Here is a 68,897-nt window from a genome sequence, read left to right as displayed (position 1 = left end):
TTGCGAAATTTTGCAAAATTTTGCGCATTAAATCCTGATGCCCTAGAGCTGACTTTCACATGCTGACTTTGAATTTCCCCACATCGACGCACAAATGAAGATCGGAGACTGCACGTGGTCACTGGCCACGGCTGGTCGGCCGGGAGCCAGGGTTTCAGTGGAGCTTGAGGTTAGTCCATCCTGCACCACGTGTGTCTGCATGTGACCATGTCATAGTGTGCTTCCTGCATCAGGTCCTGGAAGTGAGACAAAAACAGAAAGAGGCCAAATGCTGGTGATCGGAACTTTCCTCAAATCCTCAAACCAGGTCCCCTGTGGAAATAGGCGGATTCCATCCACCCGGCTGGCAGGGAAGTGCAAATGACCTCTGACCTCCTCTTCTCTCCTGGTCTTCTACTCTGGAGTCCAGGAGCGTATGTCAAGCACACACCTTTTCCCATGCTTCTTGTATGTGCAAAACAGACCTCAGGTACCAGGCACTCAGGTGTTTTTAATTCAGGGACTCATCAAGCCAGCCCGGTGGGGCTCTGTAAATCCAGTTAGAATTAGCCAGAGCTGGCTGACAGCAGTGCGTGTACCCATCCCTACAAAAGGCAGTTACCTGGCTACCAAAAGCCACGTTTTGCACTCAGCACACACTGACCCTGGTGTGGTGTCCTTTCCCAAGGCGCCATCTTACCCAGCCCATGCCCTCAATTAGCCTTCCTATTCATGATACAGTTAGTCCAAAGATGGAAATCACTCCACATGACTAAGGCCAGGCCTCTGGGACAGCACCGCTCTGCTCCCTTGACTTGGGTTCATCCACTGTGTGCTCAACTATGACAGGACAGACTGAAATGAAAGAGCATTATGCAATCAGAAATGGCTTTTAAAAGGAAAGGCCTAGTGAGGGGTCTTGCCCTTATCCACAATTCCAAGATCCCAAGAGTTCTCAAAACCAAAAATTTATTTTGTCAATTTGGCACAAACTCACGTGGCAGCAGAACTGGAACTGAACTGACCTGTGACTATTTGTAGTGTTTATATTCAGTAGAAATATTCATGCATTTTGCTGTGGAAATGTTGTGTGTTGATTGCAAGGTGCTTCCCCAGAATGCTAGGAGTATTGTGTAACATACAGATTTTGCACAGTGGCACCTACTAACATCATATTTCTGATTTTCAGCACACATCGGTTCCCAGCGTTCTGGATAAGGGGTTAACCCATGTTATTTACTAACTTTCAGGAAAAGATTCCCTATCCCTGCCACACACATAAGAATACATTTGAATGGGCAGGGCATGGTGGCTCATGCCTGTAATCCCAGCACTTTGGGAGGCCAGGACAGGAGGATTGCGTGCATCCAGGAGGTCAAGGCTGCAGTGAGCCATGATTGCACCACTGCTCTCTAGCCTAGGTAACAGAGTGAGACCCTGTCCTTATGCACTTAAATGTTTGTCAAATGTTTTCAAGTGCATGTTGGATGACAGCAGTGACTGTATGTAGAATGATTCATACCTCATGATCATGGTGAGGTAAATGTACAGGGATTTGAATGGGACCCACTTCTTTAGGTTCCTTCACCCCGTCCCATGATGCTGGACATCTATTAAGCACTAACCGTGTTTAGTGATTCCTTAACAAATCCTTAGCATTAGAGACTGCCGAAAACCTTTTTTGTTTGTTTTTAAAATTACACCAAGAATGCAGGAACACTATTTTATTTTTTTGTTTTTTTTGAGGCTGGGTTCTCCCTCTGTCACCCAGGCAGGGTGCAGTGGTGCAGTCTTGGCTCAATGTAGTCTTGACCTCCTGGGCTCAAGCAATCCTCCCACTTCAGCCTCCTGAATAGTTGAGACTACAGTGGTGGCACAGACCACCACTCCCAGCTAATTTTTCAGTTTTTTGTAGAGATGGGGTCTTGCCAACTTGCCCAGGCTGCTCTCGAACTCCTGGGCCCAAGTGATCCACCTGCTTCAGCCTCCCAGAGTGCTGGGATTACAGGCGTAAACTACTGTGCCCAGCTGGAACACTCTTATTGTATTAAACTGGTGCAAATGTAATTGTGATTGTTGCCATTAAAAGTAATACCGTGGGCTCAACTTTTGCCATTAAAAGTAATACTGTGTGCTCAACTTTTGCCATGAAAAGTAATGGCAAAAACTGCAATTACATGTGCACCGACTTAATAAAAGCAATACTAAAAATATACAATACAATATGAGAAACTTCTGCTTTACCAAACACCCTCACATCCCCCCGTCCCCAAAGTAACCCTATCAATACTTAAGGTACATTTTTCCTGTGCACTCTCTGAATACTTATATAGGTATGTATGTAGCTGTATACACTTAGGTTTTATAATAATATAAATGGGATTGTGCTATGCTATATATTATTCTGCATTTTGCTTTTGTTCACTTATAGGTCCTTTCATATTGGTGTATATAGATCCACTTCATTCTATGGTACAGAAATACCATAGTTTAAATAACTTCTTTTGTATAGGTTTCTAGAAGTCAGATTGCAGTATCAAAGGGCATGCAGTTTTAAATTTTGATAGGCACTGCCAAATTGCCTTTCAATAACCTCCACCAATTGATAGTACATGAAAGTTATTATTTCTCTGAATTCTTGTCAGCATTTGATATTATTAATCTTTTCTAACTTTTGCCCACCTGATAGGTAAAAATAAAATCTTAATGTTTGAGCATGCATTTCCCAGCTTACTTGTGAAGCTGAACATCTTTCTTCATTTGTTTGTTGGACATGCATGTTTCATCATTAATGAGTTGTTTGTTCATAGTCTTTGCACATTTTTCCAGGATACTTATTATCCTCTTATTGATATTTTAGGAGCTCTTTATATATGTTCTTTTAATTTATTGTCTTTTTAATTGAGATGTACTTTTCACACAGCAAAATATGCAGGTCTCAAGTGTGGAGTTTGAAGAATTCTGACAAAGATATAACTTGTGTAATCATTGCCCACATCAAGACATAAAACATCTCCATTGCTCCTGAAAGTTCCCTTGGCTCCTTTCCAGTCAATACCCAAGGGCAACCATTGTTCTAATTTCTATCACTAGTGATTACATTTGTTTCTTTCTGTACCTCATATAATGCAGTCATACAGGTAAATTCTTTCATGAATTCTGTAAGAAAGAAGAGGCAACCACAGTATGTATTTATGTATGTACTCACATGAATAACACACACGTAAAGGAATACAGGAAGAATAAACTGGAAACTAATGGAGGAGGATGGGAGGGAATTAGCATGGGAATGAAATGTCTCCAAATAGGATTTTAAATATAGTTTTGTGTTTTGAATCATTTGTACATAATTTGTACATGATTTACATGTTCAAAAAATTAAATCAAATTTAAAAAATAGGAAAAAGAAACCCTCCCCAAATTGTGCACGAAGAGAAACAAATAAACCTAATTGTAAATTAGAGAGCTTAACCACAGAGCAAAACAAACAAAAACACCAACACACACACACACACACACACACACACACACACACACGACCAAAAACCTATTCAAATAATTTTGAAAAAAATACCCTAACTATACATCTGTGGTGGGATATATTTTAAGGACAAATAAAACTACAATGATGTCTTAAGCTTTACCTAGTAGGTTTATGATAAATAGTAATGATATGGTAATTTTGAAGGAAGTTTATGTATATTAAAAAAATAAACTAGTAAATAAGAATATATTAGGAAACAAGATTCTCTATGTAAAAGAGACTCAAGTATTACAGTTTTAAGAAAATGAATAAAAACCCACCCGGATGTTAAATTTGAACAGATTCTATAATTATGAGCTCATTTTATTTTTCCTAACTCTGTCCACTGAAAAAGCCTTGACGCAATAACAGCCCAGGAGCAGAGAGACCAGCTAGTACCCAGATCTTGATTTCTAAATGCTGTTACCCACCAGGAGGAACTAAAATTTTCTGCAGAAATGGCTGACTCCAGATCCATGAAAATGAAGCTCCATGTCAAGCCTGGGATGTCTTATGGTCCCAAGAAGGAAGGATATGCTTAAAAACTACTGAGGTCACATGGAAAGGACACGGAAGCTGACTGAGGGATCTGCCTCACTAAGTTTTGGGACTACTGAGCATCAAAAAGAATGACTGTAAGGGGGCCGAGCTTGGTGGCTCATGCCTGTAATTCCAGCACTTTGGGAGGTCAAGATGGGCGGATCACGAGGTCAAGAGATCGAGACCATCCTGGCCAACATGGTGAAACCCCGTCTCTACTAAAAATGCAAAACTTGGCCGGACATGGTGGTGGGCCCTGTGGTCCCAGCTACTTGGGGAGGCTGAGGCAGGAGAATCACTTGAACCTGTGAGAGGGAGTTTGCAGTGAGCTGATATAGCGCCACTGCACTCCAGCCTGGTGACAGAGTGAGACTCCATCTCAAAACAAAACAAAACAAAACAAGAATGACTATAGTTAATTAAAATGCATTAAACAAATAGAAAATTCATGAGTTCACAGTGTATGTTGGGGGGGTGGGGGAGGGAAGTAGGCAGGAGGAAAGTTCTTTGCAAAAGAACGCCACCTGATACGTGTAGAAGGAATGAGACAGAAAGCCACCATTTTGCAACCTCCAATGTAACTCTTGATTCAGGCAGGATCATCAATAGATGCTAAATACCACTGGGTGAAGGGTTATTAGGGAACAGGATATTTGTGCAGTTGCAAAGAAACTCCCCCCAGATTACTTACTAAGTACAAAGGGGAAGAGGTACCATTATAATAGGGAGAGATGATGGTCATGCGTTTAGCCACATGCTCAGACTTAGTATCCTTTGTTAGTTTCTCAAGCTGACATCTCAGGCCTCCTGATGTAAGGTGATGAGAAGACAGTATCACCTGTGGGTATTTTTGCCAAAGTGTTTAGCCTGATATAATTAAGGCATTAGTCCCAACTTTCAGATCACAGGATTTACAGGGTATGGAGGAACAGGTTTAATGACAACAAGAAAAAATAATCGGGCTGGACCTGTAATCCCAGTACTTTGGGAGGTCGAGGCTGGAAGACGGCTTGAGGCCAGGAGATTGACACTACCTTGGGCAACATAGTAGGACAAAAAATTTTTATTAAAAGAAAAAGAAAAGAAATTGACAAAAAAGCTGACATTCACATAACATAAAATTCACCATTTTAAAGTGTGCAATTCAGCGGCATTTAGTGCATTCAAAACATGCACCCACCAAACAAATTTTTATTTAAAAAAACTCTACAAAAATGTACAAAAAAATTTTATTTAAACACAAAAAAAATTTATTTTAAAAAAAGAAAATAATAGGGCAAATCTACAGTGTGGGCCATTCTATAAGACTGTAAGGTTTGGATTCTTCAAAAAGTCAATGGTCTGGAGATAAAATTTGAGGATATTTTAGCATAAAAGAGGCCCCAATTCCACAAGTGCTGTGGGAAACAACATAGGACCCTGGTGAAAACAGTAAACAAGACCAGATGCAGTGGCTCATGAGCCTGTAATCCTAGCACTTTGGGAGGCCGAGGCGGGCAGATCACTTGAGGTCAGGAGGTCAAGAACAGCCTGGCCAACATGGTGACACACCGTCTCTACCAAAGGTACAAAAATCAGCCAGGTGTGTTGGCATGCGCCTATAATCCCAGCTACTTGGGAGGTTAAGGCGGGAGGATCCCTTGAACTGGGGAGGTGGAGGTTGCCGTGAGCTGAGATCGCACCATTGCACTCCATCCTGGGCAACAAGGGCAAAACTCCGTCTCAAAAATAAATAAATAAATAAACAAAACAGTCAACCAACCAAACAAGAAACGTATGAAAGACATATTTGGGAGGATCGGGAAATGTGAATATGGACTGGAGGCAGAAACTATATAGAATTATGGTTGATGTGGTCATGCGTGAGAATGGGTCCATGGCTATGCAGGGGAACATTCTTCTGTTCTTCTACAGAAGAGGAAATAGTAAATAGAAACATATTAAGAACACGGTTTTCTATAAAAAGGAGACTCAAGGAACTGAGGATGAAGCCTTTTTTGGTCTGTAACCTGTCTTCAAATGGTTCAGCAAAACAAATGTTTGTAGAATGAAATATGTTGCAGTATGGCAACATATTAAAATTGTTGAACAGGGCCTGGGCTATGTTTGGGCCAGCGAGGTGCCTCAGCCATGACCTTGCAGGGTCCACCCTGCCCCTTGCAGGCCCCAAGAGTGAGTGTCTTCTTCAGTGCGGTGCTGGAGGCACTTTACTGGTCTCACCCTAGTCCTGGCCCTGTGGCTGAATTTGGGTAGTGAGAAAATGAGTGTTCATTATATTATCTTTAAACTCTTCTGTATGCTTAAAAAAGATAAAATGATCCAAATGTCCATCAGCGAATGAATGTGGATAGACAAATGTGATAGACCCATATGATGGACTGTTATGCACTTACAAAAAGGAGTGCAGTACTGATGCATGCTGCAAGTGGATGAACTTACAAAAAGGCATGAAATACCGATGCCTGCTACAAGTAGATGAACATTGAAAACATCACGCTAAGTGAAGGAAGCCGCTCACAAAACACTACATATTGTATGATGATTTCTTTTATACAATATAACCAGAATAAAAGAGGAAAGAAAGAAGGAAAGAAAGAAAGAAAGGAAGAAGAAAGAAAGAAAAGAAAGAGAAAGAAGGGGAAAGGGAAGGGGAGGGGAGGGGAAGAGAAGAGGGGAGAAAAGGGGAGGGGAGGGGCAAATCCAGACAGACGGAAAGCAGATTAGAGGTTATCAGGGGTTTGGGGGAGGGAGAGGGAATGGAGAGTGCTTCCTTAATAGGTATGAGGTGTTTTTATGGGGTGATAAAAAAGTTTTGAAACTAGAGAGAGCTGATGGTTGCACAACATTTGGAATGCACTAAATGCCGCTGAATTGCGCACTTTAAAATGGTTAATTGTATGTTATGTGAATGTCATCTCAATTAAAAAAAATGATCTGAGTAAAAAGTTAAGGAACAAAATGGTCAGATGTAGGTATAAAAACGATGCCTTTTCACTTTGGGAGGCCGAGGCGGGTGGATTACTTGAGGCCAGGAGTTTGAGACCAGCCTGGCCAATATGATGAAACCCTGTCTCTACCGAAAATACAAAAATTAGCCGGATGTGGTGGTATGTTCCTGTAGTCCCAGCTACTCAGGAGGCTGAGGCAGGAGGATCGCTTGAGCCCAGAAGGCAGAGGTTGCAGTGAGCTGAGATTGCGCCACTGCACTCCAGCCTGGGTGACAGAGCAAGACACCATCTCAAAAACAAAACAAAACAAAAAGATGTCTTTTTAAGCCAGGCACAGTGGCTCATGCCTGTAATCTCAGCACTTTGAGAGGCCGAGGCAAGAGGATACCTTGAGCCCAGGAGTTTTGATACCAGCCTGGGCAGCACAGGGGGACCCCGTCTCTGTAAAAAAAAAAAAATAACAGAAAAATTAGCCAGGCATGGTGGTGCACACCCATAGTCCCAGCTGAGGAGGCTGAGGTTGGGAGGATTGCTTGAGCCTGGGAGGAGGTCGAGGCTGCAGTGAGCCATGATTGCACCACTGCACTCCAGCCTGGGTGACAGAATGAGCCCTTGCCTCAAAAAAAACATATATATGCCTTTTCAAAAGTGATGAAAATGGCACATACATGTAAAGGAAGATCCCTCAGAATTCTGGCCTGCGGAAAGGTAGCAAAGCAGTGACACAGGGTCATGTGATGTGGCCGAGCACTGGCTGCGCTGTGACACTGGGACAGTCACTTGCCCTCTCTTGAGCCGGTTTCTCCACTCTCTAGCTTTATCCCAGCTGTGGCTGCGCCTGCTCCAAGCGTTTGATGTCCCACCGGGGCCTCAGCGAGAGAGACGCTGTGCACCCGCAGCTTGCCTCCCCTTTCACCTCGCAGAGCACCTGCGCCCAGGGGGCGGAGCTTCAGGGAAATGTTCTCCTGTTCTGGGAACTCACTCGCAAGCACAGTTTCCTGACCTGACCTTAAGAGCTGGTTCCCTATGGGTGACACAGTGGTGCCAAGTGTCCCACAGGTGATGTTGATTTGGTCAGGAGGTGTGGTTGGTGAAACAGCCTCTGAGGGTTCCAGCGCGGGCGGCCCCTCCACCTGGCTCTTTCAGGGGCCTGGGGGCCAAGGCACTTGGCGCTCCAGAACAAAAGAAGAGACCCTGGTGCTTGTGATTGGCGTGGAATAAAAATAACAAAAGAACCGCTGAGCGCTTACTCCATGCCGGTTGCTGTGTTAAATGCTATGCTGGCCCCTCCTAATGGCCCTCGGATGTGGGACTGTCACTGGGTCTCATCACCAAGAGGAGGTGGAGGGCCAGGCAGGCTGAGTTAGTTGCTGAAGGCACACACAGCTGGTCAGCGGCGGGGCTGGATTCAAACCTGGATGTCTGACCCCAGAGCCTGAGCTGTCCATGAGGGAGACCCTGAATCCACCCACACACACGAAGAGAACTGTGGCCTGTTGAGCCCTACTGTGCAGTGCACCCTTTAAGCTCAGGATTGAAACTACCTCACTTACTGCTTACCACTGGCGCCATATAGCAGGCATTCTGGTATTACCTCTATTTACAGGACAGGGACTAGGGGCTCAGAGGAGTTCATTTGCCAGACATCACTCAGTGGGGACCCAAGCCAGCTCTGTCTGCAGTCCCATGGCTGACCTGTCTTTGTAGGGGGCCTCCCCTGTCATTTGCTTCTCTGAGGAGCATTTCACTCCATTTTCTAGAATGAGAAGAGCAGGAAGGCCTGTTTCTGTCAGCTTGGGTGGGCCGTCGGGCAGAGGCCTGGCTGTGTCTTTGCAGCGTGGCTTTGATGCTCCCTGGAGGAAGGAGTGTGCATGGTGGAGGAGATGGAAGCTTCCAGAAGGGAGGACACCTGAGGCAGTCTGACTGCCCACAAGCCAGGGACACAAATAGTTCTCTGAGGGAGGCCAGGGAAAGAACACAGCTGTGGACAGAATTCTGGGGACAGCCACCAGAGCTCCCTGGTGCTTTGAGGTCCCTTGAGGCAGGGAGCTGGGGACAGGAAGTCTTGGTTTTGTTTTTGAGTGTCTCTTGTGTCCATATTGGGCTGTGTCCCTTGAGGAGCCATGGAGTGGGGGCTGGCTCTGTCTGTATGTTCAGCAATGGATCCAGCAGAGAAGATGCCCAGGCTTCCAGACACCCTTGGCCACTCCAGCTTCCTAGGTGTGAATCCCTTCCTTCCTCCAGTGCTCAGAACCAGACAGAGCCAAGCTGGCTAGTTCTAGCTTATACCTATTCCTGTCAGCCTTGCGCACCTCCTGGCCCCTGCCTATCTACTCTGGCTCATGGCTGGCATTGCTCTGGTTGGCTGATGCCTGCACTTCTGAGGTGAAGGATCTTCCTGGGTTTGGGCACTGATGTGACCCCAGTCCTGGGCAGGAAGGGCTTTTAGTGGGGAGATGGAGGGCCTGGAGGATTCCCAGGGAGCACTGACTGAGGCCTGCGTGGGGAGTTGTTGCTGGAGCTGACCTGGGGCCAATCGTCCCACCTTCCATCTCTGGGTAGAGCAGGCAGGGTTTGCCAAGGGGAAGGGTCTGTAACCTTCTGGTGTATTTCTGAGGAGAAAGTTGGGCTCCCATGACCCCCTCTAGGTATGGGGTCCAATCCACTTCACAGGGATAAAGTACTAACGAGAGATCCAAGGCATGAGATTACAAGGGTGGCAAGGAGAGGACCTTGGCCAGGGCCTCTGATGTCAGAGACAAAGCAGAGGTTTTATGGCAGATGGGGGGACTCAGGCCTCCAGCATTGGAGATAGTACAGGTCCTCAGACTATGCCTGAGGGGGAGGTGGGGGGTTTGGTGGGCTTATGAAGACGTTTACCTGCTTGTATCTTTCCTTCATCCTTCCTATCTGTCCATCCCTCCCTCCATCCCTTCATCCCTCCATCCACCCATCCCTCCATCCCTCTATTCATCCATCCCTCAATCTCTCCATCCATCCATCCCTCCACCCCCATCCATCCACCCATCCCTCTCTCCATCCCTCCATCCCTCTGTCCACTTACCCTTCCATCCCTTTATCCACCCATCCCTTTATCTCTCCATCCATTCATCCATCCCTCCCTCGTTCCGCCCCTCTAGCCATCCACCCATCTCTCCCTCCATCCTTCTATCCACTCATCCTTTCTTCGCACTATTCACTCATCCCTCATCCCTCTGTCCACCCATCCACCCATTCCTCCATCCACCCATCACTCCATCCACCCATCACTCCCTCCATCCATCTACCCATCCTTTCATCTCTCCATCCATCCCTCCTTTTCTCCATCCCTCTATCCATCCACTCATCCCTCCATCCACCCATCCCTCCATCCCCCTATCCACCCATCCCTCCATCCCTCTATCCACCCATCCCTCCATCCCTCTCTCCATTCATCCCTCTATCCCTCTGCCTTTGCCTCCCTCCATCCTTCCATCCCTCCATCCCTCCATCCCTCCACCCAACCATCCCTCTATCCCTCCATCCACCCATCCCTCCCTCCATCCCTGTATCCACCCATCCTTCCATCTCCCCATCCATCCACCCATCCACCCATCCCTCCCTCCATCCCTCTAACCACCCATCCTTCCATCTCCCTATGCATCCATTCATTCATCCACTCCTCCATCCACCTCTCCCTCTCTTCATCCCTCTATCCATCCACTCATACTTACATCCCTCCATCCATTCATCCATTCCTCCCTCCCTCCTTCCCTCCTTCCCTCCATCCACCCATCCCTCTGTCCCTCTATCCACCCATCCCTCCATCTCTCCATCCATCCATCCCTATATCCTTCCATCTATTCATCCATCCCTCCCTCCTTCCACCCCTCTATCCATCCACCCATCCCTCCTTCCATCCCTCCATCCATCCCTCCCTCTCTCCATCCCTCTATACATCCCTCCCTCTCTCCATCCCTCTATACATCCACTCACTCCTCCATCCATCCCTCCATCCATTCATCAGTCCTTCCCTCCCTCCTTCCTTCTATCCATCCACGCAGCCCTCCATCCATCTCTCCATCTCTCCCTCCCTCCATCCCTCCATCTCTCCCTCCCTCCACCCCTCCATCTCTCCCTCCCTCCATCCCTCCATCTCTCCCTCCCTCCATCTCTCCATCCATCCACCCCTCCATCCACCCTTCATCCATTCATCCCTCAATTCCTCCCTCCCTCCATCCTTCTCTTCCTCCATCCCTCCCTGCCCCCCTGCCTCCCTCCCTCCCTCCATCATCATTTCATTGAGTGCCTGCTACATTCCAGACTCTGAGCTAGACTTTGGGAACAAGAGGTAAACAAAGACATAACCCTTTTTCTCAGCACTTGGAAGGGAGTCAGACAGGAAAACAGATGGTTTTGATGGAGGGGTGTGTAAAGTAGATGGCTGCTGGGGTTGTGTTCTGCCCTTGGGAGTCAAGGGAAACTTTACAGAAGAGAAACATTTGAGCAGGGTCCTGAAGGACAGGCAGGCAAGAAGGAAAGGGAAGAGCATTATGGCAGAGGAAGCAGCAGGTACAAAAACACTGTGGCATCAGAGCTAGCGTGGGGAGAGGGTGCTGAAAGGGCAGGCTGGCACCAGGGTGGGCAGGACTTGGGTGCATGCTAAGGAGTGAAGCTGTCATCCCCTAGCCCTGGGTTATCTGTGGCTCCCGGCCTCCCTGAGTGTGCCTGAAACCACCCACCTGGGCCCCTGTCAGGCTCTCCCTCCCGGGCATCATCCTTGTGCTGTCCACCCTGGCCTGCTACCCTGGAGGCTGGGGTCATGTCCATCCTGAGATAGTGAGGAGGAGGTGAGGGGACAACTGCTGGGACGGTCTGGAGCTGACTGTCACTGCAGGTGGCAGGCACATGTGGAACCCCAGGGAAGGCGTGGCAGGGGCTCATCTCTATTCCTGTCACACTCTCACCCCAGCCACGCACAAGTGAGTTCTTCCAAGTGGGTTCATTGTCTCTGCTCAAAGGCTGGGGAGGCATCCTCTGTGTGTGCTCCCTTGCCAGAGGGGAAGCGGCTGGCTCCCCACCTCCGCCAAGCCCTCCTTGTCACTGCTGCCGACTTCTTGGCACGGTGCCTCGGCCTTGTTATCATGGGCTTTGTGCTGTCACCTTTTATTACAGAGCCTTCAGAAATTCTCCGAATCGCCTCGCGGCTCGCCGGTTATCGCGCTCACCACAGCGCGCTCGCTCGCGTGAACCTCTGGGCCTAAACCGCAAGGCAGCTCGGCGCACCAGCAACTTCTGCTCCAGCCTGGGGCCCCTTCCCCTCTCCTCCCGCAGCCCAGCTGGGCCCGCCAAGCTTCTCTTTCCGTCTTTGCTTCTAAATCTTAGAAATGGAAGTGAAGCAGAGCCAGGCAGGGGCAAGCAGGTCCAGGGAGGGCCTGAGGGTCAGAGGAGGCCTGGGGAGCTCTGTTTGGAAGAAAGCTGGGTAGGGGGAGTGGACTGGGGGTGTGACAGGGTTGGGGTGCCTGCCAGAGGCACAGTGGACCTATTCTTCCAACTGGGTTCCCACTTGCTCCAGCCTGTCCAGAAGGCATGCCTCGGCCTCAGCCAGAGGGCCTCTCAAGAGAGCAAATGTGTGTGCCAGGGAGAGACAGAAACCCAGTATGACACGGACAGAGAAGAATTTATGTGAGAGGGAAAAGAGACAATTAGTCCAGATTTTTCTTATCCTCCTCCTCTGATCTCCTGATTCTTGATGACTGTCATGGGGAGTGCTTTATAACAACTGCTCAGAAAGTGTTTATTGAACAAATAAAGAACTCAGCATTTGACATCCTACTACCTGGAGATATAGTAGGCTCAGCAAGGGTGCCAGGGATTCAAGGCCCCTGCACTCCTTCCTCCCTCCAGGGTCTGACCAGTGAAGCTTCCACACACAGCGAGCACAGTTCAGAGGAGGCAAAGCCTGTATGTTAAAGGGCAGTGGGCACCTGGCATCCTTGGAAAAAGAGCATGGCCTCCACGTGAGCGCAGGAAGTGAAAGACGTGTCTCCCTACCCTGAACTGGGCCAGGACTGGTGGGCTCACAGCTCAGATTAGCAGCTTGTCCAGGTCCTCAGTCCCAACTCGTTTCTAAAGTGGGCAGGGGACACCCATACTCTATGAGCAGGGATGCAGCCTGGGGAGAGGAGGAGGAAGCTCACTCTTCCATGACTGCATCTTTAGAAACACAAGTGCTTCTCCAGTGGAGATCCTTTGGGTATTTTAAGAGAGATGAATACAGTTAGATGGGTGTGTGCTTATCACTTAATAATAATGATTATGATGATCATGATAACAGTCTGACTGTTTGCAGTTTACAAATCACTTTCACATCTACTATCATGTCTGAGCCTCCCATCAACCCCATGGAGTAGGTGTGCCCATCCTTGTTTTACAGATGAGGAAATGGAGGTGACCTGCTTAAGGTCACAGAGTATGGTGAGGCTGGGATGAGGTCTCGCTGGGCTCAAACCCCACCTGTGAGATGAGCTGGGCTAATGAACCCCTGAACTGAGAGAAGGAAAAGGGGCAGGAAGGTTTGAGCTGGTATCGTGTGATGTAGGAGTGTGGGGCTGAGGGGAGTCACAGCCTGCTTGACTGGGGGTCTGGTTCTTACTGTTTTCTGTGTCCCCAGAAAAAGGTATGTGTGGGTTTACAGGCAATTTAGAGGCTCAAAGGTGCTCACCTGTTGGGAAGGAGCGAGTCCCAGAAAGTGAGGGAGGACAATACCAAAGCTGATGGGTGGCTCAGCCCTTCCTGACTTCCAGGTAAATTTTTATTTTTTATTGTTTTGAGACAAGGCCTGGCTCTGTTACCCAGGCTGGAGTACAGTGGTGTGATCACGGCTCACTGCATCCTCCACCTCCAGGGCTTGAACCATCCTCCCATCTCAGTCTCCTGAGTAGCTGGGACTACAGGTGTCCGCCGTCATGCCTGGCTAATTTTTGTGTTTTTTGTAGAGATGAGGTTTTGCCATGTTTCCCATGCTGGTCTTGAACTCCTGAGCTAAAGTGATCTGCCGGCCTCGGCCTCCCAAAGTGCTGGGATTACAGGTGTGAGCCACCGTGCCCGGCCCCAGGTGAAATTTTTGACCCCACTTACAGTTAAAGCAATTTCTGAGAAAATGTGATTTTTTTCCCTCAAGCTCAACACAAAACACGTGTAATTCAGAAACACCTTGATTCCCTTAATAGTTTGTTCTTAGAAAGTAAATGGAAGACACTTCTCCAAAAGAGCCATGCAATGATTGGGGATGATGTTGCCAACAAACATCCCAATGACAACTAAATCAAAGCAGTGACCAATAGTTGTGTCATAATGGAGGCAGCAGCTGTAGATGTCTATCGTCATGTAAAATATAAAACTGTGCTTCAAGTCCTATAAAATGGATGTAAATGTTTACTTCACACTGTGATTACAAGAGGAGCCCTGATTTGCAATAAAATCTAAAGATAGACAATAAAATGGACCTCTGCTGTATTATAATTTCAACCTGAACTAATTAATGTACTATCTTTCATAAGGGTTAATTAAAATTTTATTTAAAGAATTTTTTTTTTAACAATTTTGGAAGCATTCTTGAAGGCATAATTGTCAATATTTGAGAAACAAAAACCACGAAAAAATAGTTGCAGCAGGTGCCTCCTTTTTCTTTTCGATGTATTCCCACAGCAAACGTGCCCTTTCTGTTGTACTTTGCGGCCTTTTGGGCTGGGTCCCAGGGGCAAGCAGGGGGAACAGTGATACCAACAGCAGTGATGGCACGGGGCAGACCTGCACCAGGAGGTGGCTGACCTTTAAGTCCTGCCTGCCCCTCCCAACCACCTTGGTAGGGACCGTTACCATCTCTGTTTTTCAGGCAGGAACCCAGGGTGCCCAGAGGCACCTGCCCAAGTCCCCCAGGTTTCGAATGCAGGCCTGCGTCACTCTACAGCCAACACTTTCTACTAAGCCATGGCCTTTCAGATACTGGCAGAAATCATGGAAGGAACAGCAAAAAGCAGAGAAAAATGGATATTGGCATGAATTAATTGCAATGAAAATGGAAGTTGTTGGAAAAAGAAGCAGCTGTGTTTTTGACCCTTTGAAAGGCAGAAAGGTCAAGGTAGGACAGAGGCAGATGCTCAGGTCCTGGAGTGCGCTCCAGCTTGAGAGGCAGCCATGGGGAAGGGCCGATGCTGGCCATCCTGGAGCTGGGCACCTATTCCCCAGGAACTCCTGCTCAGCTACTCATCTCTGTCCTTCTGTCCCAGCTTGGCTCTGGGAAGCCCCATGGCCTAGGAAAGGGAACACTTTTTTTTGAGAGCCCAATTCAGTGCAAGGTGCCCTGTGGCCCTCTTTGGTCCTCACACAGTTCTGCAAGTTCAGTGTTGCCAGATCTGTGAATTTGCTAAGTGAGAGGCAGTAGGGGCTGTCATTCAGGGCATGGCCTCTGGCCGGAGCTGCTAAAATCCCAACTTTTCTGCTCACTAGACCGGAGGCAATGAGACTTCACCTCTTTGCATGCGGTTCTCTCTCCATCGTCTTACGAAGTATTTTTCAAGCATCTGGATCTCAGAGCTCCACTCAGTCCCAGGGGTCCCGTATCTTCTCTCTTTCTCCTCTCGCCCCTCAAACCAAGCCCCCTACCCCACATCTCCTTTCCTTTCTCCCTTACAAAACAAAAACACCTAGGCACATCAAGGGATTTCAAAGGGCCTGGGAAATGTAGATGGGGCCATCACCTGCCCTAACAGTGTCTGGCCTCTGGCTCAGCAATGTTTAGATGCCATGTTACGCCCCTACAAAAATGCTGTGAGACAGGCGTTATTAACGTACTTTACAGAGGAAGAGACTGAGGCTCAGAGGGGACAAGCTTGGGCCAAGGTCACTCAACCAGTTAGTGGCCAAACTGGGATTCAGACCCAGGGCTGTTTGGTACCACCCTTTTTCCAGAAGCCGGGCAAGTGTCAGGCCGGCTTGCTGGCAGGGGTCGGTGGGCTCTGGGTCCCTTCCCTGAAGCCACACAGACATTATTTGATGCTCTCAGACCTACTTTCCAAGTGCATCTGATGGGCATCCCAACCTCGGGTTTAATTGTGCCTGCCCCTTGAGGAAGTCGGGCAACTACCACCTTCACAGAAATGTGGGCTCTGCCAGTCTTCAGGTTCACTTCAAACTGCAGAAGCCCTGAGGTAACTTCATGTTCTTGTTTCTCAGTAATTAAAGCTGCCTGAGTCTGCGTCTGAAAAAGAACTTTCTCCCGCCCTTTCTTTCTACTCGTTCCTCTTTCTTATGTTTTTGAGATTTTAAATGCAAAATGCCCAAGATAGCATACATTCTGTCTCCCTTTTCTTCCCTGCCCTTTGTATCTCTGAATCCTTAAATCACATGCCACACCAGCCCGTTTAGCATAAAAAATTAAATTAATTTTCATGCTCCAACTCCAGATGTGAATGCCTTTATTAATAATTTAAAGCACATTTATTTATGCAGTTTGATATTTTTTCAGGTTCAGGGAAGCAATTAAGTTTTGCTCAAGTTGCTGATCAGCACACAGTATCACCGCTGACTCTTTTTCCCTGTCTACCCCTCCGGAGGTGCTGGGGGAGGGGAAGAGTGCAGGCAGAGACTGGCAGGGACGCCCCTCCTCACCCTCCAGTCTGCCTCCACCCCTGCTTCTGGGAGACAGGTGCTTGCAAAATTGAAGAGAGCACATGTATTTGCTCCAGTCCATCTCAAGAAAGGCCAATTTCTTTCTCCAAATTGCCTTGGAAGATTAAACTGGACCTTCAGAGGTCCTGGCCACTGAAAATTCTTCCTTAGCTAGATCCTTGGGAGACTGTTGTCATCAATAAGTCACTTTTAACTTTTAACTCAGCAAGTGATTTCCCATCTATTAAGGGCTTGGCTACCTGCGGGTGAGAGGAGCTGGCTCGGCTGCTTAGGATCTGGTGAGCTGGGGAAATCTGCTGCAGTGCTATTCATCTCCGTTTCCTTATCTGAGAAAGGAAAGAGTGATTTTACCTGAACAGGGCTGTTGTGAAGATCGAGCCGCAGGATAATATATACAAAAGCCCCTTGTGATCTACCTGCCACCTCCCTGCAGTGGCCTCGCGCTTTCCCCACCTCATGCCTTTGCTTGGGCTGCACCCGCCCCTGTCATGCCGTTCCTTCTCAGCTTCCTAGGCAGCTCCTCCCTGTGCTGTGCAATGAAAATGTTTTACATTCCTCCATGGCTTGGTACTACTCAGAGGGCTTTTGCATAACCTGATATGATTTCATCCTCAGAAACAATATTTTAAACAGGGTTCCCAAGAGGTATGACTCCCTGGGGACAGATTAGAACTCAGACATGTTCTCTGGATCCCTGGTCAACCATACTAACCCAACACATGCACCATCGGGCCCCTGTACGCCAGGACTGTGTGTGATGCCATGGGGCAACAGGGGTGGGGGCCCACCTGGATGACTGGGGCCATCTCTGTCTGCCAGGGCCCTTGGTCTAGGGGGACAAAGAGCCAGTGGCACCCTGCTCTTCTCGGCATGGGCTGCGTGTTGAGAAAGATGCCGAGAAACAGAGCTGGAGTCCGGAATCCAGGATCAAGCCTGGCAGTGAGACCTCGAGCAAGTCTCATCCATGTGGGCTGCAGTTCCCAAAATCAGATCTTCCCACCTGTGTTCACTGACAGAGTAGAACTCAGATCACCCTTAGTCTCCCTCTTCCTCATCCCCACCTCTCAATTTCACCTCCTGGATTTCACGTCTCTGGAACCTATCGCCTGTCCCCCTCTAACTGTTACCTCCTCGCTCTAAGGCACCATCGTCTCTCCTGGGCACCACTCATAGACCCTGACAGATGTCCTGCTGCCGTCTCTGGCAGATTTGCACCCGCGCAGCTGCCGGGCCATCTTCTAAAAGCTCAGGCACGTCGAAGAGCTCCAGGGGCTCCTTGTGGCCTCAGGATCGAGGCCAAATACTTCCCCATGTCCTACAGCCCACTGCACACATGGTGTGGCCCCTGCTGACAGCCCCGGTTCCAAATTCTTCCATCCCTCCTCGCTGCTTCTACTTCTAAGCCCACCCATCCTTTTCCCAGTTTCTAGAACACACCATGTACCTTCCTACAGGCTGCTCCTTCTGTTGTGTCTCCTCCTCCCTCTAACCCTCCCCTTGCCTGTTCAATGCCAGATCGTTGTTCCTTCCTCAGGGACCCTCTGGAATCCAACAGTTCTCCTATCAAACGCTCTTGTGCCACCCTGTCTTGTCTTCCACAGCCCCTGCCCAGTCTGGGATTCCATACTGACTTCTGTGATGGTGGGCCGGATGGTTGTGTTCTCACTGGAGTGTCAGACTGCTGCTGCTTCTTGTTTTTGAGACAGAGTCTTACTCTGTCATCCAGACTGGAGTGCAGTGGCATGATCATAGCTCATGGCAGCCTCCACCTCCCCAGGCTCAGGTGATCCTCCCACCTTGGTCTCCTGGGTAGCTGGGACTACAGGCACGTACCACCATGCCCAGCTAATATGTTTGTAATTTCTGTAGAGAAGGGTTTTCGTCATGTTGCCCAGGCTGGTCTCAAACTCCTGGGTTCAAGTGGTCCTCCTGCCTCGGCCTCCCAAATTGCTGGGATTACAGGTATGAGCTGTTGTGCCCAGCTATGGAATGCCAGGCTTCTGCCTGCCTCATTGTATGCCCAGCACCTCACCGAGAGAGTGGCACACAGCAGATGCCAAATGCATATACACAGCTGGATGGAGAGCACTGCCCATGAAGAAATGACAACTCTGAATGCCTTCCTATGAGATGGCTCCATCAGCTGGACTGTCTCTGGCATACCTCGGTGAGTGCTTTCAGCCATGGCTGCACATCATGGCCATTTATAGCAGGGGTAGGAGCAGGGAGGCTGTCACAGGTTAGGGGCTATGCGGGCTGGGAACAGGAGAAATGGCTACAGCCCCATCTTGAGCATGGGAGGCAGTGTGTTTTGGAAACAGCATTGGACCGGATGGGAGTCAGGAGAACTGGAGTTTGCTTTGGCTCCTACGCCTTTGAGCAGCCTCTCTTACCCTCAGTTTTGTCATGTCACACTGGGGAGAATCTCTACTTTCCACAGTCAGTATGGAAGTTCCATACAACATCACACTCCAAAGGGCTTGGCCTGGCGTTTCTTTCCTTCCCTGTCTTCCTGGCCCCCTCCTCTTCCCCTCCTGTGATTGCTACCCAGGTGAAGTGAGGGGACCTGTGAGGCCCTACGCAGGGCAAGACAGCCGGGGACAGGCTGGAAAGCTCACTTTGCTTTTGCCACCTTCTTGACACTCTTCACTGTGAGAGATGATCTTACTGATGTATTCATTTCCTTGCCTCCCCCAAGTAGGATATCAACTCTGAGAGCAGGGAGCTTACTCTGCTTAGTCACCTCTATCTCCAGCACAACCGGAGTCTCTAGCTTGCCCTGGGCTCTCAATACCTGCTTTGAAGATGGAAGTGAGAGAGAGGCAACAAGGAGCCCTGGACACATGGAGGGTGGGGGATAAAGAAAGAAGAGTATGGGAGCTGGGACTGCCCCAGGCTGAGAAGGGTCCCAGGGCCATGCCCAAGGCAGGCCTGATATTAACTGTGGAGAACGATGGGGGTCCCCAGAGGCTGGGAGAAGCGATAACTCACAGAGCTGCCTCATGCAACTGGAGTCTGGACAATGGCGGCAGCACGTGCAGGGTCTGGTGAAAATAGGGGCTTTGGAACAGGCAAGCCCGGATGGCCCGGATTCCAGCTCTTGCTGTTGCCCTCTGGGTGCCTTTAGGTGAGCCGGCCAGCCTCTGAGCTTGAATTTCCTCCTAGGAGGGATAAGAGAACTAAAATTGGTTTGGTTCATCTGTGATCCCTGTCCCCCTCCCTTCTAGAAAAGCCCTCTGAGGGAAGAGCCATGTGCAGGGTGGGGTGGCCTGGTTTCTAAAGCAGGCAAACCTGTTTTTACTGGGCCAATTTTGGGGTGGTTGCCTAATGGGTCTTAAAGCAATTTCTGATGGACCTTTAAAGCTTACTGGGAGGAAAGGAGATGGAGGGCTTATTCCTGTGGGAGAGATGAGATGGGCAACAGTGGGGGCCTGGAGAGGCTTGGTGGGAGGAGCGTGGAGAAGGCGTGCGAGGTGGGGGGCAGGGGGAGCCAGAGCCTCCTAGCCTGTCCCTTGAGCTGGGTCCCCACTGGGGCTGTGTGCCAGGGGAAGGCTGGCCCGAAATCTGGGTCCCAGGCTGGCTCCCCACTGGGGGTTGGTTACATCAGCCTGCCTGACCCCACCCGCCCTGGACCTCATATGAATGGGAACCCCACCCAGGCTTCCCAAACTAAACCCCCTGTCCTAAGTGGACATCCCCACAAGATACTCTAGACACTGGGGAGCCTGGGGAACACTGGGGTCCAGGGCACCTCCAGCTAGGCTAGGAGTAGATGGGCCCCGCCATTAACAGGTGAAATATGGGGTGTTGAGCAAGTGGATGGGTGACACCTACTTCCTAGATGTCTTGGTCAGTTCAGGCTGCTGTAAAGGAATAACACAAACCAGAGGGCTTAGATGACAACTTATTTCTCGAAGCTCTGGAGGCTGGAGATGAGGGTGCCAGCATGGCTGGGCTCTGGTGAGGGTCCTCTTCCTGCCCGTGTCCTCACGTGGCTTTCCCTGGTCTGTGCAGGCAGAGAGTGCACCCTTATCTCTTTCTCTTCTTCTAAGGACACTGATCCTATCATGTGGGCTCCACCCTCACGACCTCATCTGAACCCAGCTACTTCCTGGAGCCCTTGCCTCCTAACGCCATCCCATTGGGGGTTAGGGTTTCAACATAGGAATTTGGGGAAGACGTGAACGCGCAGTCCAGAACACTGGGTTTATTGAGAGTGTGGTGTTCAGTAGCTTGTGGCTGTCATCCAGAAAGTTCTGTGCTCTCGAGGACTGAGTGACCTTGGGCAGGACATGCCACCTCACTGAGCCTCTTCTGAAAAATGGGGGCAATGGTATAGTATCTACCTTGTAGAGTTATCAAGAAAGAAATGAGACCAAATTATAAAGTGTTTAATGGGCAGAAAAACCCAGGAAAAAATAGTTCTCTGATCCCCGACTTTCTCCCCAGCCCCCCAAAGGCTGTGGGGTGAGGGGCAGGGCAGCTTGAGCCCCTTCTGTGTCTTGGCTCCTTTCCCCCGAGGGCTGGCTCTGCAGACTCAGGCGCCCACAGGCCCTCTGCCTGCCTCGCCCGCCTGGAATAGCAGCCGCCAAAGTGTTGACGTGCCTCTGACATCCCTCCACTCAAGGAACCGCCAACTGATGGTGGCTGGGGACATGTGCTGAGCTTCCCTCTCATCGCATGACTGTCACACAGTGGCAGGCACGCAGAGAGCTCCCAGCCAGCTGGGTGGGCTCCAGGGAGCAGTCCCTCCCTCTGACAGGGCGAGAGACTGGTTTGCACAGGGCCTGAGCCAGGGAAGCTGGGGCTCCCCAAGCTTTGGCCTGTGCAGACCAGCTGGGTGAGTTAAACCTCTGCAAGCGCCCAGTCTTGCCCTGCATTCTTATGTGGGGCACACAGCTCGAAATACCTAGGAACAGAAGGTGACAGGGCTGAAGTGGGGAGAGGGTGTCACTAAGCCCATAAAGTTCGATAAGTGCCTCATTGTCCATATGGAGAAACCGAGGCCCAGAGAGAAGCGTTTTGTCCAAGGTTGCACAGTGCAAAGGCCAGGCCAGAACTCAGATTTATTTCTTCAACAAATGTGATTCAGAATGACCTGCAGACTGGGCATTTTCTGGGACTAAGGATGTCAGAACCCCAGTTTCTGGGGTCTGCCTCTGAAGGATACTGTTCCAGATCTCTCATACGGCTTTGGGGCCACATGTAGGTATGGGTTCTGAGGGCCACACGATTTTGTGATGTGAGTGGCTTGGACTCATGGTTGTATTAGTTCTCTGAAGGGCTCCCAGCCCCCTAATTCCACCCCGGCCATGCACAGACCGGGCCTGCTGCAGGTTGAAGCTGTAAATCTGTGGATTCAGGGATCCGGTCTGAGCTTTGCCAGGGCCTGCCTCTTGTGCTCATTTGTCACTTGCAATCTCTCTTGAAAAGCACAGACAGTGCCTGAGGGAACTGGATGGGCCCCTCTGACACCACCAGTAAGCTGATGATCAATGCTGCTCGGGATGGTTTAGCAAACCACTTTGCATTTTCCAAGACCTGAACTCCTTGGCTCATTTACTGAGTCACTTAAGCCTCTCTATTGTGTAAGATTTAGGGATTTGGGATGGCCTGGGGCCATTTTACATCTCCATCATTCCTGTTAAGCCCTGCTTGTTCCCTCTCCAACAGGTGGGGCCCAAGGTCTCCAGGAGGCCTGAAGGAAATCTGCACTGCAGCAGCTCTTATAGCCCCAGCCCAGGGCCATGGGCTGGCTGGCTCCCATAGCGGGGCAATGACAGTGGAGTCCTGGATTGCCCTTTTGCTTGCAAAAGCTAATTTTCTAGAACTGAGCACAGCACTGTGCTAGCAGCATGAGGGATGGAGTTTGGAGCGAAATAAGACAGGCCTCCCTGAATTAATTCTGAGTCAATTTTTGAGATGGACCCCTACCCAAACTGAAGGTGTGCTGGTAAATGTTTAACAACTAACTTCCCTAAGGAAAAAAAAATTGTAGCATTTGTCATTTCCCATGGTATAAATATTCTCTCCATGGCCGATTCCAAGACACCAATATGACATCTTGGGAAGAGATGCACAGGCTCAGGTCTCAAGAGTGGAAAAAAGCCACCGGCTCCAGCATGCCACTGACCCAAACTCACCACAATGCAAAATGCACAAAAATCTGGCCTCTAGATAGGGGAGCAATATCTCCTGACTGAGCTTCCTGGAGAAGCTGCAAGGAGCAAGGTATTTTTGGTTTGGTCCTTGAGGAAGGCACAGGGTTTCCACTGACGGAGCAGTGGAGGGAGGTTCTCCAGCAGGAGAGAGCGCCGGAACCAAGGCGGGAAGCACAGAAACATCTGCATGTTTGAGGACCAAAGTCCTCCGGCAGGAACACAGAGGCCACATGACAGAAGGGCTTATAAACTGCCATAGAGTTTGTCCTTCATCCGGTCTGTGGTGGGGAAGCCAATGATGCACCTTAAGCAGGTGAATGACACTGTGAGATTAGTTTCATTTCTTTTGAATACTGACATCATTTTTTAAAAGATACTATTTTTTCTAAAAAATTCTGTATGTTCATTACAAAAACAAATCAAACCATGCATCAAAGTACACAAAGATGCCTTTTCAACAGGTAAACATCTTCCCAAACTTCCTCTATGTATACACACAGACAAAAAGTTAGAAGGATATAGTAGAAATAAAATAAAATAAATGAAGATTTAAAAAGAGGAAAAAAGACAGAGAAATAAGAATTAACTAGTCTACCTTCTTTCACTGGGTATAGTCAAGGCTGTTTGCAATGCTTGGAACTCTGGCAACTGTCTTGTAACCATGAGGAAAACTAGTCTGAGGCAGCCGACAGACTGAGGGTAGCAGAGCAGGAAGATGGAGATAATCTGAGTTTTGGTGATGTAAGGTAGCTGCTGGCCTTCACATACAGACCACCATGTGATAACTCTGGTTGTCACATGTATGCTTTTCCTGCCTACCTAGACTCTAAATTCTCAAGACTCAAAACTGAGTAATAATGAAGCCAGTCTGTGGGATGTAAGGGCAAGAGCGTGGGCTTTGGAGTTGAACAAAGCTGCCTTTGCATTACAGCTCTGTGAGGGGGAGTTACCTAATCCCTTGATGCCTCATTTTTTTAAATCTCTGAAATGGCAATAATAAACCCGCTTCCAGAGAGGTGGTAAGCATTGCATTAGATTGCATATGTAAGGTTTCTACCACAATGCCTAGGACAGGAGGGACTCAGAAAATGATATATACATGATTATATATGAATGAATCTGAGAAAATATGAAGTATGCCACTGAGTGAAAACACAACATGGTACTTTTATTTCTTCAGTCTTTTTAGCACAAACTAGACAGACTATGAGAAGCAGAGTTCTATCTCTGAAACTTATGGGCAGATTAATTTGGGGCAAGTTCTTTTACTTCTCTAAGTTTCAGTTTCTTCAGCTGTTAAACTGAGACAAGAATATTTGAAGATTAAATAAGGCCATGCCCAAAGCACTTGCAACATGGTAGGCTCTCAATAGACACTAGTTTCCTTCTTCATGCTCTGCCCCTCCACAACACACAAGACACAGACGTGTGTTCCATAAACACGTGCTCTCTCTCTCTCACACACACACATACCTAGAACACACCCACACAAATGGACATGCACAGACACATGGACCCACACATGTGCAGACACACAGATACACAACTTTCTCAGCCCCAGAATCTTCCAGGAGGTTTTAGAAGTAGCTGTTGCTGTGTCTGTCTGCAAGACCTGTTTACAAGGCAATTATGAACTCTTTTCGCCAAATGTAGGATCTTCAAACAATGAGCACTGTTGCTTAAAGGAAGACTATTCCTGGGGGAAAATACTTTAAATGTAATTATGTCTTAGCTGCACATCTAGTAAATAACTAGACATGCACTGCTTTGAATATAAAATGTCACATTTTTGCAGATGGGACAGACAAATTTTGGCAGTCAGAGGAAGTCAGGAGAGAGAAATGAAAGAAGAAACCACATACTTCCTTTTTATTTACCTGATGTAACTGGGCCTGGCCCCGGGGGCATGGGGCTGGGAGGGCCCTGAGGGCTGGCTTTGGCTGAGACAGGTGCAGGGAAGGTGAGAAGCAGGCTGAGGAGCACAGAGAGGGAGTCTGTGTCTTGATTTCCTTTCTTGTTTACTTCTTTTGTGTCCTTTCCCACCCTCGTCACCCTGGCCTCAGTCTTCATTGAGTCTTCCCTGGGCCGCATCCTCACTAGTTTCCCCAATTGCATTCTTTCCTCCTCTGACCTGTTCTGTGTAACATCACTAATCATTTGTTCCCTGAAATAGCACTTTCCTCTTGCCACTCTTGCTCAGAAACCTCCCTATTTCTCCCTTTCGCGTCTTTGCTTCCTTGGCTTCTCAGTGGAATGAAACAGTCTTTTCACCAGGACTCCCCAGCACGCAGCTGGGCAGTGCAATTTCCATGGTCTCCAGAGCAGTCTGGTCCTAGAAACCATGAAGTCCAGCCTTAAGCCACAGAGCTACAGTCATGTGTCTTTCAAAGCCCAGAAGACCTTGTTCATTGCATGACCTGGACAACTCTCCTGACCTACCTTGTACTCCTCTTCCCAACCTGTCTCTTCTCTACTGATTTTTCTTTCTGTTTCACCTACCTTGGCTACTGGGGCTGGTTCCTTTCCCCTATTTACCCAACTTTGACCTTTGGCTTTCCTCCTAGCAGGAGGTTTGGATTTTCCCTCTGGCCAGGCTTTCATTCCTTTATCTACTAAGTACTTATACAGGACTTACTGGTGCCAGGCTACATTTATGGAGGCACAAAGAGTGTCTCCTATCTGGAAGAAGAGGCCATTAGACAATTCACTGTGTGTGTGTGTGTGTGTGTGTGTGTGTGTGTGTGTGTGCGCGCGCGCGCGCGCGGGTGGAGCGGGGGGGTGGTTGGGGGTAGGAAGATGCACAGAGGAATAAATTGTTGTCCTTGAACTCTGGCAACTAACCAGAGGTCAGCCAATAGTATTTTATCCTTAATTGATTTATCAGATTAAGCTTTAATGGAGCAGGGAGGAAGTAGGAGCAAGCCAGGAAGCCATTACAATGGAAGAGATTGTGCTCAAGAATTCCATTTGATCTTCAAACAACCCCAAGAAGGAGGGGTTTTCCCCATTGTCCACCCAGGGAAGCAGGCTCAGAGAGGCCAGCTGACTTTCCTAAGGTCACCCAGCTGGCAGTAGAGGGTCCTGGCAGCCTGATGGCATTGTTGGGTGCACTCCTGAGGCCACGCTGATCCCAGGGCAGGGAAGAATGCCAGGCACCCCTGGTCAATGTCGCTTCCTGATCAGCCTTCTAAGGATCGTCCGGGTCTGCAAGTCCCTTCCACGGGTTGACTAAAGCTGCCTCTTTGCTCTGGAAACCCTCTACCTTCCCTCACTGGCTCATCTTCCTGGCTTCTCTTTGCCTTGGCCCTGGGGGCGGAAGGGGAACAGCTGAGTTGTCATCTAAGCTTGCATCTTCCAGGGCAGCAGAGGAAAAGGACATTGATTTATGATCAAAAAGGCGAAGGAGGATGCCGTGGGGAGGACGCTGGTCGGCAGGGGTGGGTGGGCGATAAGAGAGAACTAGAAAGAATAAAAAGAATCCCTAAGCCTTAAAAACAGAGCTTGCCCTCTGATTCCTGGGTAGGCGTGGGTTGAAAATCTTTCATGTAAAACTGAAATGGAATCACGAATGAGGAGAAATCATCTTGGGGCTTGGGTGTGCCTTACAGGACTGAATTAAATTTAAAATGTATTGATTTCCCCTGCTGATTAACAGGCCTGGCACGCGAGAAGGGCGGCAGCCCAATAAGCAGCTGGCACCGCTGTCCCAGTCCACCAGCGTCCCCTGCTGCATCCCATGTCACCTTGAGTCCTGGCAATTTTCTAATTAGCCCAATGGGTTATGATTTGAAGCCGGAAGAGCCAATTAGCAGGAGTCTCCTTTGACCTCCAGTTTGGGGTGATAGGAGACGAGGTAATGACTTCAGACAGAGGGAGGGAAAAAACAAAACTAAAAATAAAAATAGAAAATATCAAGAGCAAAGACCGAAATCTTTTTGGTTTCCTGATTAATAACCCTGTCATGCCGATCACAAGCTCTAAACAGCAATGCTGGTTGCAGCTGAATTTTTTATACTTTCTATTAATCTTTAATGATAGCTTGGTCACCTAGTCTCTTTTATCTTGTCAGATAAATGTATGGTTAACAGGATAATGAGATTTCTAAAGCCCCATTCCAGCTCCCAGCTATCGAGTGCAGGCGGTGACCTCTGACCCCTGGCAGACAGCGGCACCAGGGCGCTCGTAATTGGTAGGTGTGCTGGGAATGCATTGGAAGCTGACTGATGGTTTAAACTTTGATTTGAGGTCAGCAGGGTCACCGAGCTCTGGAAGACCAGCCTGGTTTTATTACCAGCTGCCTCTGATGGGGATATAATTAGATTTAGCTATTGCTTTATTAATAAGTAATCGCTTCCCCCACTGCTGTGGGTGGGCAAATGTATTCCTTGAATAATTTGAGGACACTAGTCTGGCTTTATTAATAAGAATATATCATGTGTATTTGGCCAGGGGCAGACACCCATCTGGATTTCTGGACTTTGCAGGAACTTTATCATTTTTACTCATTTGCAGTATTGAATACATCAATACATCAGAAGGCTGTGCCTTCCGAAATCCATCCTTGCCTCAGGAACCTCTAACTTTCTGATGTCATAGGGGACCTTTGTTTTGGTCTCTTTCCAATGACTTAAGAGTAAAAAGTATAAAAATAATTCCATCCAGCTATCCACTCATCCATTCACTCATCCATCTATCCATTCATCTGTCATCCCTTTATCTACGCAATCATGAGAGCGCAGACAGTCCCCAACTTACAATGGTTCAACTTACAATTTGAACCACTGTAAAAGTGATATGTATTCAGTAAAAACTGTACTTTGAGTACCCATACAACCATTCTGTTTTTCACTTTTAGTACAAGATTCAGGAAATTACATAAGATATTCAACACTTTATTTTGAAATTGGCTTTCTGTTAGGTCATTTTGCCCAACTGTAGGCTAATATAAGTGTTCTGAGCATGTTTTGGATAGGGGAGGCTAAGCTCTGATGTTCGGTAGGTCAGGTGTGTTAAATGCATTTTCAACTTTTGACATTTTCAGTGTACAATGGGTTTATCAGGACATAACCCCACTGTAAGTTGAGGAGCATCTGTACTTGCTAAATGCTAGTTACAACCTTAGATGAAGGGGTTTAACTCTCTTAACAGAGACCCAAAGACCTAACTCCTGCCTTAAGAGATTTACAAGCAGAGAAGTAGCTAAAATTCAAGGCAGGGTGAGTTAAGAGCCATAAAAAGAGGATTCACAAAATTCTAGACTATGCATGGAAAGTGTTGAGCATTGGACCTGATGATGCCAGTGGCTGCTGCTATCACACAGGCTGCAGCAAGGAGGCACGGCTGGGGCTGCACACTCCATGGAGCTGGTGGGAGTCCCGCCCTTTCTGTGTTGTGGTGGGAGCTCCCTGGGTGCAGCTGCGGCCACCCTCCCAGGCATGGGACCCGGCATCTCTGCAGCCTACACCCTTGGGGACCCAGGAAGGCCCCTCCCTGTCCCTGCAGGCTCAGGGGTATCTGTTTCCACTGCTTGGCCTCTCTCCTCTCCTGGTGCCTTCTCTGATCTTGGAGTGGGGCCAAGCCCTGGGACCATGAATGGCCATGGGAAGCAGACAGATTCCTGGGTGGAAGGAGGCAGGTCCCCAGTAAGGTCCCCTGGCCTGAAGGCTGAGGGCTAGGCTGTCAGTCACAGTGGAGAGGGGACCTGTGATGCCTCCTGCAGGCCCATCCGTGACCGCCCATGGACCAATTGGCATGTACTTCCTCCCCTCTGAGGTCCATAAAAGCCCTGGGCTCAGCCAGAGCAGGGCAGAGGATGGAGAGATGGAATGACCAGCTGCAGATAGGAGCTACCCTCTCTGCTGAGAGCTTCAGAGACCTGCAGAGATGTCTGAATGACCTGCCTGCAGAGAGGAGCCAACCCCTCCAGGGCTTCCTCTCTGCTGAGAGCTGAACACACCATGAAATGACCTACTATGGAGAGGAGCTACCCATACGGGTCTCCTCTGAGCTGTTGTAACACTAAATAAAGCTCCTCTTCATCTTCACTCTTCGCTTGTCTGCGTACCTCATTCTTCCTGGACACAGGATGAGAACTTGGGCAAAGGCACCACTGGCCATAGAGGTTTCCAGGAAGAAAATCGACAACTCAAAGAGCCTGTAACACTGACAAGTTGAAAATGTTCATATTTTGGCAATAGTTACGAGCTTCAGAGAAGGGCTGGGAAATAGGAAAGAAGTGGACCTGAAGGCTGAGAAGTTTCTTGAAATGTTTAAAAATTTGAAGTTTTCCCCATGCATCCCATGATAGAAAATTAAGAAAGCGCAGGGGAGAAGGAAGAGAAACAAAATTTAAGACGAAGAGAATTAAATAAAGATTACTTATTAGACCTAGACTCTAAAAATAATTAATTAAACAACCATTTATTGAATGTCTACTACATGAAAGGCATGTCCTACCCATTTTCCCATTTACCTAAAGATAGTCCCAATATAAAAATTGTAGTTCCAGTGTTCACTACTCCAATATCACATGTATAATTCTACTCTGAAATACTGCAATCTTAATTTTTTTGTTGTTAAATACCACCATGTAGGTGTTTTTTATAAATCTGAAAATTGCTATGCTTGGCCACTCTTCTCCAAGTGGTGACTCAGAGATTTAGCTCCTGCTATCTTAATATATACCTAGAGACTTAAATGCCCCATTACAATTTCTAGTTGAACACAAGAATGCTCTTTTTAAAAATGATTCTGGCTGGGTGCAGTGGCTCACGCCTGTAATCCCAGCACTTTGGGAGGCCAAGGTGGGTGGATCACCTGAGGTCAGGAGTTCACGACCAGCCTGGCCAACATGGTGAAACCCCATCTCTACTAATAATACAAAAATTAGCTGGGCGTGGTGGTGCACGCCTGTAGTCCCAGCTACTCGGGAGCCTGAGGCAGAAGAAACACTCTACCTGGGAGGTGGAGGTTGCAGTGAGCCGAGATTGTACCATTGTAGTCCAGCCTGGGCAACAGGAGTGAAACTCTGCCTCAAAAAAAAAAAAAAAAAAAAAAGATTCTGACTACATTTCTACCACATTTTTGTCTAATCTAAGACATGATTATTGTATGTTCCACAAAAAATCTAAAGCATTGCTGATGACACTGTGACATGCTATTGGCTGTAATACACATTCTGATTTCACAATGTCAGATTGTGAAACGTGTCTTACACTTGATAAGATACAGTAGGTTAAACCTTCCCTAGGTATGTTGTAATTCCCATTTCTCAGGATTCCTTGGGACATGATTCATAAGAACATGATTTTTTATGTCTATTGCCCATTCAACCTCCAGAGTCTGCTAAGCTTAGATCTACTTCCCAAAGTCTCTGATGGCATCTCCTTCAAAATGAGGATGGAGAGGGTGGTGGTGCAGAGATGGGGGACAGAGGAAAGGAAGGTCCCAGGACTGATCCCCCACTCTTGCCTACATAGACCCTGCCCCTCTCTCTTGCTCCCCTCCTCTTTCTTCCTCCAGGGCCACACCCATTCTCCTAGGGCCTGACCCTCTCTCCGGGAATAACTTGTCTTTATGAGGAGATCCTCAAGAGTGGTAGACAGGAAAATCCCATCAAGAAGAACTCAAGCCAGGACCAAGAAACCTCAGTCCTGGTCTCTCTCAGATGGGATGATGTCTAAGGGGAAACAGTAGAAGGAAAGTTTGGTTAAGTTAACAAGCCATTTTTCTTAGGTTGTTGTAACCACTCTTGGCTATTAATTCTCAGTCCTTCAGTGAATTTCCAGGTGAAGCTAGAAAGGTGTATATAGACATATACCACAGATCCTATCTGATATTCACCCACAGAAGTGGTTCCATTTTAAAGGCCCTTCCAGTAATGAATGCCATTTGTTGAGTACCTGAGAGGCATTGAGTACCATCTTCCCATCTTTGTCAGTCAGGATAGGCTGAGTTGTGCTGCAGTAACAAGCCCCAGATTCCCAGTGACTTAACCTAATGATAGTTCATTTATCACTGCTGCAAGGTCCAATGTGGGTATTGCTGTCAGACGGCTCTGCTGGGCACCTCTCCTCCAAGTGGTGACTCAGGGATCTAGTTTCTTTTTACATAGCTTAGGCTCTGCTAACCCTTAGCAGGCCCTCAGTATTTCCAAGTCTTCCTCGAGGTCTTTAGCGGCCCAGCCAATGGGCAAGGTGCATCTAAAAAGGGGAGTTTATTGAGGTTTTAGGGGCAAGGCCTGGAAGTGGCAAATCTCCCTTCCACCACACCACATTTTTTGACCAGAGCTAGTCACATAGTCCTGCGTAGAGGCACACGAAATGTTTGGGTGAACATTTAGTGTTATCTTATCTCATCAAAAAAGCCCTAAACTGGCAAGTGGAATAATGTTGCTAACTCAGAATAATGTTCTCTTACTTATACCATAGGCCCATAATCTGCTGTGGGGACAAAAAAAACAACAAACAAAACAAAATAATGCTGAGAGAAACATACACACACACACACACTCACTCACACAAAGAAATAACTCTGAGATCCCACAGTTATTTTTTTCTTTGTAACTTTTTAGAGTTATTGATTGCCTTAAAAAGTAGATAAAAGATTCATATGGAAGCAAGAGGCACTGGATTTGAGTCCTATCTTCATCATTGTGAATTTAGGATGGATTTTAAGCAGTCACTTCCCCTCTCTGAACTTCAGGATTCTCCTCAGTGGTAACACTATGGAAATAGAGATGTGGTTTCCTGACTCTATACTGGGACAGTGACAAATTCTGGTGTATCTATGGAGTCCACGGGACACTTGTTTTGGCATCAGGACTACACTGGAAGATTGGGCTGAATAGCACTGTATTAGTTTCCTATTGCTGCTATAACAAATTACCACAAGTTTCGTGGCTTAAAGCAACACACATTTATTCTCTTAAATGCTGGAGGTCAGAAGTCCAAAATGAGTCTCACAGGGCTAATATCAAGGTGTTAACAGAGGTGGTTCTTTCTGAGGGCCCCAGAGGAGAACCTGTTCCTTGGCTCTTCTAGCATCTAAGGTGGTTGGCAGCATTCCTTGGCTCCTGGCCACAACTCTCCAGTGTCTTCTTTTGATGTCACATTGCCGTCCTCTGTTCTGCAGTCAAGTCTCTCTCTTTGAAGGATACCTGTGATTACAGGTACAGTCTTCCTGGATAATCCAGGATAATCACCTGTTCTTGAAATTCTGAATTTGATCACATCTGCAAAGTCCCTTTTGCCATGTAAGATGATACTCATGAATTCTGGAGATTAGGATGTGGATATCCTTGGGGGCCATTATTCAGCCTACTTCAGGGACAGACTGAGGCAGCGAGAGGAAATTTAGACACTTTTTTGGAGTAGAGGGTAAAGGGCAGGAAACCCAGCACAATCTATCTAATCTGGCCTCACTCTTGAAGCCTTTGAGAGGAGACACAGTAGAGAAAGCCCAAGGGCCTGGGAGGGGACAGGCCTGGATTTGCATTTCTTCTCTGTTAGCTACCAGCTGTGTGGCCTTAGGCAAGTTAGTTTACCTTCCTGAGTCTGTCTTTTAAACCAAGGAAAGTCATGCTAACTTCCTTGGCTACTGTAAAGATGAACAATAACCCATGAAAACTGTTTGGCACAGTGCCTGGCACCTAGCAACGCCTGGTGGCTGCAAGTATTATCATAAACTCCCTATCCGGTACCTTTGTGAGTGAACCAGAGCATCGATGGGGGAGGTGCAGGCAGAGTGGAGATTCCAGCAGGGACCCACATCAGCAAGGGGTGGAGGCAGGTCACATCCAGCAGCAAGGATGGCTCCATCATTTCTGAGCAGGAGTCCTGTGAAGGGCCTGGCTGTAACTGTCCAGAGCTACAGAGGCAGAACCTGTGAATGGGAGGCATTGTCTGCAAAAAGCAGGGACAGGAGGATCCTGAAAGGGGGAGTCGTCTGGAGCAAGGTCCCAGCACCCACTCCCCCACTGGCTCCATTTTCGGGAAACTGCGATCAGGACTGCAGAGCAATGCTGGGGCAAAGACCTAGTGCTGGGCTCAATGTTCATAAGCTATGAAAGTCTCTCATTCACCTCCTGCTGGTGTATTCTTGCCATGCTCTAGACTTCTCTTAGGCTGAGAACAAATCTCCAGCGAAATGTTTAAGAGAATGGGCTCTGGAGCCTGTCTGCTTACATTTTTTTGTTTGTTCGTTTGTTTGTTTTTTTGAGATAGAATCTCACTCTGTCACCCAGGCTGGAGGGCAGTGGCGCAATCTCGGCTCAGTGCAATCTCTACCTCCCGGGTTCAAGCAATTCTCCTGCCTCAGCCTTCCAAGTAGCTGGGATTACAGGCACCTGCCACCATGCCTGGCTAATTTTTGTATTTTTAGTAGAGACGGGGTTTCACCATGTTGGCCGGGCTGGTCTTGAACTCCTGACCTCAAGTGATCCTCCCGCCTTGGCCTCCCAAAGTGCTGGGATTACAGGCATGAGCCACTGTGCTTGGCCTATCTGATTACATTTAATTCACAGCTCTGCCACTTACTAGACCTATGACTTGAGAAAGCTACTTAGCTGCTCCATGCCTCAGTTTCCCCACCTGTAAATTGAGGGTAATAGTGACAGCCATCTCCTAGAATCATTGTGAAGACTCTGAGTATTAACACAGAAAGTGGAAAGGCTGTTTCAGGGCCCTGTGACCCCCTAGATCACAGGCTCTGTGCACTCCCCACCCATACCAACTCCAGAGGAGAGGAGTGAGTCACATCCAAGTCATCACCTAAATGAACCAACTTCTAGATCAGTTTATTATCAAAACACAGTATAAATATTGTTTTTATGCTCAATAAACAGTTCCTCAGCTCTGCAAAATGAAATATTCCTTTCATTATGAAACTGAGAAGCCATTTATCCCGTGTCTTAAGTGGTATAGATAGACTGTGCAGCAGCCAGCGGAGGGATAATGACACTGTTTATTTTCACTAGCTCAGGATGGGCTGACACAGTATGTATGCCGGGGAAGCGAGCACGGCTCCTGGAAGGGGACTCGAAAATCTGTCATTCTCGCCAAGAACAAGGTGCTAGGCATCTGTTTTTGGGCTCCACTTGCCAGGCCTGAGGAAGGCGGAAAAAATGTTGGGATTCCACCTGGCACCTCGAGGAGCCAGCGCTGAACCGAAGCCGGAGGCAGAGGCACCTCTGGGGAGTGAGTCGACGGGCCCCCGAGGCGGCATGACACTGGCCATGGTGCTGCTGGAGATGGCCAACATGCCACTTGGGCACAAACCTTCACACAACTTTAGAGCTTAGAAAGCTTCTCCTCCCCATGTCAGTGTGGGAGGACTCGGTAGAGAGCCTGAGAATCTGGTCCAAGGTCAGGCTCCAGTCCTCTTGAGCTGTGAGATGCTGGGCAAGTCCTCAACACCCTGGTCCTCGGTTCGCTCCTTTTTGCAATGGGGAGAATGGGGCCTGCCTTGCCTGCTATGTGATTGAATGAGAAAGTGTGTGCATAAATATTTTAAGGTATTCAGCTCTGCACAAATATATTTTGCAGAGCTCTGATTTTTTGGGAGAGGAAACAGAATATCAGAGAGAGTCAATGGCTCATGTGAGATCCCAGATCAGGCCTGGGTCTCTCAACCCCCTGTCATGAGCTCTTTCTAGCAATGTATTCCTTTGGATTCAACATTGTGTCTGGAAAGGCAGGGCACTGTCTAAATGTGCAATGTACAACTCTAGGTGGATGAGGAGGGCTGTTCACGTGGCCCATGCCGTGGATGAGACCTACCAGGGTGGTGCAGAGCACAGCCTGCACAGCTGGACAGAGAGGCCCTGCTGAAGGCCGCAGCTAAGAAACAAGTGTGTTTCTAAGGAAGAAAGGACACACTGACCTGCTGATACTTTAGTATGAATTAGGTTTTTTCACTTCCTTGGCAGAAAATAGCAATTGACAGAGATAGAATCCAAGACATTGTGCTGTTTTGGGATTCAAGATTGGAAAAGTCCAAAATATGGGACTCAGCCTGAGTTGAGGGCTGTGTGTTGCTGAGGGGCGTGTCGACCCCAAGAACACCTGAAATAGGGCAGAGGAGTTGTCAGGAACTGACAGGAGGAAGTGGTGAGTGCTGATGGCAGATGGGAGCCTTTCCCAGAAGACAGCCATGAGCAAGTCACTTTAGAGCTCATTTGATGTGGTTTGTACCTGTGTCCCCTCCAAATCTCATGGTAAAATGTGGTCCCCAAGGTTGGAGGTGGGGCCTGGTGGGAGATGAATGGGTCGTGGGGGCAGATCCCTCATGAACGTCTTGGTGCCATCCTTGTGGTAATGAGTGAGTTCTCATGGTGAGTCCACATGAAATGTGGTTGTTTTAAAGAGTCTGGCACCTCCTCCCTCTCCTGCTCACTCTCTCACCATGTGACACACTGGCTTCCCCTTTGCCTTCTGTCACGATTGGAAGAAGCTTCCTGAGGCTTCACCACAAACAGATGCGAGCACTATGCTTCTTGGACAGCCTGCAGAACCATGAGCCAAATAAACCTCTTTTCTTTATGAATTATCCAGTCTCAGGTATTCCTGTATAGCAATGCAAACAGACTCACACAGCAGTGTTTTCATCTGAACAATGGGCATAATAATATCTTGCCATTCTTATGAGCAAAGCCTGGACTAGAAGATCTCTACAGGGCTGCTCCAGCCTCAGAGTCACCTCTGAGTTGTGCTGGGCACCCATCCTCATAGCAGAGCTGTTCTCTTTTCTGCTTTGTCAAAGGGGTCAGCAGGAAGCTGCACACATTCTAGGATTCTGTCCTACCAGAATGGCTGGGAGCACCTGACAGGGGTGGGGAATGAGTGAGCTGAGGACTGCGGGGGCCAAGGCTGGGGTTGGTGGGAGAAAGTGCAGTCACGTGTTGCTTAACAAAGATGTGTTCTGAGAAATGCATCAATTTCATCATTGTGTGACCATCATAGAGTGTACTTACTCTAACCTAGGTGGTGTAGCCTACTACACACCTAGGCTAATGGTATAGCTTATTACTCCTAGTCTACAAACCTGTACAGCATGTTGTTCTACCAAATACCACAGACAGCTGGAACACAATGTGTGTTTGTGTATCTAAACATAGCTAAACATGGAAAAGGTACAGTAACAATTTGGGATTATAGTCTTATGGTATCACTATTGTATATGTGGTCCATGGTTGACTGAGATGTTGTTGTGTGGTATCTGACTAATTAGAACAGAAAGGCTTGTCCCCTCGTGGAGAGGAGGGCCAAGGTCTTGAGTCACTGATCCTAGAAATAAGGTAAACTGAGGCTCGAGTCTGGGTCTGCTCTGAGTGTCAGTCATGTGGGGGTGCCTAGGTGGCTCTGGCACTGAGGAGGGCTTGAGCTACAGTTCAGTGGAGGATGCACAGGGTAAGTGAGAAATCCTCCAGACGTGGGCATCCATTGTCTATGGCATCTGTCCGTGCCCAGGCAGGAAGAGAAGAGCTACTCTAGATGTTTCAAGCAGATTTAATAAGGGGAATTGGTTACAAGGGGGCTAAAAGAGTCAGAGGGGCAAAAGGAAGATGAGGGTTCTTACCCCTAGACCAGGAGGAAGCTGCTCCTGTTCTGGGCAATGGGGCCCACAAGACCCATCTGCTGGGAGCTCCCACCCTCGGAACTGGGGAGCCTGCAATAGTGCCAAAGGGCCTCTGCCAGGAGCAGACAAATGCCTTCTCCCTCCTTCCCGCCTTCTAATCTCCCACCAGTGTCTCCTGTTGGCTGAACCTAACGGGAAGCCAGCAGGCAAGGGAGCCTGGAAAATGTAGTTCCCAGGGGGTAGCCTCGGGGGTAAAGAGTGAAGACCAGAGAGTGTGGTTGCTGATGCTAACATAAACTATTGGGCACAGGTACCCCCCTACATTCCAGAATGATCGGTGATGATACATGGTCTTGTTTGAAGGTTAATTTTGAATCCCTCCAACCATCTTGTGAGTGAGTTAGTATCATGATTGTTTTACATGTGAGGCTCAGAGAGGTTAACTAAAGTGCCCAGGATCACACAGCTAGCAAGTAACAGAGCTGGAATTTGAGCACTGACCATTTGCTCCTTCACTCTCAAGGGCACTGCTGATCACAAGGTTCAGCTGAGCCAGGTATTTTGACCAGGGATATGGGCAGAAGCCAGGAAAGCAGATGAGCCCCACTAAGTGGGAGTTAGGGTGGGGAATGTAGCCCCCAGGAGCTGAGTTCAGCAGGCTACTGGGCAGAGGAGCAGCAGATGTGCCCACTCCCCTCCTGGGGATGGGAAAGCAGGGCTATGCCCTCTTGGTCTGGTGTCTCATGCCCAGAGCTGGGTTTGGGGAGATGGGGACTGATCGCCTCCCACTTTGGAAGGAAAGCTGTTGTGACCATGAGAGCATGCAGTGATGCAGTCATTCCTCAGCGAAGCGGGGTGTCCCTTGGCTGTCTGCCCCTCTGATGTGGAGGAGCTATAGAGACCCAGGGCCCAATCCCAACTGGATGGAGGGGTGATTTGGTACATCACAGACATCCTGGAGCTCTGGGGCCACAAGAGTCCTATACCAACCATCACTCTGCCTCATGGGGGCAAGACAATTAGTGTGGTAGGGAATGCAGTAGAGCAAAATCCAGAGATATGGGCCGAAGGTGAGCTTTGTCATCTCTTCACTGAGTGGCCTTAAGCAGATCAAAGTCACTTTTTGTTTTGGGTCTCTGTGATTCTGCCAGGAAAAGAAAAGGGGAGGTGGCAAATATTGCCTATAAGGAGCATAAAAGACCCCCAGAGGAAGGCAATGCTGGAGGCTGCATTGAGCCCTCTTTCTTCCTTCTGTCTCCAGCAAATGTTCCTTTGACTGCTCAGGGATCACTGTTGGGTTTCCAAAGCTGCATTACCATGTCTCATCTCTCTGAGTCCCAGCCTGGTCTTCTTTGCTTCCGTGTCAGCTGACTTGGCCTTATTGTGTAACCTCCGAAGTCCACACCATGGCTGGCCATGAGGATTGGAGAGGGGCTGAAACTTGCTTCAGGCCCCACCATAGCTGTGGACGGTTGAGTTTTGGAGCCTGGGACTCCTGAATCCCTCTTACAGGGCTATTTAAACTGGAATAATTTTGACTCTCGGGAAGACACTCTCATTTTGGAATCAATGCATTAAACAAACATCAGTGGGGTTACTTGGGAGAAACAGTCTTGACATCAGCCTCCTAAGGATTTTCCTCTCCACTCACAACCCCAAACACTTCCAATGTGTTCTCACCTGTACCCTTTCCACCCATACCATCCTTCCCTGTCCTAGGGTAGATACTACAGTGGCTTACCCCAACATCCACTCTGCCCTCCTTCCTTAATAACAGAGCCTTGACATTTATCTGGGCTCAGAATCATGACTATATTTCCCAGCCTCCTCTCAAACTAGAAGAGGCTATATAATAGGTTCTGTCCAACAAAATGGTAAAAGAACTTAGCCTAAGTTCTTTGTCCCTTTCACTTTACCTTCTTTCTTCCTGGTGTGTGGATTCTGAATGTAGTGGCTGGAGCATAAGCAGCCATATTAAACCACGAGGCAATACACTAAAGATGGTGGAGAAGCAAGATAGAAAGAACCTAGGTCCCTAGCAACTTAATTTCTTTTATATGAGAGTAAAACAAACTTTTGTCTTCTTTCAGCCATTGTTATTTTGGCACTTCTGTTACTCACAGATGAACTCAATTCTAGTTAATAGACTTTCTTCCATACGCTGATTGCTTTTCACCTTTTTATTTAGTATAGTTGTCCCCATCCTTCAAAGCTTTCCCTGATTACTCTCCCCTCCCTTTTTCTGGAGTCTCAGGACATTTCATGTTTGTATAAGTCCTTGATATCCACCCACCAATCTGGCCTTGGTTTCTAAGTTCTGTTTGTTTTGTTCATCTTGGTATCTTATATGCATTATTGCTTTTATTTTATTATAGAGCTGAGATCTGTAGTCTCCTTTATTGTAGAGCTGGGAGCTATAGTCTCCTTTGTATTCCTCTCAAATTCTTTCATTTATTAACTCATTCAAAAATGTTTTTGGAGCACTTTCCATGTGTCAGGTACTATGGTAGGCTCGGGGGACCTTAAAGTTAACAAAACAGAATCACAATCTTTGCCCTCATAGTACAGAGGATTTAGTGGAAGTAAACAGGCTTTGAGCAAATAAGCCACTTACCAAGTGGGATAAGTGCCAAGATGAAAAGTGCCAGGGACGTCTAGTTTAGATCAGGTGCTCAGGGAAAGCCTCTTTAAAGAGACGGCACTTAAGGTGAAATTGAAAGAGGGGGAGAAAGCAGGCAGATGTTGTAGAGGAAAGAGTGCTCCTACCGGAAAGATAGCTTGTGCAAAGACCCTGGGGCAAAAAAGGAGCTATTTAAGGAGATGAAAGAAGGTCAATGTGAGTGGATAGCAAGTGGGGGAATGGAAGGAGAAGAGATCAGAAAAGAAGCCAGGAGCCATATCACACAGGACTATATGAGCCACAGCAAAGAATCTGGATTTTATTCTGCATGCCATCGGAAGGTTTTATGCACCAATTTGGTTAACTATTAGGATTAAGTTCTCCTGCCTATAACCAATAACCAAAGTAACAGTGGCTTAAGCAAGCCTGGAGGAAGGCAGTCCAGGGCTCACATGGAGCCTCCAGGATGCCATTAGGGGTCCAGGCTCTGTTAGCTTTCTGTTCCACATTATCGCATGGCCCTATTCTCAAGTCTTTTCATGACCCGAGATGGCCGTTGGAGCTCCAATCACATCCATATACCAGGCACAAAAAGGAGGAGGCAGAGAGGCCTCCCAGCCCACTCAATCTCCTGCAGAGTTTTCCAGGAGCCCTGCTGAGGGGCTTGCACGGACATCTCATTGGCTACCCTTGGCTGCAGGGAAGCTTGGGAAATGTAGTCCTTTAGCTGCACATTTTACCACCTCCTATAAATTGGAGTTCTGTTAGCAAGAAGGAAGGGTAAACTGGGTGTGGCTAGAATTGGGTTCACAGGAGGCATTTATTAAAAGCCCATTTGTTCCAAAAGCCACACACAACATGGATAAGTCTCACAGAAAAGGTTGAGCAAAAGAAGCCTGATGGGAAAGATTACTGTGATTCCAGTCAAAACTAATCTATGGTGCCAATGGTCAAAGGAGTTACTTGTGGTGGAGGGGTGTCAGTGCCTAGGAGGAGGCATTAGGGAGCCTTCTGGAGAGCTGGAAATGTTCTAGTTCTTGATCTGGGTGGCAGTTATGGGTGGATACTAATATAAAAATTAGTGAGGCATCCATTTAACATTTATGCACCTTATGTATACTGGCTATGCTCCAATAATTTTTAAAAGCATGTTCATTTCAGAATTATCTGTCTTCTAGGAATTAGTCAGAATATGCACACACATTTTTCTATTTCTACTTGTTTGCTTTGTGGAATACTTTAGCATCCCTTTCCTAAGGCCCAGCTTAAGCCTGTCTCCTGCAAAACGTTCTTCAATCCGCTGAGCTGGACATGTCATCTCTCTACCCAGAATGTCCCCAGCTGTATATCCTTTGATAGCATATCAGACCTTGAATGAGCCCCACATCACTTACTCTGAGCACAATGGCTGGCGCATGTTTGTTGAATGAATGAACAACTGTATGACCTCCCCACCGCAACCTAAGCATTGCACATTTTATGTAACAAGCCTTCATTCAGTCAATTCGTTATAACAGGCTCTATGTTCTTGGGGTAGAGAGATAAAGACACCATGAGCCCTGTCCATTATACAACCTGATATTTGAAATAGCATAAGTGTTGACAGATTTTTTAAAAAGTAGTAATAGTAGAGAAAAAGAAATTGTCCTTGATGGATCAAATCCCAAGAGGCTTCCTGGAGGAGCTGCCACTCTGAACCGGATGTTGAAAGTGAATGGGAATTTGCTGCTGGCTAGACATGGTTGGAGAAGGAAGAGGCAGCAGAGAGAATGGTAGTGTGTGCATGCGGGTCTGAGGGCCGAGTGACTTTGCCTAGGAGCGGGGCACAGGCAGCAGCAAGCCCAAGCCATAGCATATCTTCCCTCAGCGTTGGTGTCTGTTTGCCAGAGAAAATGGGACTATGCGGGGCTGGGCAGGCTGGCCCGCCGGGAAGCCTGCTTCCTCCCTCCCTCTCCCCTCCTCTCTGCTTCTCACAAAGTGGTCCTGAAATGACACCGAGAGCAGCTGCTTAAGCAATTTTGCCAATTAATGGGTCTCTGAAATTAAACCGCCTACACAGTCTGGATGAGCCTTCTCCAGGAGGGATTGCAGCAATTGTCTTCATGATAATCAGGCTTGACTTGCCTTCACACACATTAATAAAAAAAGCAAAGGCGTCGAGAGAGATGCCCTTTCGCGGGGAATATCGACAATATCATAATGAGGCTCAGGGAGAAGAATTCTGGGGCATGGCGCTGCATGCTCAAAACCGTTTCCCTCTGGTGGCAAGAGCCAGCTCTGGCTGGAAGCAGCTGGGCTTACAGTGAAGGAATATCAATGCCCGGTAGCCAGGCGGCTAGACCAGCCTGGAGAAAGGAAAGCACAGGCCAGGACATGCTTAGGAAGAGCAATCAGGAGGGCCTCCTGGAGGAATGATCAGGGTGGGAGGGACAAGCCAGTGAGTGCTGAGCACAGGGAACCTCAGCACAGGAGGGCGAGAACCAAAGCACCCAAGCTGCGGCTCTTCAGCCCTCTGCCCCTACACCCTACAAGAGCCAAGGACTTCCCTGCCCTGTTCACACACACCACCAGTTGATCACGCATGCCTTCTCCCCAAGCTGGATGTGACCGTGGAATCCTTCTCAGCACAATATCCTCAATACAACACCCCCAGTAGCCTCTAGCAATTGGTTGGCATGAGAACTCAGGGTGAATCTACTTGCCATCCAGCCTGAGAGTAGTTATGAGTTTGCTTTTGATGTCCCCCAGCCTTCCTTACTTTGCACTCTTTTCACCATGCACAGCCCGCCAGGTTTTCTCCTAACGGACGTCGTATTTTCACAAGGATCAAATGCTGAAGAGATGAAGTTCCAACGGTGGAGATTCAAGAGTGGAGAGCAGAAGTGGGGCTGCAGAGCTACCCAGATCCCAGGAAAAACTACACGTGAGAAAAGGGGACTGACAGCTATTTAATATCTACAAAATCACTACATGGTGCTTCCATCTGTAGTCTTGTTGAACCCCTGTATTCATTCTCCTGATAGGTATTCCCCCCACTTTGCTCACGGTGAGCCTGAGGCTTAGAGAGGTTACATAACTCATCCAAAGCTATGACGAGTAAGTGGTAGAGTTGGGATTGGAATCCAGGTCCACGTGAATCCTAAGTTTGTATGCTTCCCACCCTATCAGGAGGAGACACACACCCCATTCTGGCTCCCAGTGGGTTGGTGCCTTCAGGTTAGTGCAGCAGAATTCAGTAGAGCAAAGGATGTTCTCCATATGTGGGGTGTCTCCACTGCCTGGATGCTGGCAGTGGGATGAAGAGGTGAAGGAGGAGGGAGAGAAGAGGGAAGGAAGAGGCAGGTGGGGAGAGAACTGGCCTGCAGCATCACTGATCCAATTCAACCATGCATTAAGCCTTTACTGTGTGCCCAGCAGTCTCTAGAGTATGTAGGCAGTTCCCGAGAGCTTACCAGAACATTCCATTCCCTTCTCATCAAGTGGAAACTTCGTGCAGCTTGTAGAAGGCCGACCAGGTGTCAGACCCTTGAATGTACTCTTTACACAGATTGACTCTGATTCTCACAACTGTCAAGGTCATGCGGTTCTCAAATGACCCAGAGAGGATCAGAAAGCCAGCTTGTATGACGCTGAGCCAGGCTAATTTCACGGTGCCATTCCCTCCTCATCCCATGCCCATCATCAAGCAAAGGGGCCATCCAGGAAGGTGACTTTGTCACCTGGTAAAGGAACCAGTGCTTTGCTGGATCACAGCAGAATCCCTTGCTCTCCCCTGGAGTTGTCCCAGCTGTGGTGCCAGCATTGGTTCCAGGGACAGGGCTTTTTATTTAAATGGCCCGCATAGGCTGCCGTCTCCCTCCACTCTGTCGGCTCTTTGGGAGCTGGACAACACATCTCTTATTTTTGTCTCTCTCAAAACTCTTAGCCGGGTAATTATTTTTGGAATTGAAATACTTGCTTAAACCCTCAAATAATGTAAGGCAGTATATGATTGTGCCAAACCTACACTAAATATAGTACATAAGCATCTATGGCTAAAACTGCATCTTTTTTTCTGGAAAAAAAGTCTATTTATTTGTTTCTCTTCTTTCTGTGTGATTGTGTGTACATATTCACTGTCTGAGGGAAGGTGTTTGGTATCAGTTTGTTTTTGCTTGAGTGATTTGAAACCAAGCACACATACACACACAGTTCTACCTTACTAGGCTGTGGCCAGGCTCAGTTATGAGAACCACAGGCTGGAATTTAAGGATGCCTGCTAGGACAGAGGTCAGACTGCCTCCCTCCCACGATCACATTAACTGCCTCTTCCCTGGCTTCACTGGCTCTAAGGCAGACTCCCCTGCCCCAGCCCTCCCTATCTTCCTTAATTAACTTTCACTGTGCAGGTACCACGTGTGGGGGGTGCTAACATGCACCATCCCATTTAAACTGCATATCAACCTGAGGGAGTGGATACTCTTACTCATTCCGTTTTCCAGTTGGAAAAACTGAGGCAGCAAAGAGCATCTTTGTGGAGTCACCATCATTCTCCCCTGGCCCCTTGGTGACAATGGTGCCCTCTCGTGGGGCAGACGCCAGGACATGTGGAGGTGGTGGCTACAGCCCACAGCAAAGAGGACTAGCTGTCCACCATAAATTTACACCCCCCAGCCCATATGTGAGGCTACTGCTCAATCATGGGCTACATCTCCTCTCCCAGGCTCCCCTTCAACATCACAGGTCATGTCTCCAGTTCCCACCAATGGGGTGAGCCAGTCAGGATTCTCAGAAGCCTCTGTACCTTTGGTTGGTCTTCCTCCCTTATCTGCCAGTGGATACAGAAGACTGCGAAGCCTTAGAGGTGGGCAGATCCACAAGACCAGTGGAGCCTGGATCCCAGAATCACTCTGTGGAGGAGAGCTGCCTATCAACCAGAAACACCCTCAGGGAGCAAGACATAAACTTACCTTATGTTAAGCTCCTGATGATTTCAAGTTTATTTGATACAGCATCTAGCATTGGCCTGACAAAAACACAACCTATGGTCAATAGAGAGCTCAAGATTCCTGAATGATTTGTCCTCACCTGCATTTGCCCAGGGTACATCTGGCTGAGGGGACCCTGTCCTCAGCGTCTTAGAATCCACTCGCGGACTCATAAAACTTCAATGCCTCAAGGGCCTATGTAATCTCCACCTGGTCCCTCATTTTATAGATGCTGAGATTGAGGCCCAGAGAGAGCAGCAGCTTGTCTGTCATCATGATTCCCTGTCAGGTGCTTGCAAGATAAAAGTAGGACCCTCACCCACCGGAGCACGCACGTGCAACACTCACCACACAAGAACAGAAGGGAGAAGATGGCTCTTCTATGTATGCATCTGGAGGTCTGTGTCTATTTCCTCCATACAAACAAAGTCTCCCTTCAAGGATCCCCTGCTGTGCCATTCTCTCCTGACACCTTTTAAGGGAGCCAGGAGGGCCTGAGCTGGGGCTGATGGGAGAAAGGGTCACCAGGGAATCCAGTTACCAGACCCTGACCTAGACACCTAGGGTCAACCCGGCTCCAGCAGCCAAGGTGCTGGGAGAAACCGGGGCTTCAAGACATAAAAGCAGAAAACACAATGTTTTATTAGTGCTTGAGACATTTATTTCCCCAGTTAACAACAATAATAAACTCGTTTACGGCTGTGAGTTTCATTGCGTTCCCCGGTGGGGCTCCCACCTGCTGCCGCTGTTCAGAGCTGTGCGGCTCTGGAGCACGGAGAGGCCAGCCTGGCAGCTGGCGTGGGCGGGCACCGCCTCCTGGCAGCTGGGAGGGCCGGGCGGGAGTCCCCCGGACACTGTACCAGCAGCATGAATCCCGCCTTGGTGAGGGGAGGCAGGCTTGCTCCCCACGGCGGGACCACTGGCAAGCAGGTGTTAACAGAGGTTTCTGGGCCGTCACCTGGCTATTGTGCAGGTGTCTCCTTCAGATCATGGAATGAAACAATGGTTCTGACTCAGGTGACTTCTTTGGGGGAAACCAAAATTTCAATGTCAAGTTATGGGCTGACCTTCAAGTAGGGTGGGGCTGGGGTGCAAACTTTTAGAAAGTATTCACTTGCAAGGCCAGGCAAGGGTCTCCTTAAATGCTGTGCTCCAGGCACTTGCCTGTCACCCTCTAGTCCTGGCCAGGGGGGTCACATGCTCCCTCCATTGACAAGCATGTCAGGCCTCACAAGTGTTTTCTTCCAACCTACCTTGGAAAAGAGGTTCGTCTTTCCTTTCCTGGGTCTCACTGTGGCAGCTTGGACCCCATACCCCCTTCCTCGTGATGCCGGGTTGCATGGGCTGGAGAAATGCAGTGGACACAGCTCACAGTCTTCACACAATCCAGTGGCCCTTCCTGGGACTGGGAACCAAGGCGGGTGGGAGGGAAATTTTATGAATTTATAAAGATATGACTCACCTTATGTTGTTGTTGTTTTTTAAAAATGCACTCAAAATAACTATCCTCCTGTTCCTGCCAACTTCCTCCCTGGTTCTAATTGCTGCCTTGCGCCTCATCCACTCAGCTCTCAGAGACTTGCTTTGCCTGATATTTCTTTGCATGATATTTCTTCATCATGAGGAAGGGGGTGATGGGGTCCAAGCTGCGATAGTGAGACCCAGAAAAGGAAAGGTTAACCACTTTTCCAAGGTAGATTGGAAGAAAACGCATGCGAGGCTTGAAAAAGTTCTGAATTTTTTTTAATTTGTTTAAATTTTTATTTATTTATTTATTTATTTTTTGAGACAGAGTCTCGCTCTGTCGCCCAGGCTGGAGTGCAGTGGTGCCATCTCCTCTCACTGCAAGCTCCGCCTCCCGGGTTCACGCCATTCTCCTGCCTCAGCCTCCCGAGTAGCTGGGACTACAGGCTCCCGCCATCATGCCCGGCTAATTTTTTGTATTTTTAGTAGAGACGGGGTTTCACCGTGTTAGCCAGGATGGTCTCAATCTCCTGACCTCGTGATCCGCCCACCTCGGCATCCCAAAGTGCTGGGATTACAGGCGTGAAGCACTGCACCTGGCCAAAGTTCTGAAATTTTATCTGCGGGTGGGAGCAGGGGTGGTTGGCAGGTGTGTGAGTGTCCTGTTGAACCTCCCTATACTAGGGACCCTCACGCTTGAACAGCATCAATCCCCTGGAGGCATGTGGGTTGCTGGACCCACCCCAGTGTTCCTGATTCAGGAGGTCTGGGGACAGGCTCGAGAACTTGCATTTCCAGTGATGCTGATACTGCTGGTTGAGAGACCACATCTTGAGACCCGCTGCCCTGAGGTGTTCCGGTAGAAGAGCTCTGGGATTAGTCAGAGCTGAGTTCAAATCTAACTCTGCTGTTTATCAGCTATGTGACTTAGGGCAAGTCATTCAAACCCCCCCAAATACACAATAATAGTAACTCATAAGAATAATAATAGTGCCAATGTTTTGATCATATGCTGGGTCTTGTGCCTGGTTCTTTAATTGGCAGCATCTGTCAGTCCTCACAATGACACAGTGAGGTCAGTGATTTGAACAGCTCCATTTCATAGATGCAAAACTGGAGGCTCAGGAGTTAGGAGATGTTCTCAAGAGCACACTGCTGACTGCAAGTGGTAGAGGCAAGAATTTCAATGAGGTCTGACTACGGAGCCCACAGAGGTGGCATAGTTAGCGTAGATCACTAGAACTGTTTTGAGGATTAAACAAGACCTACGTAGAGCACCCAGCACGATGCCTGGCACTCGCAGCCACGGCTCAGGGAGTGAGCCTCACCTCCCTAAGGAGAAGAGCCTAGATGAAGCAGGAGAGGGAGGGAGATGGGGGCCGAGCTCATTGACTTCTCAGGCTCCGGGTGAGCCCAATCTGGGGAGGGGATGAAAACAGGAAATGGTGAATGAGGCATCCCAGGGCAACACTGAAGGAAGCAGACACAGCTCTGCTTGAGTAGGGGGTCAGGGCCTGTTTCTGACACATGGAGAAGGGAACCACCCATCACCATGGCTAGACCTGGATTTCCTCCTCATCCATCCAGAGCCCTCAGCAAGGCCAGGGCGTTCTCCTGGTCAGAAGCCTTACCGCAGTGCCCCAATGTTTCCAGGTGCCCTTTAGGACTCCCATGGGAGAAACAAGGCCTTTAGCTCTCCTGCTGTGTCCCTGGCAGTTGGCTGGGCCCAACCAGGAAATCTTTTCTAAAGCATTTCCCATAGCAATAGTCAACCCAGCCATTGGAACCAGCCCCCAGGCAAAGACAGAGTCTCATGATTTTTGCATATTGTTTGCTCACTCCACTTTACAAAAATACAATTACCATCATGTTTGCCCTGCAAAGGAAGCATGCTTATGTATATAGTAAGATAGGGTGTCCCAGAGTACAACCTCTAAGCAGAGACATAGCAGGGCACACCCAACCTCAGAGCTTGAATGATCTCTCAGAGCACCTGTTTAGGCCATGCTCACCACACTGGATGTGCCCTTGAAAGACTCCCACCTTTGTGATGCTTTACCTCCTTATGGGAAAGGGGCCAGGGAACATCTAGTCAATGAGCCCTGACTACAGAGCCTACAGAGGTGGCATAGTCATTGTAGATCACTAGTACTTTGCCAATACCTGGATGACAAAGGCTGGAGTGGGGTCTTGCAAGGTGAGGTCCTCCTACCCCCAGCATTGGCATTCCTGGAGAGGCCTGTTAAATGCAGATTCCTGGGCCCCACCTGGGGTCTTCCTGGTGATGAAGAGGTCTTATTGCAAAGTGAGTGCCTCCAATGTGCAGAGCCTGGAGTCTGGCTGTTGATCCTGGAGCCAAATCTACCTGCCGGGTGCCATCTCAGGCATGAGCCTCCAGGACCATCCAGCTTTGCTCTCCTACACCACCACCATTATCACTAAGATGCCACCACCCCCTTCCCAATAAGCCTTCTTCACTAACCACCTTGTAAAGGAAGGCCTAACGGCTGAGTGCACATTCTGCACAAATGGAAGCTATTCAAAGACAAATTCCTGGGTGGCAGGCTGTGTCTTCCATCTCTTCTTCCTGCCCTAGAGGACCCCCATAGAGCAGACACCCCAGCTAACACATGGTGGAAGGAGGCAGGCTCACAATCCCCGTAACCTGGGGCGTCCGTGCCTATGTCCCTGGGCCGAGTGACCTGACAGCCATCTGTGATCGGTTTGCTGCTTTTCACACCATTGCTTTTTGCCTCCTAATGGTCTCCATAGCATATATGCCAGCAGGCATTTTTAATCAGAAGAAATTAAAATGAGTTGCTTTGGAAATGTCACTGCCTCTTTGGACACAATGATGGTCAGGCGGAATGTCACTAACCAGTGGAGAGAATCCTGGCTTTGGTGAAAGAAAGAAAAGACTGCACTGAAGAATGCAAAGTGGAAAGAGGGTTTCTCTAGAAGCACACAGAACCTGCCTCTCACTGCCTATGTGACCCTGGGCAAGTCATTTACATTGCTGTCTTCTTGGTTCTGTAAAACGGATGAGAATCCAGGGCCTCCAACAGTAATTACACAAGGTGATGCATGGCAGAGCACATGACCTGGAGTAGACGCTTAAGGAGGGTCAGTGGAGAGAATAGGTCCGTGTAATAATTATCCCGCATATTTGAATAGGACTTTACAATTTTCAAAGCACTTTCTAATATGTTACAGGGCTAATTAAGTGTCAATGATTAACAGACGCCTAAGCGGAAAGAGAGACAGCCTTTGGTCCACTTGACAGTGGGGAATGGTTCTGTGGTTCTCCGGGGAACAGGCAGAGCTGTGAGTGTTTGATCTTGGCACAAAATGATTCTGACTACTACTATTCTTTCTATCAGGAATGGAGATTTAATTAAATACCGATTTGTCTTTAACAACTTTGAAACACCCTTTTCACCATGAGAGCTCTAAGTGATTTGCAAGGAAATAGGAGGTAGCTTACGGGGGCCCAGAGAAAACATTCCAAAGCACAAGTCTGGGTTTCTGTATTTATTTACTCTTTGTGTCTCTGCCTCTCCAGCTCTGTGTCATACACACACACATCCCTACGGATGGCAAGTGAGGAAGACACACTGTTAAAAACACTCAGACATGGTCAAGCCAGAGAAAATGCCACAGCCCTCCAGAACCATATTCTGTATACCAACAAAGCCTGAGATGATTTTTTTTCCTGACCTCCAGATGCCCGTTTTACCAGGTTACCAGGCATCCTGAGGCCCACCCTCTATTAAGGAAGTCAGGGCGGGGGTCCAGGAGCCTGCATTTAACAAGACTTTCTGGTAATGCTAATGCTGGGGGTAGGAGGACCCCATCTTGCGAGACCCCACTCCAGCATTTGCCATCCATGTGTTGGAGAATATATGGACCAAGCCAGCCTAGTAAATCATTTTCCCCTCTTCCCCATTTTGAATTCCTCAGGATTTACACCTTGGGGGAAGCTGAGCATTTCCCTGACAACGGATGACTAATATAGAAGTCCCTGTGAACAGGTGGAAGACAGGGGTAGACAAGAGAAACAATGTGGACATGTCTCAAGTTGAAACATCAGGCTCTTGACAGCCTCAGGCACACACACTGGCAGGGAGGGGCCCTGAGGCTCAGGCAGGGGAGACACTGCCTAAGGAAGCCCAGTGTTCTGTCGGGAGGGAGGGAGGCTCTAGTGAACTCTTAAGGGCAGGTCAGGTCAAGTCTCACCCTGAAGTTTATTTTTGGAATGAAATTTATAGAAAGAGTGTGGTCAGAAGGACAATTGGGTACCTGGGGCTAGAAGCTGGCTAGATGTGGGGCCCCCAGAAGGAGGACTTGGCAGGCAGGTAAGTCTAGGGAGAGCTCACCCCTGGCAGCAGCTGGCCCCAGGTTCCTGACCTCATTTCTCAGAAAGTTCTCTGTGGCCACATGGGTTTGGTCCCTCGTGTTTTCTCTCACCACTCTGCTCTAGGGCCTCTGCTCCTGCCAGCCTCCAGCCTCTGCTCATGTCTTATGATGCCCTGCCTTCCTTGCAAGTCACTCTGTCTGTCCAAATTCTGCCCATCTTCCTAAGGCCCAGCTCAGGCCTGCCTCTGTGGGGCCTTCCCTGACCATACCAGCAGAATGCTCTCTCCCTCTCACAACTCTCATCACCTTATATCTATCATCAGCTGAGCCTTAATGCACATGCAGGGCAAAGGCTAGAGCCTTCCGATGGCCTTTCCTTCAAATGAGGAACAGGAACCTCATGGTGGGACCTAAGTCATGAACTGGATGTTGGATGTTGCTTCGTCAGTTGAGCTTAAGTAGGCACAAAGACCCTCAAACTTGGCTGCACATGAGAACCACCTAGGAAGTTTTAAATAACACTGATGAGGCCAGGCACAGTGGTTCATGCCTGTAATCCCAGCACTTTGGGTGGCCAAGGTGGGCGGATCACCTGAGGTCAGGAGTTTGAGACCAGCCTGGCCAACGTGGTGAGACCCTGTCCCTACTAAAAATACCAAAATTAACCGGGCATGGTGGCAGGTGCCTGTAATCCCAGCTGCTTGGGAGGCTAAGGCAGGAGAATCTCTTGAATCTGGGAGGTAGAGGTTGCAGTGAGCAGAGATTGTGCCATTGCATTCCAGCCTGGGCAACAAGAGTGAAACTCCGTCTAAAAAAACTAACAAACAGAAAAAAAATGAAACACACACCAAAATAATGCTGATACCTGTCCCTGCCCCAGATCAACTGAAACCAGTTATCTGTGGGGTAACCAAGTCAAAAGCTCCCTGGGCTATTCTGATGCACAGTGGAGACTGAGAGCCAGTATAATAGGCTGATCCTCATTCTTAGCCATGAAAGAGCAATTTGAGAACAAAGCTACTTTCCCTTCATTCTAATACCATGAGAATTCAACATATGGGGTAGTTACTGTTGTTCTTTTGTTCTTTTTCTGATCTCCACTCCTTTAGAAATGGGGGAAAAAATATTCAAGACTCAATGTAGGCTTAAACTAGCCAGAGACCAAGGATAGCAAATAGCTATGTAGCCACTCCATTCCATGACCTTGACAGGCACTGCTAAGCAATAGTGGTACATGTTCTTTCTGAACCAGAAGCGTCTCACAATGTTTCACTACTCTGCTCCAGGCAGATCCAATCAATTAGAGTTGGCATCTTAGTTGAACGTATTTGTTACTCCTGCTAGAAGAAGCAGAAATAGAAATGCCCTGATTGCTTAAGTTTCGATCAAGAAAGTCAGTGGTAATGGTAGTCTTTTTCTAACTATCCTTGGATGTCCTCAGGGCCTAACTTTAGATGGGAAAGGCAATTCTGAGTTTCTTTAGAGTGAGCCAATGTATTCATCTTTCTAAAGAAATTTAGCATGGTTTCCCATTGGATCTCTTGGCTGACCCAGGGCAAAGAAGGCTATATAGAGAGGAGTAGGGCATCTGAGAAAGATGGCCAAGTGCGTTTTCAAACCCAGTTGACAACATTGTCAATTTCCCCACCACTTGAGCTTGGTCTAGAAGTAATCAAACCATTCCTTTGTCTCCAGGTATATGGGATTCCTCATGGTCTTTCTTCTCTAAAGGCCTGACTGTCCGCTTGTTAATGGGGTGACCTTAACTGTACTTTTCCAAACTATATTTCAAGTGTCCTGGATTGTTCTTCTAATCAGGACTGCACACCACCTGACCCCAGCCTACTCTTCCAGTCTGATCTCCCTTTTCACCCTCAGAACTCCAGGTTCTGGCCACAGCATTGCTGCTTTGTCCTGAATGTGTGTCTCTCCTTCATGCTATTGCCAGCACCTAAAATGTCCTTGCTTCCATTTCTATCAGCTTTGGTCTTACACCCACATCAAGACCTACTCAAATCACACTTCTTGCCTAAGGTCCCCCAGCTTCACCCATTATCCTAGATCTCTCCTTCCCCTGGTCTTCCATTGTGCCCATTGTGCCCTTCTATTTTAGCCAAGGGAAGCACACGACTATTAAGCATCTACCAAGTGCCAGTCACTGTCCTAGGTAGTAGTATTAGGAATCTGATTTTATTTAATCTTATCAGCACTTCTATTTCTTAGATCTCACCATCTGCATTTTATTAATGAGGAAATTGAAAACCTTCACAGTTCAGTGATTTGTCTAAGGTGGCAGAGCCCACATCTCCTGTGCTTTTCCAGGCTCTGTTCTTTCTTCTGTTCTCCTCTGTCTCCAAGGTGGAATTTCCCCTTGTCTGCCTTGTACATAGAAACTGGAGTCAGATAATCTAGGATCAAGGCCCAATTACCTATTTAGTTACTCTGTTATTTTGGCAGTTTACTTAACTCTTTGGCCTCGTTTCTTCATTTGTCAAAGAGGATTAAAATAATACCCACCCACCTTATCTCATGGAGGAGAGCTCCTCTATCCACAGATTGTGAGCCTCCTGGGATGAGACCTCAATGCACTCATCTTTGTGTCTTAGTACTGGTTGGCACTGGGCCTAACACAGTAAATGCTCAATAAATCCTTGTAATTCAATTACATGAAATTAAATTGAATGAGTAAACAGGTTAGGGAAAGAACTCAAACACCTCATTTTTTGGGTCCAGAATTGATTGTTCCCAACAGTGTCACCTGGAATGGATTTTGGTCACATTCACTCGTAACTGGTTTGCTATTTGCTTTGTTTAGCAAATTCCTTCACAGAAAGACAGGGAGGGAGTCTGGGAAGGCAGGATAATGGTGTGGGAAGATGCTGGAATCTGAGAAGGAGCTGAGATTGTTGGTTGAACATATTGCTGTCTGTGTGGAAAATGTTCACAGCAGTTACAACTTTGGATGAATATGCATTAGCGGCGGTGCTGCAATTTGCTCGCGTGTGCCACGCTACACTTGGAGACTTGGCAAGATGGGTAATTATCTCCACGTTATGTGCCTTGTCTCTTTCTCTTCTTAATTAAGTAACTAATCTGGTGGAGGAGAGCTCTGTTTGTGTTTGTTTGGCAGGTGCAGCCTCGTGACAGTTGTCTGGAGAAGTTTCTTGGAAATTTATGAGACTTTCAAAAAACAAACTGCTCGGAGCCGAGCCGACCTGCTGGAGCCTGGGAGAATCAGAGTCAGCCCTCTCCTGGAGCACAAGACAGTGTGGCAGTTGCTGCTTCTCCCAGACTGAGTGGCTCCTGCTAGGGGGGCCCGCTGGGGGTGCCGACCTTCCAGAGCTGTCCCAGGGCAGCGGGAAGCAGGTGTCTCCCAAGGGCAAGCTCTCCTTGTAGGGAGGAGGGAAGTCAGGGACTGGAATTAGAATAACAATGGGTTCTTCTTTCTACTTTGTTTCCCCCTGGATTTCTGTATTTGGGTAGTTTTTTTTCCCCTCAGTCCCATGGAACTCTCTGTAAAGGAATTGATTAAACAAGCTAAGTGCTGAACTTATTGAATACTGATCACGTGGCTTATGGGTAAACCTGCTGACATAAGGGTGCTTGGCTGGGCTGGATTAGTTGAATCCAGATGACGCAGGCCAGTGACCCGGGAGGTGTTGGGTTCCATGCTGCTGCAGTGTGGTCATTCAGCAGAGGGCATGGGTCATCATCACACTGATGGCTCTTCCAGGCTGCACAATGACCAGCTCAGGCTGGCCCAGGAGAGTGGAGGATGGTGCAGATTCTTTCAGGGCCATGAGTTAGTTGCAGGAGAGGGGTGGGGATGAGCCGGGCCAGCTAATGGTAGGATGTCACAAATCCAGGGAATGCAATTGAAGGAGTTACCAAGGAAGTGCAAGTGACCATGCTGAATCTTGCCAGCACACTTATGTGGGTCACAGATAGTGCTGCCAATCATGAGGAGAATCCCCTAAACAAACATAGATGCCCAATGCAGACAGATACAGCTGTGGGCTGCTTAGCTCAGATAGCTGCCCTGGGCCAAGGGGCCCTTGCTTTGAGCTTTGAGTTCTGGTTCTTTATTTGAGGTGATGGGCTTGTCTTCTGCGTGGTTATATACCACCCAACACACATCCCACTTCAATGACATGAGCTGTCAGACTCCCCAGTTAGTGGCCCATGCCGGGGGATGGCAGTATGTCGCTGTGGGAGGCAGAACTCTGAGATGATCTCTAGGATTACCCTGGTGCACACACACCTTCCCCTGTTTGTCAAACCCTTCTTGGTACTGCTGTGAAGGGATTTTGCAGATGTAATTAAGGTCCCTAAACAGTTGACTTAAAAACAGGGAGATTATTGAGGGAGACTGACCTAATCTCATGGGTCCTTTAAAAGTACAGCGTTTTCTCCAGCTGGTTGCAGAAGAGAAAGTTAGAAACTTGAAGTATGGGAATGATTCCATACACCATTTCTAGCTTGAAAATGGAGGAGTCCATGTGGCAAGAAATTTGGGTGGCCTTTGAAAGCTGAGAATAGTCCGTAAGAAAAAAGACCTCAGTCCTACAACCACAAGGAAATGAATTTTACCAACAAGAAGAATGAGCTTGAAAGTGGATTTCTCCCTAGTGCCTCCAGTTGAGAACTCAGCCTGGCCACACCTTGATGTCAGTTGTGTCATTACCTGATCAGGCAATAGCAACGCTGTGCCCACTTCTGACCTATAGAGCCATGAGCTGGTAGACAGATGCTATTTGAAGCCACTGAGTTTGTACTGATTTGTTCTGCATCAATAGAAAATAAATACAGATGGTTGGCCTCCCACTTACCTATGAGAAAAGTTGCTAAAAGATTCTGACATTTCTTTTACAGTCTAGGTACATGTGGACCTGGACTCTAATCTTGACTTTGCCATTGGCTTGCTTAGTGATCTCAGACAAGTCATGTCCCTTCTCTGGCCCTCAGTTTCCTCTTTGGTAAAAGTAGGAGTTGGACCCAGTGATTTTTAAGGTCCTTCATAGGATGCTCATTCTAATTGAGCCATATTCTGCTCAAACTCCTTTTATGAATCTCCACTGCCTTTAGGAAAACGGAGGACCTTCCTCTCTCTGCTATTCAGAGTCTCCATAATTTGGGCCTAGCCTCACTCTGGACCTTGCATTCCACTTCTTCTCTCTGCACTCCTGTGCTTCACCCAGATCCCACATACCACCTTGCATATTGGCGTTCATTCTCCTCCATTTTCCGTGTTGTCCATCCCTGTCACCAGCCCAAAAATTGAACACACAAGTTTCCGTCCTAATCACTTTGGGCTTCTGTAATGGAATACCATAGCCTGGGTGGCTTAAACAGCAACAACTTATTTTCTCACAGCTCTGGATGTTGCAAGTCTGAGGTCAAGGTGCCGGCATGGTTGGGTTCTCGGTGAGAGCCCTCTTCCTGGTTTATATAGGGCCACCTTCTTGCTGTGTCTTCATGTGGTGGACAGGGATCATCTTTCTTGCGTCTTTTTTTCTTTTTTTTTTTAATAGATAGGGTCTCATTCTGTCAGCCAGACTGGAGTGCAGTGATGTGATTATAGCCCACGGCAGCCTCAAACTCCTGGGCTCAAGTGATCCTCCTGCCTCAGCATCCCAAGTAGCTAGGACTACAGGTGCACATTAGCCACCATATCTGGCTAATTTTTAATAATTTTTGTAGAGAAGGGCTCTCGCTACATTGCCCAGGCTGGTCTTGAATTCCTGGGCTCAAGAGATCCTCCTGCCTTGGCCTCCCAAAGTGCTGGGATTACAGGCATGAGCCACCCGATCTCAGCCATATTTGCATAATTATAAGGACTCCACTCTCATGACCTAATCACCTCCCAAAGCCCCACCTCCTAATTCCATCACAGGGGCAGTTAAAATGTCAACATCTGAATTCCAAGAGGATGCAAACATTCAGCCCACTGCACTACTCATCTTCCAAGGTTTAGCTTGAGACATCTGCTCCAGAAGCTTTCCTGATATCTCCATATGAGTAAGGCTGTCTTTGGTGGTAACTATAAAAACCTCAACTCAAGCTAGGTTGAGAAGAAAAATACGGAAGCTAGTGATTCATGTAACTGAGGAGTCTATGGTTAACCTGAGGCACAGATGGATCCAGGGAACAAATTATGCCATTGGGACTTTGTCTCTCTCTAGCCATCTCTTTTCTTGGCTTCCCTTTTTGAGTCAGTGTCCTTCTTTATGTGGGGTAAGGAGTATGGCCCCTGGTAGCCTGAAGCCTGATTCCTTATGGATTGAAAGTCAAAAGGAAGAAGTTTCCTGTCTCTCCCAGCATCTCTTTCCCCCCTCAGCATCTCGGTTTTTAGAGGAAACCCTAGCAGTCCTGCTTGGCTCACGCAGCCGCCTAGAACCAATCACTACATTCACATAGGCGCCACCTCTCTGATTGGCCAGTGAAGGGGGGGTCACTTACCTGAGTCTTGGTAGGAAGGGGACTGTGACTGATAACCTCACCCTGACCACCTGGCCTGGGGGAGGTGTGTCCTCCAAGGAAGAGCAGATGACTGGAAGTGAGAAAGTAGAGCCGGTCAGACAGGAATGAGAAATGCCCACTCTCTCCTTGCCTGGTCTTGCTCTGGGCTTCTGCTGGCCTCCTATCCTTCCGTTCATTTGGCCATCATCACACACTCCCCTGCACAGGAGATATATGTATTCCTATATGCAGAGAAAATATAACTGGTTGCTATTTTTCAATAACCAGATCTTCCTCTCAATACTGGTGAGCAGGGAAAAAAAACAATTTGAATTTTTTAATATGACTGAATGTAGTTGGCTCTAATAATTTTGAACAGCCCCCCTAGGAAAATTTTTGCTCATTGGAGTAAAAATACTCAACTGTTGCACTTGCTAAGGTGAGGTCCACATACATGGGAAGATGGGCTTACAAATCCATATGGTGACAGTGTGGGGGATGAGTCTAAGCCCCTGGATGGGGTGTCCTGTCCTCCTCTGCCCTGTCCACCTGGGTGTTGTTTGCTCTGGGATCATTTGCTGCCAGAGCCTGAGGCAGGGGAAGACTGTGATGGGTCTCCATAGTTCAGTGGCACCTTTTGGCTGACTCTGCCTCTTCTCAATGCCCATGGATGCAGACCTGCTGAGGTCAGCCAGTCCTGTGTCTAGCCCTCTGGCCTGCAGTCCACCCCTAGCCTTGGTGAAGGGTTCATCACCCCCTGCTGCAGCCATTCCTATGTTGGGGGAGAGTGAGGGGCTCACACCCATTGTATTCTCCCTCTTTCCACCTCCAACTTTTGGCTGGGTCTTAATGTGTCATTGCTTGACCAGATTGCTTGAGCCTTAATGGCAAACGGGGCCCATGTTTTGCCCACTGATTTTAGGAAGAGTGTGAACTATCCCCTGGTCTTGGTGGTTAGCATGCTAGTGGAGAAGATAAAGGAATTTTAAATATCCTTTCTGAGACAATAGCTGGGTTCACCACTAGACTAGTGCTCTCATGCGTAATCCTATTTTGTCTGTCAATAACTGAATATTGCCTCAATCTTTCTTTCTGCATCCCTTTGGAAACAAAGTCTAATCTCTCTCCAGGCAGACAGTTCCCTGAGATGGACCAAGGTCACCCTCCAAGAAAGCAAAAAAGAAAGCACATTAAAGACTAAAAATATCATCAGACCACATGTGTGCTGCTTGTTTCCTCTGCTAAATTGCCTGCGCCTTGAAGGCAGGAGCCATGGGGCACCCTATGGAAAGCTACTTACCAAGCAGTTACTCAGTGAGTGTACCCTCGCTGGGTAGAACTATGAGCAAGACTGGATCACTTTTATTTTGTAAAGGGATTAATTAATTCCTTCAGCAGACAGTGTGTGCCAGCTACTGTGCTGGGCACTGCAGGAATACAAGGATGGATTGAAGCTGAAAAGCATGCTGTTTGCTTAAACCCACAATTCAGACAACCACCTTAAAGTATGGGAACTATTGGATGATTAAATGGATATTGAAAAGCACTTGGGAATTCCTGTCTACCTCCCACAGTGCCCTCCAGGTCCTCAAGGCTGCTTGAAACATTCTGCAGGTCTCCAGTGCTCCATTTCTTTCACTCCTTCCCTGTTGGTGTCGAGCATGCAAAGACCTCTGTTTCTTAGAACGTGCTTAATGTGTCATTGCTTGACCTGATCTATAAATATTGGTGCCCGCAGTGCCAACTCCCTGATGCATGATGGGGAGCCACCCTGGAAGTGTGGTTCAGTTGAGCACCTGATTTATTTCTTGGGTTACAGACGAGTGAGAATTCTTAATGGAAGTAGCTTCTTTAGTGACCCAGGGAATGTGGAAAGTGCAGAAGCCCGTTAAATCCTTTCCTCCTTGATATTTTTTTTGGCCATAACTGGCCTGCATTTTATGGTCTCCACTCAAAGACAGGCTTGCCTGGGGATTGGGGACTGATTCTGGCTTTTGGGCAACTCACACAAGCTGAGTGTAAATTGCAGACCCATTGTAGCTAAAATAAGCAAATGAGGCTGCAGTAATTTTAGGACAGCAAATGGATGCTTGCAAAGTGGTGTGGAAAGATGTTGTTTTTGAGGACAAAGGAAGGGCGAAAGTTTGCCAAAGGACTTTGCCAGAGATGACTCAACGGATAAGCCATTTGGGATGGGGAAGCATTCTCCAGCATAATGGGATGGAAGGAACATCATACTTGGAGAACGGAATTTAACTCTAGGCCTGGATCTGCCACGGATTAGCTGTGGGACCTTGGGAAAGTCACTTTTCATCTATGGGTTTTGTTTCTTCATTGGCAAAATAAAGCTTCATTCTTAATTTTGGAATTCTCCAAAATTCTTTCCAGGTCTAAGAGGACGTGGTGTCATGGTTCTGCTGAAATGTCCTTGTCTTGGCACATTTGCAGATCTTCATGGTCTTCAAATTGGCTCTTTGTCATAGAAAGCACTCAAAACACCATCACTGCCAACCTTTGCACACAAGGGAAATGGCTCAGAAGTAGCTCAGGAGTGAGTGGGGAAGCAAGAGAAGGCTGGGCTTGATACTTGAAAGAGCCTCTTTTTAAAGGCAGTCTCTAAAGATGTGATTGAGTTAAAGCATCCTATTGTTGGGGGAGGCGGGTTGGGGGCGGGTGTGTGTGGAGAGCTGACCAATCCAGAGGGAAGAGTTGAGAGATTTTGTAACTGAGTCCCTTGTTCTTGCCCTGATGTTCACAAGCTATGTTATCTTGGACAACCTTTTCTGGACTCAGTGTCCCCATCCAGACAATGGAGAGACTCTCTCTAGGATCCTTTCCAGCTCTCTCATGTTAGGGCTCCCTGATGGTATGAGAAAGCACCTCCCTCATCAACACAAACATAAATCCTTAAACTCTCCAGGGCTAGAAAGGAGCAAAGTGTTCTGAAAGAGACTTGATCTCTCTGGGCAGCAGAAATCAAAGTTAATCCTGCAGGGAGGCAGAGCTGAGGGAGAACAGCTGGGAACTTGTCAGTACAGTGGCCTCTTCTCACCAGGAAGCTTCCCTGGTGGGTTCTGGGTTTGGCTTTAATGAGGCCTGCGGTTCCTTATAGAAACCCACTGGTCAGTCACAGTGTGAGGCATGGGACCAGAGAAAGTCAGAAAGACAACTTCATCATGTGCTGTGAATCACTCAGCTTCCTTGAGTTTTCTTGAGCAACAACCAAGCATCAGCCTCTCTATTGGGCACATTTCACATGCGGTATGTATTAAATAGTAATATTTTTCGTTCTTTGGGCTGCCAAAACCTAAGTCCTCTCCTAGCGATGAGTCTTGGTGGAAGGTAAAGCCCTGCCTTCCACCTTGGAAAGCAAATGGGGTAAGATGCTTCCTTGCTAGTCATCCGGGGGCATTTCTGGTGAGGACACCTGGCCTACTTCCTATAGTTCAGACACTCCCACCTGGATTCTGAATCATGAGCAAATCATCAAAGGTAAAGGGACCATTAGAGTGGACTCATGACAGAGCCCCACAGCAGTGGACCTGCTCATTTTGCCACCTACCGCTTGGCTGTCAGCAGCTACGTTCGTTTTCTCCATTTTGCAAGCCTTGCTCTTCAGTTCCCTGTTGATTCTGAGGTCCTTTCTGCTTGTGATAACCACAGCTAGTTTCTGTTGCTTGCAGCCCTGATTCTGGGTTGTTACTCTGCTCTTATCCCATAAAAACCATACAGGGAACTCTATCAGATACCTTATGAAAATCTTGGTCCCACCTCTTGCTCCAGCCACTGTGATGAGCAGTTCCAAGCAGGTTTTACCCACTATTCTGGGGGCTTTCACTTCCTATCCCAGGGCTTCTCTGATGCCAAAGCATCAGGTGGCTTGGGGACCCCATGGGCAGGGGAGGGAGCTGTGGAGCTGCCCTTAACCAGGGAGGAACAGAAGCCAGCGAGGAATGTTTTCTCCATTCCTCCCTGCATGGATGTTTCTGTGATGTATTCTCTAGGGTGGCTCAGAAGGTGACTGTAGCAGTGGCTTACTCCATAATGGATCCTTGTATGAGCTTCCCACCTCCCACGTTCCCCTGGCTGGTCCTTCCTTCTGGATCCTTTCCAAGGTAAATGACCTACAGACAAGCCTGTTTCTTGGACTCTGCTCTGGAGGGGACTGATGTCCAGACAGGAACTGAGACATTGAGACATTTAGGAACTTGTTCTTAGATCACACAAAGAGCAGAACCAAAGCTTGGACCCAGGCCCCTTTGACTCCAAGGTCTCTGGTCTTTTCCCTTGCCACAGGTCCTGAGTTAATAATGAGTGGGGAGTGTGACCAAGTCTGCACTCTGGGGTGGGCTGGGAGGGGACTCTAGTTGGCCCAGGAGAGGGGCAGTCCTGGCATCCTTAACCTGGTGCCAGCAGCTGTGCACACTAAAGCCTTTCTGACTTCTGAATATTTTTGTTCCTATCTAAAGAAGTTTATATCTTTTTCTTGGTTGGCTTCCCCTTCCCCTGTCTTTGAGCCTTGCCCTGCTTGGGGGAACATACTAGAATGTGAGTTGAGAGACCCAGACTTCAGTCTCAAGCCCACCACCAACTTGCTGTTTGACCATAGAACAAGGGACCTCTCCTGGCCCCCTGGGTCCCTGTCTGGCCAGTCTAGTGGTTTCTAGGTGCCCATATGGCTAGGCCAAGTCAGTCACTTGGGTGAAGGGTGGTGGGGGAGTGGTGCTAAGGGAAGTTTAGTAATTACATTCCCAAATTCTACCTCCAGAGATTCTGATTCAGGACCATCTGGTGGGGCCCAGGCTTCTGTATTTTTAACAGGCTCTTTGAGTTTTAATCGATTTCTCTCCACTTTCTTGATCTCTCCCTCTCTCAATCCCCTGATTTGGGAATGATTAGGGAATTCCAAAAAAGCAATTCCACTCCTAAATATCTCCTCTCTCAAATATCTCCCCAAATAACTGCACTTCCACCTTCCAGAGCAGGTGCCGTTTTCTGGAGGCCCCTGTGAGATACCCACAAGCTACCCTGGAGGGATGGTGCAGCCACGCATTGCCATCCGTGGCATCACACAGACTGCTTTATGCTATTAGGTGCAAACCTCCTTCAGAGATCAGGGTCTGAGGATGTTGGCATTTTGGCCATTGTCAGCACATTTCAAGACACTAAGGAACCCCAACAGGTACGGTATTTTCTGAACAGTGAGGGGACAGCCTGTGAGCACTGAAGACCAGACTCTGGTGCTGAAAGGGAGGTGATGGCATGGAGAGAGGGCAAGGGGAGTGACAATGAGGCTCACTTAGCTCATACAGGACCCCAGGAAGACTACTGAGGAGGGCTCAGAGGAGGCTGAGGCCCACAGTGTTTTCTCTGTCACTACTGTCTAACCCTGGGTGAGTTACTGTGCTTCCATCTGTCTGAGAACACACACACACTTTCTCTCTCTCTCTCTCTCTCTCTCACACACACACACACACACACACACACACACCAGCCATGCACAGGGCTATGTTCCCCATAGGCATGGCTGTTCGACATGGTCTCACCCCCATAGCTGATTGGACTGTGTAGTCACTACTTAAACAAAGCCACCTGTGGTGTCTCACCTTGAATTTGGAACTTGGCCAAGAGACAAAGTCTGTAGGTAGCTGGAAGTAATATGTCTCCCATGGGTATAGTTGGGCAGATAGCTGTGACAAAAGCTAGAGACAGAGCAAGCTGGTTTGCAAAGAGACAGCATTAAACAGAGACTCAGAGAGAGGCAGAGGAAAGAATGAGAGAGAAAGAGAGAGAGTCATGGGGCTGTCTGGGCGATAGCATCAGTACTTTTGTGAAGCAGCATTTTGCCTGTAGGTTCTGGGAGCTTCCTTGCATCTTTACAGAAAAGAAACAAGCAAACGACTCATGTTTTTTCTTAGTCTAGTCTGATTTCTGTTGCTCGCAATCCGACAGTGTCAACCAAGACACCTCCCCTCACAGCCTGCATCCACTGTCCCAGCAGGCAGCAGCGGCCAGGCCCCCAGGAGCAGGACAGACACAGTGTGAGGTTGCTCTCTTTACCCCGAGAGGCCCTGTGGTCCCAGCTGAAACATTGCAGCAGACCCCCAGCTAGCCACTCTTCCCAAAATAATGTTTTCAAAGCATTTCTTACAGAGTCTTACCTTGAAGAAAGATAATGGCCCTTCTCTCTTTACCTCTTTGCTGACATGCTGAGAGAATTTTCCACCGCCCAAACTACACGGTTCAGTGCCTCTCAAATTCTATCTGAGAAAAATACTAAAACAAAGATCCCGATTCAGCAGGTTGGGACAGGGCCCGAGAACCTGCATTTCCAATGGGCTTCTATGTGAGGCTGCTGGTTCAAGGGCCACGCCTGGAGTAGCAAGGGTTTAGACTTCCTCTGCCAGGAATCACAAACAAATTGCAATTAAAACCCCAGTACCCGTCAGCAGGTTGAAACCAAGTAACTCCTAAGTAGGACAAAAAAAATTCACTAGTTTTAATTAATAAAAAAAAAATCTGAATAGAACATTCTTGCTAAGAAATCCCATTTTATTCCTTGCAAGAGCACACAGGGAATAGTTTGCTTCTCAAGGAAAGAAGAAAATGATAAGCATGTGTTGTAATTAGCATATCAATGACTAATAATTAAAAAGGGGTTTCTAAAGCACTGGGGGTGGAGGGGTGGTTGAACAGTTTTTCTATCCCTCTCAAATTCTCAAGTACTTTAGATATCACCGTCTTCTTTTGGCTTGCTTATATTTATAATTTGGGCAGAGCCTATTTTCAAAAATAGAGAGATATTAAATTTCAGGGTATCCCTTAACGCAACATTCCCAGATTCCTCAGTAATGCAGCCCTATTGGCGGTGCCAATCTCCTCACCAAAGACATTGCTTTTGTTTTATTTTTCTCTTTCAAAAAACTGACATCTTAGCGCCTCATATCCATCTTAGTTTAAACAAATGTTTTGATTACATCCAAGTGAGAGCCCAACAAAAGCTGTTGGAGCTGAACTGACGCATTCGCTATTAGTTTTAGACAATTTGTTCTAATATTGTCTGGAATCATGCGTTTATACACCCATACAGATTTGATTACTTTACTTGTTTCATTAATCTTTATTTGTTTAATCATCTGTTTAATCTGTTTAATCATTGGTTTAAGTGGAAAGATTACATGAAGATGTTTAGCGTTGGCGCACACAGGCATTCTGACATGGAGCCCGGCGTTCCTTTTTGTCTATTTATTATATTCTTTTATAGGGCTTCATGAGCCACTTTAAAGCTTATAGGATGCTTTGGGGAATTCAATAATTTAGTAGTTCTTCACCACTGAACATGATGTATTTTTTAAATGTTATTTAAATAAGCAATATTTGTGGAATAATTTGACTTCCATTCTGGGCTCGCGGTTCCTCCTCTCCCAACCAAATGCAATATTTAAGTTGGCACCGAGACCATTCTTTAAGAAATTGGGAAGGAAGGTCTGGGAGACTGGGAGGGTTCTTTAGGATGAGAGAGCAGTTTCTTCCTTCTAGGTCTGTGTACTCGGAGAGTCCAAGTTTGATGTTGTTTGAAAGTGTGAGGCAGCACCCAAGGTCTGACATCATACTGTAACTGTCAGGAAGGTTATAAGCCCCCATCTCCCTGCATGCTGCGGGTGTCTATTGCTCCCCAGCCTCCACTCAGATGTGGAGGGCTTCAAGAGAGACTCCTGGGTGAACATGAATAACTTCCTCTGCATCCAATGCATTTAATACAGTGGTCACCATGCATCTATGGTGACAGCTTTTTATGCTATGCTCTCCAATTTGCTTGAGGATGGGAGGTGTAATGGAAAAACATTGTGCATCATGGTAGGTACAACAGGTATTATGTCAACAAGAGACAGACTAAACATCTTGGGTGGAGAGGGTAAATTCTTGGGAGAAACAGCAACACTGAAGACAGCACTGTGGGCAGAGCCCGTCTCCCTCTGCTAATAGAGACCCTCGCTCTCAACGGAGAGGCCCACCCACCTTCAGATCTTTGCTTTTATCAGCCCTACCCCCATCCTCCCCATCTTCCAAGGCCCAGCTTAAATTTCACCTTCTCTTACCCCAAAAACAGGTTGGGGCAGAATTAGGACTAGAACTCACTGCTTCTGAAATTCTGTTGAAAAAGAATTCCCTACCTCAACCTGTAACTTTCTGAACTTCTGCTCCTGTCATGAGAAGCTGATCTGAGAGTAAAGGTGATGCTGTTCTGCGCTGCTGTTTTCATCCTAATGAAGTGCCGTCGTTACACGCATTCTAAGTACGTTGATGTTGTGTCCCTCAAACCTCGCAGGAGGGTAGCTGGATTGTTAACCTTCTCATTTGTCTCCGTGGAAGGAAGGAGCCATGTGGGCTTTACAGCCCCTCACCCGGGGCCCTCTCAGACAGGGTTCCAGGAGGAGCATGCACCTGACATGCCTGAACACATCTCGGTTCACGCCTCTACTCCCTGGACACATGACCTCAGACAAATTGTTAAACATTGTGAGCCCTGTGTCACAACCAGCAAATGGGGACGATAATGGTCCTCACCCCGCATGTCATCAGGAGCATGAAATGACAAAACAAGTGTCCGTGCCTGCTCAGCCTGGTGCCCGGTGAGAGTGGGCACTGAGTCTGGCTGGTGTATGGGACCTCAACGCTGCAGGCAGGGAGTGCTTCTGCGGGCACGGGTGCACGTGTCTTCTGGGAGGAGAGTGGGCTTCCAGAGAGAACCGCTTTCAAATGGATACATTTTTGTATCTCCCTGTGTCCTTCTGTCTGTTCCCACCTCATCTGGAGGGTTCAGATTGTGCTGTTCATTTCCTGCGGCTGAGTCGGTGCCAGCCCTGCTGCCAGTACCTCTTTCCTTCTCCCAGGAATTCCACCTCCCCTCTGATTCCTTCCATTGTGCCTCCAGCCTTAGGCTTCTCTTCAATTGGCCCCAAGCAACCTGGACCCCAGGAGCCCCCTGCCTGTACTTCTGAAGGAATCACTTCTTTAAATGAAACCTGGGTGGCATTTGAGAGACATGTATTCCTTAAAAGCCTTCCTCCTGGGCTTCCGGATTTCAGTGCTCATAAGCCACCAGTTTCTGAAACTGCTTATTCACTCCTGCCTCTGTCTGGAGACTTACTTCATGCTCCCTTTAGTCTGCTTCTTTGTATTCCCAGGAGAGCTTCCCAAACACGCTTGAGAGGGTCTGGGAGAAGTTGGTGGCCCACAGCTCAGGATACCATTCTCAGCTTGGGACTTTCAACTGATGGCTGAGCTGAGAGCAGCACTGCAGTGACATATTTAGTAGATCTGTCCAGTTACGCACAGCCTTTTTTTTTTTTTTTTTTTGAGACGGCGTCTCACTCTGTTGCCTAGGCTGGAGTGCAGCGGTGCAATCACAGCTCACTGCAGCCTCAATCTCTTGGGCTCAAGCCATCCTCCTGTCTCAGTCTCCCAAGTGGCTGGGACAACACGTGAGTGCCACCATGCCTGGCTAATGTTTAATTTTTTTGTAGAGACAGGATCTTGGTATGTTGCCCAGGCTGGTCTCAAACTTTCTGGGCTCAAGCAATCCTCCTGCCTCAGCCTCCCAAAGTGCTTACAGCCTTTTGACTGAGGATGGGTTCTCTGCCCTCTGGAGGGTTTGTCCTCTTCCATTCATCAACCTTTGGGCTCAATGCTCAGGGAGCGATGTGGGAGGTGGGGACAGCTGTCCGGCCAACTAGTTTAGTTGACTAAATCCTGATTCTGAGCAGCATGAGCTGCTGTGTTCAGATAAACCTTGTGTCCCTGGAAAATACAGGAGAAAGAAGGTTCTTTTTATGCAAAGATACCATCTCCCACCACCACCATCAGGGGAGACCCATTCTATTAGTCAAAGAGGTGCCTGGGTTAACAACCTCTCTCCTGGAACGCAGATTTGGTAGCAGGCTTTGGAGTAGAGAAAAATAAGGTTTTGGAGGTTCCTTGTATTTAAGGAGAACAGGGTGATGCTTCAGTCAAACATCCAGAGGCCCCGATGGCTACGAGGGCTGGGAAAATGTCTTCAGAGATGAGAGAAACTCGAGAAAGTTCTGCTTATTTGCTCCAGGTCATCTTGGGTGCTACCTTTGGTGACCTGACCGTACTTGGCAGATGGTCGAGGTAGTGTGATCCAATTGTGAGACTACCTATAGCTGAGATTTTTGTTGTCCACAGCCACAAGAGCAAGGACCATGTCTTTTAAAAAATATATTATTTATTTATTTATTTATTTATTTTGGGGGCAGGGTCTGGCTTTGTTGCCCAGGCTGGAGTGCAGTTGTGCAATCTTGGCTCACTCCAACCTCCACCTCCTGGGTTTAAGCCATCCTTCCACCTCAGCTTCCCCAGTAGCTGGGACTACGGGCATGCGCCACCACACCCAGCTAACTAAAAACAATTTTTTTTTTTTTTTTTTTTTTTTGTAAAGACAGAGTTTTGCCATGTTGCCCAGGCTGGTCTCGAACTCCTGGGCTCAAGGGATCCACCTGCCTAGGCTTCCCAAAGTGTTGGGATTACAGGCGTGAGCCACTGCACCTGGTTCGGACCATGTCTTATTCATCTTTGTGTCCCATTCTTTCTCCTCACTCCTTCATCGAGACAGCACTGTGCACAGAGTAGACACATCACAAAGGGGAGAGGCACTGGGATTTCAGGTTGGCAGTAGAAGAAAGTGAGGGAGGGTATTCAGGTCACTTTCTATGAATATTTATTGGAGCACCCACCATGTGCCAGACATGATGCTAGGTCCTCAGAGTCCAGCCAGGTATTACGCAGACCCAATGTCGTAGGGCTGCTGTGAAGATTAACTGAGAGAATATGTGTATCAGTAAACACTGCTGAAGCTGTTAAATTGGATCTGAGGCTGGGTGTGGTGGCTAACTCCTGCAATTCCAGCATTTTGGGAGGCTGAGGCGAGTGGATCCTTTGAGGTCAGGAGTTTGAGACCACCTTAGCCAACATGGTGAGACCCCATCTCTACTAAAAATACAAAAATTAGCCAGGCATGGTGGTGGGCACCTGTAATCATGCCAGCTACTTGGGAGGCTGAGGTAGGAGAATCTCTTGAACCTTGGAGGCAGAGGTTGCAGTGAGCTGAGATCACACCACTGCACTCCAGCCTGGGAGACAGAGTGAGACTCTGTCTCAAAAAAAAAAAAAAATAATAATGATAAATTAGATATGAGCACGGAGGGTTTGACTGCCAAGCTAAGGCCTGTGTACTTTCAAAAGCAATGATGAGTCATGAAGTGGTTTGGGAAAAAAGAGTGGGATGAACTGATTTTGTTTTGAAATTTTTAATTATAAAAATAAATCAGACTTGTAAAAAAAATACAGAATTGCTTGAAGAAAACAGAATAAAGTCCTCACCATGTCCTCATCTCTGCAATCCTATTCCCATCCCAAGAAAGCCCCTGAACAGTGGTGGGTACTCATTTATACACTTATTTTGCACTTATAAACATATACATTTTTCACAAAAATAAAATTACATTAAATATCTATTAGCTTACTTTACTTAGTGAATGGCTATTTTTCATATGGGTGCATATAAATTTGTCTTCTTTTTTGCTATGTATAAGTATAATGTATGGATATAACAGAATTTACTTATTTCCATACTTACGGACATTATTTTGTTTCCTTTCTTTTAAATCTGGCAAGCAAAACTCCAACATTTTCTTTTAAACCTTTGAGCACACACTGAGTATAACTGTATGGTAAATTTTCAGCAATGAATTTTCCAGTTGAAAGGGTTTACACACTTTCAGATTTTGCCAGATTGCGCCCGAAAAGGCTGTACTAATGTGTACCTCCACAAACAGTGTGGAAGAGTTCCTGCTTCCGCAAGTCCTGGAAAACACAATACATTCCAAATTGTGTTAATATTTAAAAATCTAACGGACAAGAAATGATGTCTGACTGTTATTTTATGCTTTTAATATAAGTAAATGACCATCTTTTCAAATATTCATTTGTACTTCATTGACTTGTTTTTATTTACTTGTTCACATCCATCACCCATTTATCTATTAAGCTGATGTTTTTAAAAATTCTTAAGATATCTTTATTTTAAGTGAGTGAATTCTTATTATCCACCATATGTATTATCATTGTTATTTGGACTTTAATGAAATTAGATTATGCCTTTATTAAAGTATATTTATTTATTTATTTATTTTGAGACAGGGTCTCACTCTGCTGCCCAGGCTGGAGTGCACTGGCACAGTCTCAGCTCACTGCAACCTCTGCCTCCCTGGTTCAGGCTGATTCTCCTGCCTCAGCCTCTCGAGTAGCTGGCGCACAGGCCTGAGCCCCCACACCTGGCTAATTTTTGTATTTTTAGTAGAGATGGGTTTTCGCCACATTGGCCAGGCTGGTCTCGGTCTCCTGACCTCAGGTGATCCACCCACCTCGGCCTCCCAAAGTGCTGAGGTTATAGACATGAGCCACCACACCTGGCCAGAGTATACTTTCTGTACATAAAATTCACAATTCTAAATAGTTGTTCACTTTTGACAAATATATATTCTGTATACATCTATGTAACTTTTGTGACCACAACCAAGATATAAAACATTTCCATTAACCCCAAAGCTT

General features: G+C 47.7%; 1 long non-coding RNA gene across 1 annotated transcript, besides 7 other annotated features; it reads right to left on the bottom strand.

Moving 5' to 3' along the window:
• Positions 166-235: an enhancer, noted in NCBI's record as "active region_9687". NCBI's record gives its function as "activates an Ori minimal core promoter by ATAC-STARR-seq in GM12878 lymphoblastoid cells {active_cell/tissue: GM12878}" and the evidence as "EXISTENCE:reporter gene assay evidence [ECO:0000049][PMID:35858748]".
• Positions 23,782-23,831: an enhancer, noted in NCBI's record as "active region_9686". NCBI's record gives its function as "activates an Ori minimal core promoter by ATAC-STARR-seq in GM12878 lymphoblastoid cells {active_cell/tissue: GM12878}" and the evidence as "EXISTENCE:reporter gene assay evidence [ECO:0000049][PMID:35858748]".
• Positions 24,642-24,845: a silencer, noted in NCBI's record as "fragment chr15:70727798-70728001 (GRCh37/hg19 assembly coordinates)". NCBI's record gives its function as "represses an EF-1alpha promoter that drives an FKBP-Casp9 reporter gene in an ReSE screen in K562 erythroleukemia cells {active_cell/tissue: K562}" and the evidence as "EXISTENCE:reporter gene assay evidence [ECO:0000049][PMID:32094911]".
• On the bottom strand, positions 31,746-32,987 carry LOC124903519 (uncharacterized). Its single transcript, XR_007064699.1, has 3 exons — positions 32,905-32,987; positions 32,524-32,705; positions 31,746-31,980 (listed from the first exon to the last, which is right to left on the bottom strand). It is a non-coding gene; the product is annotated as an uncharacterized LOC124903519 (long non-coding RNA).
• Positions 32,180-32,687: an enhancer, noted in NCBI's record as "H3K4me1 hESC enhancer chr15:70719956-70720463 (GRCh37/hg19 assembly coordinates)". NCBI's record gives its function as "activates a minimal SCP1, AML or CMV promoter by ChIP-STARR-seq in naive H9 embryonic stem cells {active_cell/tissue: H9 hESC(naive)}" and the evidence as "EXISTENCE:reporter gene assay evidence [ECO:0000049][PMID:30033119]".
• Positions 53,327-53,828: an enhancer, noted in NCBI's record as "H3K4me1 hESC enhancer chr15:70698815-70699316 (GRCh37/hg19 assembly coordinates)". NCBI's record gives its function as "activates a minimal SCP1, AML or CMV promoter by ChIP-STARR-seq in primed H9 embryonic stem cells {active_cell/tissue: H9 hESC(primed)}" and the evidence as "EXISTENCE:reporter gene assay evidence [ECO:0000049][PMID:30033119]".
• Positions 61,752-62,252: an enhancer, noted in NCBI's record as "H3K4me1 hESC enhancer chr15:70690391-70690891 (GRCh37/hg19 assembly coordinates)". NCBI's record gives its function as "activates a minimal SCP1, AML or CMV promoter by ChIP-STARR-seq in primed H9 embryonic stem cells {active_cell/tissue: H9 hESC(primed)}" and the evidence as "EXISTENCE:reporter gene assay evidence [ECO:0000049][PMID:30033119]".
• Positions 64,920-65,424: an enhancer, noted in NCBI's record as "H3K4me1 hESC enhancer chr15:70687219-70687723 (GRCh37/hg19 assembly coordinates)". NCBI's record gives its function as "activates a minimal SCP1, AML or CMV promoter by ChIP-STARR-seq in primed H9 embryonic stem cells {active_cell/tissue: H9 hESC(primed)}" and the evidence as "EXISTENCE:reporter gene assay evidence [ECO:0000049][PMID:30033119]".

Source organism: Homo sapiens, chromosome 15 (assembly GCF_000001405.40).
Source record: "Homo sapiens chromosome 15, GRCh38.p14 Primary Assembly".
Classification (NCBI taxonomy): domain Eukaryota; kingdom Metazoa; phylum Chordata; class Mammalia; order Primates; family Hominidae; genus Homo; species Homo sapiens.
Note: the sequence above shows the minus strand (reverse complement) of the source record. Positions and strands in the feature narration are given on the sequence as shown.